A 60172-nucleotide genomic window follows, 5' to 3' on the forward strand; every position below is an offset into this window, starting at 1 on the left:
TGATATCATGGTCATCTAAGTGTCAACCAACTCTATCTCGATCAAGTGCTGAAGCCGAATATAGAGGGGTTGCAAATGTTGTCTCTGAATCTTGTTGGATCCGGAACCTTCTCTTGGAACTCCATTGCCCAATTCCTAAAGCTACCTTAGTGCATTGTGATAATATTAGTGCAATATACCTCTATGGTAATCCTGTTCAACATCAACGCACTAAGCATATTGAAATGGACATTCACTTTGTTCGTGAAAAAGTTTCCCGTGGACAAGTCCGTGTTCTTCATGTTCCATCTCGTTATCAAATTGCCGACATCTTCACGAAAGGTCTTCCGCGCATACTATATGAAGATTTCAGAGACAGTCTCAGCATACGGCGGCCTCCCGCTTCGACTGCGGGGGTGTGTTAGAATACAGCAATAGTCGACCACATTCATTATTCATCATTGTGTAAATAATTATAGTTAATTGTACAATAACTATTCATCATTGTGTAAATAATTATAGTTAATTGTACAATAACTCCTACCTTAATTGGAGTTAATGTATTGTTGTATATATGTTTGCCAAATCAATGAGAATAGACAGGCAGTAAAACTCTTACAATATTAATAAAGTCTTTGGTGTACCACCAATTAGATATTTGAGGCAGAGGCTTAATAATGAAGGAAGAAACATACTTGAGCAACAAAGATATAATTAAGGGATCAAAGTAAAACCAAAATATTAAGGGATCAAAAGAGTAATTTAGCCAAAGATATACTACTCTCTCGTTGCTAAGCAGATAGCCAAGGAGGAAACAACTATAACAAGGCTAATATCTAGTTACATGTAGAAAACTACTCCCTCCGTCCATTAATGTAACCTCTCTTTACTTTTTTCACATTTCTTAAGAAAAGCTGTCAGTGTAATTATTATGTCTGTTTTGTGTGTTAATATTACCATATTGTCCTTTGTTTGTATATGTATTAAATTTGACTTTTTACATTTCAAGATAAGTTAGTAGTATTAATTAGGGGTATATTTAGGAAAATAATAATAAATGCATTTAGTAATTTGAAAAGGGGTTTAGATTTAGGGACAAAGATAAAGTCAAATGGGTGGTTAGATATAGGGACGGAGGGAGTATATCCAAATTCAAAATTATATCTAAAAAGATAGATATTTGCAAACAAAAATTAACTAAATTATTTTAAAACGGTCGATCACCCATTTTTACAAGCTCGATTTTTTTGTTGGAAGTCCAGATTCCCAACCCTATATCCTAAATTTTTTCTTCTTTTTTTTTGACTAATTAAAAACCATGCACCGTTACTCATTGTAATTTGAGAGGCATGTAATTTCGTATTCTTCTTTCACATTGTCACTCATTGTATCCATTTTTTTTTACTACGTCATCATCATAATAGTTGTAGATATATTTTGGATTAAATATGTTTTTAGTTTATATAAATATTTCAATTTTTCATTTTAATATCCCTAAGAAATTCTCCGACTTTGGATCCCCTAAAGTTTTGTATCATCGCTTTTAGTTCCTACTTTTAAGGCAACTCGTGTGTATCATTCAAAATTTTAAATTCTTTTTCCTCTGTAAGGTTTAGTACATTATAAAATTCTTTCTTACAAAATTTTAAATTTTTAACAAGAGATGAATTAAATACAAATTTTTATGTTTTTGCCTTATTTGTTAGAGATTCTTATAATATTATAAATATTCTTGCAAAAACTCATTCAAAATTTTAAATGATATATATAAATAGACTTAAAAGCATGGACCAATTAAAGAGATGATACAAAAAAATTTATGGAATCAAAACTTGAAGGAAATTTTTAGAGGCTAAAACAAAAAGTTTGAAAGATTTTTTATTGTTACTTGTATTATTATTAAACATGCTTAGCAAAATTTTACATTGTCCCAATTTTTAATTCGTGGAAATTAAAAAAAAAAAATTGACAAATCGTGGAAATTAAATTTTAATTTCTGATTCACTTGAGCACAACAACACGAGAGAAGCATGGGGTCTTTTTATTACTCCCTCCGTCCCAATTTATTTGACCCCTTGGCTCATTTCACACAAATTAAGAAAAATGTATAAATAAAGGGGAAAGTGAAATATATTGTATTGGGAATGATAAAAGTAGTATTATTTAGTGTTATATTGTATTGGGAATGATGAAAGTTGTATTGAAAATTGAAATGGGTCAGTTATTTTGGGACACTTTTTTTTAAAAAATGAGTCAGTTATTCCGGGACGGAGGGAGTATTATAAAGGGGACAATTCACAAGTCTTCGCGTAGCCATGGAACAAAAGTCCAAAAGAAAATTAAATTATTAGTACAATATGTACGCAACCAACATAAATTGTGCCAACTGCCAACCAGAATATAATCCGTACTTCTTCTAAAATGGGATAATAGTCATTTTGACATGTGAATCACAATAATAATTCTTGATTGTGTACTCCGTTAATCGCAATAGTATCGAAATGTATCAAAATATTAAAGTAATTCTTGATTGTGTACTTCGTTAATCAAAATAGTCATTCATTATACTTACTCCCTCCGGTCACTATTATAAGCAAAAGTTGACTTTTCAGATTCATTCAATAAATGATGTATGTGGTCTATATATAGACTACATACATCATTTATTGAATGAATCTAAAAAGTGAATTTTTGCTTATAATAGTGACCGGAGGGAGTATTTATTATCATATTAATCTTTATAAGTATTTACTTTTTATCATATCGTTTCTTATAACAAAAGAATTATTATAAATGTTGAAAATTTCAATACATTTAAAGACTACTGTATCAACTTATTACACGTGGATCAAAATGACTATTACCTTCAAATCATTGACACATTACACACAACCAACATAAATAGTGCCAACCGCCAAACAAAAAATAATTTGTTCTTCTCCCAAAATGTTTCGAATCAAATAAGTGATATTGTTTGAATGTGTGTACTATTCACATAAATTTTTTGATCATAAATTTCTACTATTATATAAAGACAAATGATATTATATAGAGAAGAGGAGGTTTTTTTTAGTGATTTTCTACGTTTCTTTGATGAAGATGATGATGAAGATGAAAAACAAGAGAGGGAAGAAGATGAAGAAATGGATGAAACGGTTAAAATGACTTTATTTTTACAATAAGATCAAACGGTTGTAACAAAAAAAACAGTTAAAATTAAATAATATTAATAAAGTCTTTGGTGTATCACCAATTAGATATTTGAGGCAGAGGCTTAATAATGAAGGAAGAAACATACTTGAGCAACAAAGATATAATTAAGGGATCATAGTAAAACCAAAATATTAAGGGATCAAAAGAGTAATTTAGCCAAAGATATACTACTCTCTCGTTGCTAAGCAGATAGCCAAGGAGGAAACAACTATAACAAGGCTAATATCTAGTTACATGTAGAAAACTACTCCCTCCGTCCTTTAATGTAATCTCTCTTTGCTTTTTTCACATTTCTTAAGAAAAGTTGTCAGTGTAATTATTATGTCTGTTTTGTGTGTTAATATTACCATATTGTCCTTTGTTTGTATATGTATTAAATTTGACTTTTTACATTTCAAGATAAGTTAGTAGTATTAATTAGGGGTATATTTAGGAAAATAATAATAAATGCATCTAGTAATTTGAAAAGGGGTTTAGATTTAGGGACAAAAATAAAGTCAAATGAGTGGTTAGATATAGGGACGGAGGGAGTATATCCAAATTCAAAATTATATCTAAAAAGATAGATATTTGCAAACAAAAATTAACCAAATTATTTTAAAACGGTCGATCACCCATTTTTACAAGCTCGATTTTTTTGTTGGATGTCCAGATTCCCAACCCTGTATCCTAAATTTTTTCTTTTTTTTTTAACTAATAAAAAACCATGCACCGTTACTCATTGTAATTTGAGAGACATGTAACTTCGTATTCTTGTATCCATTTTTTTTACTACGTCAATCATAATAGTTGTAGATATATTTTGGATTAAATATGTTTTTAGTTTATATAAATATTTCAACTTTTCGTTTTAGTATCACTAAGAAATTCTCCGACTTTGGATCCCTTAAAGTTTTGTATCATCGCTTTTAGTTCCTACTTTTAAGGCAACTCGTGTGTATCATTCAAAATTTTAAATTCTTTTTCCTCTGTCTGGTTTAGTACATTATAAAATTCTTTCTTACAAAATTTTAAATTTTTAACAAGAGATGAATTAAATACAAATTTTTATGTTTTTGCCTTATTTGTTAGAGATTCTTATAATATTATAAATATTCTTGCAAAAACTCATTCAAAATTTTAAATGATATATATAAATAGACTTAAAAGCATGGACTAATTAAAGAGATGATACAAAAAAATTTATGGAATCAAAACTTGAAGGAAATTTTTAGAGGCTAAAACAAAAAGTTTGAAAGATTTTTTATTGTTACTTGTATTATTATTAAACATGCTTAGCAAAATTTTACATTGTCCCAATTTTTAATTCGTGGAAATTAATTATTTTTTTTTGTGACAAATCGTGGAAATTAAATTGGGTAAATTATGTTTTTAGTCCCTATAAAATAGCGACCTTGTAAGTTTAGTCCCTACTTAATTTTAATAGCATTTTTAGTCCCTATAAAAAAAAATTACTTATAATTTTAGTCCCTGCTAAAACAAAGTTTGATTAATTATCCTTAAACTCTTAAATTTTTGAACGATTTTTTTGAGACAAGATTAGAACACTATGAAAGGTTCGTTTACTAAAATTTAGAATTTTCTGACATGAAATGAATTAAATATGAATTTTTTAAAACGACAAAAGTTAAAGATAAAAAGTAATAAAATCTGGATGTAGAAATCAAATTTTGCAATAATTTTTTGCGGACGAACTTTTAGTAATGTTCTAAACATGTCTGCAAAAAATTGTTCAAAAATTTAAGAGTTTAAGCATAAATTAAACAAATTTGAATTGAGTAGGGACTAATACTCAGGGCAGAAAAACAAAATTAGGGACTAAAAATGCTATTAAAATTAAGTAGGGACTAAACTTACAAGGTCGCTATTTTATAGGGACTAGAAACATAATTAACCCAATTAAATTTTAATTTCTGATTCACTTGAGCACAACAACACGAGAGAAGCATGGGGGTCTTTTTATTATTATAAAGGGGACAATTCACAAGTCTTCGCGTAGCCATGGAACAAAAGTCCAAAAGAAAATTAAATTATTAGTACAATATGTACGCAACCAACATAAATTGTGCCAACTGCCAACCAAAATGGGATAATAGTCATTTTGACATGTGATTCACAATAGTAATTCTTGATTGTGTACTCCGTTAATCGCAATAGTATCGAAATGTATCAAAATTTTAAAGTAATTCTTGATTGTGTACTTCGTTAATCAAAATAGTCATTCATTATACTTATTTATTATCATATTAATCTTTATAAGTATTTACTTTTTGAGGAGTGTTATTTGAACAATCAATTTGGTGACAACTTATTTTACAACCATATTTTACAAAGAAAAAGTGGTATTGGCACGGAAACCATAGCAATAGAGAGATAAAGTAAAAAGTAATGTGAGTATGAGAGAGAAAGTTGTTGTAAAAGTTGTCACTAAATGGATGTTCAAATATCATTTCGCTTACTTTTTATCATATCGTTTCTTATAACAAAAGAACTATTATAAACGTTGAAAATTTCAATACATTTAAAGACTACTGTAGCAACTTATTACACGTTGATCAAAATGACTATTCCCTTCAAATCATTGACACATTACACACAACCAACATAAATAGTGCCAACCACCAAACGAAAAAGAAAATTGTTGTTGACACATTGCATAAGGTTGTGTCACACATGTAAAATACGCTTTTGTCCACTCGGCAGTTAACTACCGAGGAATTCAAAACCGGCTGCAGTTAACTGCCGAGGAAATCCTCGGTAGTTAACTGCCGAGAAATATGTTTCATCAGATGAAACAGGAATCCTGCTCACCCTACACACTATTTTCATCAACTTCCATACCATTTCATCCAATCCCCCCCAAATCCAATAATTTTTTTTCATCAAATCTTGCTCCAAAATCATTCAAGCATCAAGCATAGGAGGTATCAACACACTCTTGACGTAAAAAAAAAGGTATTGAGCATTTTAATCGGTTTATTTTTTGGTTATTATATGGGTATCTACGTCAGTTACGTAGAACCCTGTCATGGGAAATCTAGGTAGTTTGCTGCCGAGGGAATTCTCGGTAGCTTATTTCCGAGGAAAACCTCGGTAGTTAAACTACCGAGGAATACTTGTGAAAAAAATTTCACAACCGAAAACGGCAGCTACTGCCATTTTTTTCAATTTTTTCTTTGTTTTTTTTGTTTTTCTTTGTTTTAATTCATTATGGCATGTATGTTTATGCATTAGTTAGTTGTTAATTCATATTTTTGTGTTGTTTAATTATAGTAATGGTAGAGAACGCGGGAGATGTTCTGGGAGAGACAAAACGAAATTTTGTCCAAATTTTCGGAGATGTCAAACCGCCTAAGGTTGAAGCCAAACCAAACATTGATGGAGCTTCCGTCCATGTTGAAGCTTCTAAATATGTTGGCCCCGTTGTCATTATGTATTTTATATTGATATATATGATAATATGACTTTTATTTACTTGAAACTAGTGCAATACTTATTTATAGCTTATTAATGTTTACGCATTTGATTTATTTGTTATTACATTATATTTAATTTTGTTCTAATATATGATTCTTTTCTTAAAGCTTTTGTCGAGTGAAACATGTCTGAGATTGCAAATATTGAAGGGCGTGTTAGGTACTCCGCGTTTAAAAAGACGGTTAAGATTATGATAACGCCGACGGACTCTCTTGATGATTTGAAGGCACAACTTAACACTTATTTTGAGCATCTTGGTGAAAATCAATATACACGTCACTTGTTTGGTCAAATGCCATGCATAGACCTAGGAGAAGATAGACATGAATACGCATGGAAAACGGCAAGTTATATGCCTTGGCTTATTAAAGACGATAGCGACGTCGGATTTATGTTTCGGAATATGGTGGAAAATAATATATTATATATGTATGTTCGTTCCATATGCAATTGTGATGAATGTAAGTAGAGATTTAATTTAATGATGTGTAATGAGTTGTAATGTGTTGTTTAATTATGGACACTTAATTATGGAGACTTTGTAACGTTTTGATGAATTTCAAACTTTTGTGTAGTTTGAACCAAATGTCGGTTTGATTTAATTATGGACAAATTGTAAAAGATATTGTATTTTACTTGTTTATATGTGAGTTTAAATGTTGTATGAATTATATTGCCTTTAGAATTGCTCTACTTTAATTACAGGTAAAAACTAGCCTAAAAATGGCTTGGAAATGCTTAGCATTTATGCAGAACCAACTGCCTGCATAAATGTTTTCCTCGGCAGTTAACTACCGAGGATTTCCTCAGCAGTTAACTGCAGCCGGCTAGGAATTCCTCGGCATTTAACTACCGAGGGGGCAAAATCGTATTTTACATGTGTGACACAGCCTTATGCAATGTGTCAACAACAATTTTCAACAAAAAATAATTTGTTCTTCTCCCAATATGTTTTGAATCAAATAAGTGATATTCTTTGAATGTGTGTACTATTCACATAAATTTTTTGATCATATGTTTCTACTATTATATAAAGACAAATGATATTAAATGTTTGAATATGTGTACTATTCATATAAATTTTTTTATCATATGTTTCTACTATTATATAAAGACAAATGATATTATATAGGATGTTGTTGGATTTGTCTCGAGATATTCTTAGAATATTAAATTTTTATAATTTTAGATAATACGTGTTTAAAAATATTTAAGATAAAAAATGTACATCGGTATGTATAAAACAGTCAACTACTATCATATATGTTGGGGCGGAAAAAGTACTATCAACAGGTCATAAATAAAGCCACCTACACACAATAACATCTTGAATACTTACCAGCCCACAAAGTTAGTATATATGTTAAAACCTGAAGAAAGTTAGATAGACCTTGCATCTTAGGTATACATGGAGTTAGAAATGAATTGGCTTGATCAAATCAATGAGGAGATCGAGAACAATGTTCCTTCAATTGCCAATGAGAGAGAACAATGGAAGAAACATTCAATTTACAAAGTACCCTCACAACTCACGGAGTTGAACGAAAAAGCCTACAAGCCCCGAGCAATTTCATTTGGACCTTACCATTATGGGGAGGAGCATTTAAAGCCTATGGAAGAGCACAAGCATCGAGCTCTTCTTCATTTCCTAAAGAGGTGCGGAGAGTCCTTTAAATCGATATTCCAAAAATTGGATAAAGTGGCTCAAGAGTTGAGAGACTCGTATAAGTCGCTTGATTCAATTTGGATAAATGACACATCCAAATTCATTAAAATGATGATTCTCGATGGTTGTTTCATTTTGGAATTTTTGGGAGTTAACTTTGATTCTAATACTCCTACTGACTATGATGAGAATGATCCCGTCTTTGGTGAAAATGGGAAATTTTATTTGGCGTTATATATTAAGCGTGACATGCTTATGCTTGAGAATCAAATACCTATGACGGTTCTTCATACATTGCTTCAAATTGGTGGTGATGAGGAGGTAATATTAATGACTACTTTTAGTTCGGTATAGTCTATTTTCATTACTAGCCAGTAGACTCTATGAACGAAAATATACATATTAATATTGACTTATAATTATGTAAATTTTCAACACATGTTTTAGATATTTATTGGATAACATTTTTTTATATTTAATCTATTTTGTCATTAAAAAAGTATAAGAAAGATAATATAATTATTAGATATTTCTTTTAAAATAATATAAGCATCAATAATTATTGTGCTACTGATAAAATGTTTATTTTGAGGTGAAAAATACAAATAAAAAAAAAATTAAGGCCTTAAGAACATCCACATTGTTAAACTTTTAAAATGGATTACATGCGTAACATCACTCTTTTGTACTTTTTAATATTATTATATATAATAGGTATTAAATTCTAACAATGAAGCATCTTTAAAAAATTACTTATTAAAAAGATATCATCAGTAACTTTTTTTTTTGAAGAAATATCATCAGTAACTATACATTATTAAATATTAAAAATAATTTATTTTCACTAATCAATTAATCATCAATATTAAAAATGAGTAGAGTTATTCATGTTGAGCTAATATCATTCTAAATCATTTATTTGTCTTTTACTTTCTCTGGTCTTATTTATAAGAAACAACTGAACTTTTAGATTCATAGAATAATTGATATATCTTATCCATATTCTAAATAAGATACATCAATTATTCAATAAATCTAAAAAATTTCTTATAAATAGGATCGAATGAAGTATTTTTTATTATTTTAGAGAGACATGAGGGAGTACTATTTATGTTATGTCTTTCACTATTTATAATATAAATAATGGAAGACAAGTAAATGAATTTGATTTGTGCCAATTCAGCATAAGTATCTCTACTCACTTTTGTTGATAGATAAATACCAATAATTTACCATTTTATTTTGTTAAAAGTTTCTTTAGCAAACTTATAGAAAGTTACTTGCGGAGAAACCGAGTGTTTTGCTAGTGGAAGAATGCTAACAACACCTTCTTTTAAACACTCTATCTAACATTCACTCTCTCATCTCTTCAATCTGACCGTATTTCTAGTAACCTCCAATATGAACAGCTATTGACATGATCTATGAAGTTGCGAGTAGTTGTCGTGCCCACCCCGCTAAACAATTATTAATTGGGTCCTACACTAAAAAGTGTATGAAAGATATTTTTAATGTTATTTTTTCTATTATATCATTAATTATTTATTAGTCTCTCTTCTTTCAATTCTTTCATTTATCTTTCTCATATCATTTATTAAGGATAATTTTGTAAAACAACTCATAATATATCTTTCGCACGCAATATTAATTACATTTCTTAAGACGTGTGAAATGCCCAAAATATCATACAATTTGGGACGGAGGGAGTATAAGACTATCTATAAATTTTTAGATGCATTCATTACTCTTTTTTCAACTATGCCTCTTATTAATACTATTAGTTGTTTTGAAATAAGAAAATCAACACTGAATGCATTTATATATAAATGACAATTTAGTAATAGTTACACATTTTTTAGATAAATTTATTACTCGAACAATATTTTCTTAATACATGTGATTTTTGTAAACTACTCTTATATTAAGGGACAGAGAGAGTGATAAATTATTTATTTAGAAAGTCAAATACTTAAATTTTCATTGCTTTGAATATATACTTCGTTAGGTTCTTAAATAGTATACTTAAATCTTCATAAAAAGTTACTATATTTAAGGTTCTTAAATAGTATACTTAGGACTCAAATTAACATTGTCCTTATTAATTATGCAAATTCTTTCAAATGTCTATTTGACGACTTGAACTATGCTTTGAGAAAAAACTATTTCTGGGGATTTTATACTCAAGGAGAGTAGTCATTCATCCATTGTAGGGTTAATACCGCTTTTGGTCTCAGTATATTAGCGAAATTCGGTTTTAGTCTCTGTAAAAAAAATTAGATTTTATCTCTGTAAATTCAGATTCCTCCCCTTTTGCTCCATCATTTAACCATGTTAGCAGAATCTGCATATGTGACACATTGACTGTGTAATTTTTTTTGTTTATGTAATTAATTGGTTTCCATGTGACTTTTTATTATTAATAATGATTTAAATAAAAGAAAACATTATTAAAAATTGAAATTAATTAAAATAAAATCAAATCTTCATTTTTCTCCTTCATCTCCATTCATACCACTATCAGATCTTCATTTTCTCAATTTTCACTCAACTTTTCTAATTCCTCGTCTCCATGTCCATCCCTTTTTCTCTTCAACCCAAAACTCAGGAAATCTTCAAAACATAGTGTAACATCCCAAACCCTTAAAGTGATAAATCTCGCAAATAATACAATCATTCAAGGAATTTAGATGATACATATTCAATTAATCCAAAACATGCATAAATAATTTTTCAAAACATCACAACAGAATAATATCATAATATTTCATCAATACATAAAATCTCCAAAATAGACATGTCACATGTATCATAATACATCACTAAATATAAATCTCAAATCTCAATTCACATAGTCAAGTATGACACAACTCACCAATGCACATAATCACCAATTCACATAGTCAAGTATGACACAACTCACCAATTATCAAGTGCATGCAATGTTCTGGATTCTTCTAGATGCATGTGGTACCAATTGGATTCCGGAGATAATTTTACCGTATTTAATCCACACCCACGTAAGAGTACACCTCCACTTACGTATTTCCCGAACGCAATGTAAAAGCACACCTCCAGTTACATTCGTCATAAGACTCAACATGACTATGAATGCATGGACTTCAAGTAAGACTCGACACACTACAACAAATCTGTCCATTTGCCAAGGATTTTGACAGGGCCTTGAAACCCCTGGCAAATTTTCGAGGAGCAAAGCCAAGGGAAGACCCTGGGAAAACGACTTCAGGAAAAGTGAGACACAGCTCACGTAAAACAGGGGTTTGACCCTGGCAAAAAGAAACAACCCCTGGCAAATTGTAAGCGGGAAAATTAAAATTTAATTGAGACAAGAGCACATGGGAGTGGCAGAGAGTGCATACCATTTGTTTACTTTTTCACTCTTTTATTGCTTAATTTTTATATTTTTTTATTGAAACAAATACACACCACACGCGGTTATCTTTCCTTCATTTTTTGTATCCATTGATTTGGTGGATCATACAAATACACATATTACAACATTTTCTTTTATCACTTGTTATCTCTCCAAAGTCCAAAGAACACAAGTCCAAAACTCATAAAGCTTACCATTCTTCCTTCTTATAACCGAACCACCATTTTAGGTGCGAATCTGAGTCCCATTTTTACTGATCAAACAAAGTAAGATTGTTTTCTTCATCCCCTCAATGAGAGCTTTCTATTGGTCCCTTTAGTTTCACCAAATGAGAATTTTTTGCGTGACCCATTTTCCCCTGCCGCCGTGCAATCATACATAGCCACCGCGCCGGAGCTTGCAGCTCCATTGTTGTGTTCTCTTTGTTCATGTTAAGCCATCTATTATTTAGCTTACTCATTTAATTCTTTAATTTTTCTATTTTGTTGTTGCAGACCAAAACTTATGTTTCTGTTTAAGATGAAAAATCTGTTATTTTGATATAGATTGAACTACCTTGTTGTTTAATTTCGTCATCATGTTCATTTTGTAAATCTAAATCAAAAAGACCCAATTTTCATTAATCCTTAATTTCCCCTTCTATTCCAAATCCAAAAATTAATAAACCATTGAATCAATTACTCATTTTAATCTTCTCTTGTTAATGTTTTTGATATGGAGTGAAGTGACTTTGCTGAAGTTTTAAAGCGCCGAGTTTTTTATTTGAGATTGTTACCATTGCTATTGATAATACATAAATCAAGAAAACCATTTTTCAAAGTTAGACCAAGTTTAAACTCATATACACCATGTTTAATCATTTTAAAATCATAGTTACAGAAAATAAACCATAACCCTACCATTTTCTTTGAGAAAAACAAGTTTCGGAAAATTTCATGTTCTTGAACATTTTTCCAGCTAAGTTTCAATTCGATTCACAAAATCAAATTTAATCCAATTCATTTGATGTTCCAGCAGGTTTCTAAGTGAAAACAGCAATCAAACACATCAAAAGAAGCATTTAGGAAAGTCCGGATCGACCCCCAATTGCCCGAGATGCCCAAAATCATGGGTTCTATCCGGGGCAACTCGCCATGGCAAGCTACAGCTCGCATAGCGAGTTGCCTAGACATGTGCACCCAGATTTTGGGTTTCCTCTCCGGAACCCATCAAATTTCACACCCAAAACTCCGATTTTGATCCCCTTTGACCCAAATTCGTCTCCCAAACTTACTTATTAGTTAATATATATCAAAAGGCAATCAAAACACTTACAAACATGGAATCATGACTTTATTTCATTTCAAAATCATCATCAAATTCATTTTTCACCAAAAACTCATATTTTCTCATTTTCATTCAAACTTCACAAATAACAACAACAACAACAACAATTCAAACCCCCAACAACATACAAACATATATAATCATATATCAAGTGATTAGGAACATGTTTGATCAATAATTACTCACAATCTCATGGTTTACACTTAATTGAGCAAAAATAACTAAAACAACTTATCATAAACATCAACTATGAACTAGAACACATAAACACATCAATTCCATGAAATTTAACATACCCATAACTATACATAAATTAGGAGCACGAAATTCAACATAAAAAACCACAAAAGTCATAATTCACACAAAAGCACTTACGACCCATAAGCAAAAAGATGACATTATAGTTTATTTGAAGAAAAGAATTTATCCCCCTTACCTCAAAACTTCACAATCACTAGCTATGGCTTCACTCTCCCCTCTAGCTTGCAATCTCTAGCTCCCCTCTTGTCCAAGTTCTTCCTCTTCTCTTCTTCTCTTCTTCTCTCTATTCTTCCAACTTTCTCTCTCTAACTTCCCTTTGTTATGAGATGAAAATGTTCTAACATTAATTTCTCTTCATGAGTTAAGTATATATATTACTCTTCAATGGGTTAGGTCTCTAATATTCATAATGGGTCTAACACTCTTACTAACAAATTCTAAAAAGTTTCTACTCATTAATCCACTAAAACACCAAATAATTACCATCTCAAAATAATTACCCCAACTTACTAGTAACTTACTAAAAATAACTATTATCAAGAAAATACTAAAAATAATCTTTCCAAAAAAATACTAATTTACCCTTACTCGCCAAATGACCAAAATACCCCTTGGTCTAAAATTGACTAAAATACACTTATAGGCTAAAAAATCCACTAATCCCAAATCAAATACACACAAAAACAAAAAAGCACATATAAACACACATAAATAAATATAATAATTAAATAAAATAATTCTAGCTAAAAACAGGTTGTTACACATAGAACTGTCTTAATCCCTCAACCCATAAACTCAAAAACCCAAAAATCAACAACAACAACTTTCGGCCCAAACACAAAAATTCAACAACATGAATAAAATTCAACAACAACAACAACTTTCGACCCCAACACAAAAATCAAATACTTCATCATCTTCCATCTTCAGATCTCACATCCGAAACAATTTTCGTCCCTAAAACCCTAGATTTTAACTCTTCATAATCTGGGTTTTTTCTTCTTCTTTCTGTTACGGGTTGGCTACAATGATTGATGAAGATAAAGAATATGATGTTGTTTAGAAAGGTATTGATAGGATAACAAATTTATAATAGGAGAAATCTATATAGAAGTAAGATCTTGTTACGGTAAAAAACTTGATGTAGAAGCGTTAAAGAGTTGAAGGAAATGAGAAAGATGAAGATTGGGGGCGTGGCGTAGAGATGGGGAATGGGAGAGTTGAAGGAAATGAGAAAGATGAAGATTGAGTTCTGATTTTAATTCATTTTAATTTTAATTTTAGGTTATTTCATTTTAATTCTAAAATATGTTTTCAATTGTTTAAATAAATGTAAATCAAAATAAATGCCACATGGAAATAAAGTTAATAATAAAAGAAAAAATTACACAATCAGCATGTCACGTATCCAGATTCTGCTGACGTGGTTAAATGAGAGACCAAAAGTGGAGTAATCTGAAATTACAGGGACATAATCTAATTTTTTTTTATAGGGACTAAAACCTAAATTCGCTAATATTACAAGAACCAAAAACGGTATTAACCCACCATTGTAATACCATTCTATTACCTATTTACTCCTTCCCTAACAAGAAATAAACAAAAGTTAGTAAAGAAAATTTATGTATTTGATATAAATCAATATTCTTTGACTAACTTTTGTTTATATTTTGATATATATATATACACACACACACACACACACATAGAGGGAGTATTGATGTTTATTTATATAGATAAATGCTGATTGATTATTATTATAAAATTGAAATTTATATGAAACATTACAGAAAGATCATCATGAGTTGTTAAATAAGAAAATCATAGCGACGTTAAGAGGATTTTCAAATCGAAACGTGGGGAAATGCTTGCATGTATTGGACGTGTACAGAAAAAGTGTAATACAAGAACCAAGCTACACAGCACCCTTAATTGATCTGGGGAATCTACCTTTTGAGCTCAAAAGGACTGAAATCAACTCCGAGACAAGCGAAACAATTCTTTTAGACATAAGTGAAGAAGATGAATATCGTCTTAATCGAACTGCATCGGAGCTCAAAGAGGCTAGAATCAACTTCAAGACAAGCAAAACAATTAGTTTAGAAGCAAGTGAAGAAGATGAAGATCAACTTAATCGATCTGCAATGGAGCTCAAAGAGGCTAGAATCAACTTCAAGTCAAGCGAAACAAGTTTAGAAGTAAGTGAAGAAGATGAAGATCATCTTAATCAATCTGCAATGGTTGTTAAAAAGACTGGAATCAACTTCAAGACATGCGAACCAAGTTTAGAAGTAAGTGAAGAAGATGAAGATCATCTTAATGAATCTGCAATGATTGTTCAAAAGACTGGAATCAACTTCAAGACATGCGAACCAAGTTTAGAAGTAAGTGAAGAAGATGAAGATCATCTTAATGAATCTGCAATGATTGTTCAAAAGACTGGAATCAACTTCAAGTCAAGCGAAACAAGTTTAGAAGTAAGTAAAGAAGATGAAGATCATCTTAATCGATCTGCAATAGAGCTCAAAGAGGCTGGAATCAGCTTCAAGAAAAGCAAAACAAGGAGCCTCAAAGATGTTTCCTTCAATCGAGGTGTTCTTAGGCTCCCAAAATTGGTGGTTGACGACGGCACAGAATGCATGTTCCTTAACCTCATTGCCTTCGAGCTTCTCCACGTCGCTGGAACCGGTAAAGAGGTAATATCTTTTGTATGCTTTATGGACACTATCATTGACAGTGCTGTAGACGTTGCAATTCTCATCCGAAGTGGGATCATAATCAACTATCTTGAGAGTGATAAAGTTGTTGCCAAATTGTTCAACTCCTTGGCAAAAGAAATCCCGATGGATCGTGCTGGAGAACTTGAAAAGGTGAGAAAGAGTATGATTTATTACTGTAAGAAGCCGTGGAAAAGTTGGCGTGCAAGTCTCATTCAAACTTATTTTAGGAACCCTTGGGCTATGGTGTCTCTTGTTGCTGCTATCTTCCTTTTTGTTCTTACCATTATTCAAACTATATACACAGTTGGTCAATTTTATCAAAAGGACTAAGCCGAAGAAAATTGCTATATACACTTCAAACAAGGCTGAAACACAAAAAAAAAAAACATAAATGTCCATTGACAGTTAACTGCCGCCGGTTAAAATTCATTGGCGGTTAACTGCCGATGATGTTATATTGATAAATTACTCATGTTTTCTAGTATTGAATGAAGTGTGAACAACATTTTTCTAAGCCGAAACTCCTTGTCCTGCTTGCAACAAATGACTCTAAGCCGAAACTCAAAGCCCAATTAAGTCCACATGTTGTGCCATTTATTCATTCCGGGGTCTCCTTCTTCTTTACTAGTTTGATCTATTCTAATTTGCTTTTATTTTGAATATTTCATGTATTTGACGCTTGATTTATCATTGTGACTTTGTCTTTCTATATAATGGTTATTCCCTCTAATAAATTGGTTTGGCAAACAAGTACCCATATGCATGATTACCGTCATTTTTTTCATTATAGATTTAAATCGATTTCCTCCGCAGAAGATAATCTTATGCAAAACATTGGTAAACACTACTATTAGGACTTCATTTCATGTTTCTTTTATTTATGTCAAGCTTTTTTTAACTGTGAATTAATTTAGAATTGTGACTTAATTTCTTTTACTTTATATATGATTTTGCTTCTTTTTGTGAATAATGACAATGGTGTGATCTTGCTTCATATATTAATATGGGGATGATGGTTGAACATTTTAAAAAAATGTTGTTTTATATAGTGGGTAATTAGGGTACATATAGAGGGAATATATGAGGTTCTCATGAGACCACGAACTAGTCTCATGTCCCATTTCAATGCTACATAAATAGAGTATCCTCACCATAACCACAATGTTTACTATCCAGATTGGGTGCAGTAGACAGTTCAAATTTTCATCCCAAATCGAACCATGTCTACCCCTAGTAGACATTCTCAATTATGTTTAATGAAATCATATTTTTTAAAATTTGACTACTTAATTGAAAGTTTATATCAAATATATCAATTTTTAAATAAATATTAAATCATTTCATACATTATTGAGGTGCGCCAAAATTAGCGTATTACACACCTTTATCATATGACGTTAATTTTTTGTTTTTTTAGATGATCATATGACGTTAATCTTGATCTACCCTCAATAATGTATCAAGTTATTTTTTTACCATTATGAATCAAACGATTTTATATTTATGTAAAAATTTATATATAGTCTAAATGATATAAGTTTTGAGTCCAACCATTAAATTTGACAAATATACATGTACATGTAGAAAAACGTTATTGAGTAGTGTAATATAAATATAACTAATATTATATCAGTGTAATTTGATATTTTCTTCATATTATCTTTATTTTAATTATAAATGAAAATTAAATGTATTTAGTCTAAATGTGGACCAATTAAAATTTATGGTAAGAAAAAAACAAAATTATCATTTGTCTCTAATTATGCGTTTTATATAAAATTTAAAATTAACTTCAAATTAAACAGAAATTGGTATTGTCAAAGTAGATTAGATTTTTATGATAGGGGAGTCAACGAAGCACATATGCATTCACATAGACTTAAAAACGATGATTGTTGTTTCCACTTTTGGAATTGTTAAAAAACTCAAACGGTGGCAATTAACTTTCGAAGTCGCATTGTACAAAAAAAAAAAACTTTCGAAGTCGCATTTTTTTAGGCATAGGTTTGGCGGCAATTAATTGCCGATTGGGGTAAATGTGTAATTTACTGGTGTTTCATAGCAAAGACTGAAGTGGGAACAACTTTTTTTCATTAAAAACAGATTTTATAGTATGTTGATGTTTATGCGGACAATCAACAAAACCTCGCATCTTCAATGATGTTCTTATTAAGAAGTAGCTTAAATGACCCCTTCACATACAACAAAACACGCATTTTCATTGATGTTCTTATTAAGAAGTAGCTTAAATGATCATATACATCACATGGTGTATTCACTTAATTTTAATGTCTAATAAGCACTCATTCGCTTCAACCAAACAACTCTTAAAAAATCATTCCATTTTTAACATTGAATTTATCCATTAATTTTTTATTTGAAATATGATGAAAGAAATTAAATAAACAATGCAAAGAAACCATATTTATGTGAGAGAGAGAGAGAGAGAGAGAGAGAGAGAGATCTTGTATCTCAATAGCAATACTTCTTATTTCTTCTCTAATAAGAGTAGCTCATAAACTCTACATCTTATTAGGCAAAACATCTTCCTTAGAGATGCTCTAAAATTTTGTTTTTAAAAAACGATTCTCTAGTTCTCAATCCAAAATATATTTTTTTATTGGCAAATAAAACAAAAAAGCAAGTTTGTTAATCGCCGTGGTGTTATGTATCATTTGAAACAATTAAATATGAATCGATCATAAGATTCAGATCATGTGACATGTTCTTGTTTGTTTATTTTTTGGTGGTGGTCGGGGCTTGAACCCCGACCTTGCATATTTTATGGATTGTCCATACCAACTCAGCTAATTCTAGTGCAGAAAACACTTTTTAAATCAGGTGAATATGACTTTTTAAATCGGGTGAACATCCGATTTATAGGTGGCCGATTTAAAAAGTGTACTTGATTTTAAGTCAGCCACCTTTACCCGATTTAAAATCGTATAATTTAAATCGGTTGAACCCATCTAAAATCTTTTATTTTAAATCGGTTGAAACCATTTAAAAAAGGCTAACAAGAGTCAAAAATCTTAGAATTTAAATCGGTTCACCCCATTTAAATTCTCTCTAAATTTAAATTTTTTTTATAACACTAGTACACACATCAGTTCAACAACAACAGAAGTGAAAAAAACAATAACAGAATGCACAACCTTACATAAATTTCCAACATCAGTTCTAATAAAAAACATACACTAACATCATGGGGTAGCACTAGTGTATAAATGTATGATATTGTGATACACATGGCTTAGCACTAGTGTAAATAATTGATGTTCCAATTGATGGGGGAACTCATGTCTGCAGTATGGTCCACCGCATTAAACAAACATATTTGCCCCGATGAAAGCTGAACAAGTGCCACACTGGTATAAAACTTACGACCAGAAACAGGCAAAACAAAACAAATGTAATTAAGAAAACATATAATATAAATCAATATAATGTTGTTATTACCAAGGAACTTAAGATTTGGATGTTCAAAAGAATTTATAAACGTATTTCATGTTCTGAAATATTTTCTAGCAAATTAACATGCCCTTCATAGAACATCACCAACCATACAAAACTAATGCCCATATCACCCATTTATGTATTGAATAATTTGTATTCAGTTGGTCTGCTCAATAAAATTTTATCAACAAAACAAAGCTTTACAAAAACCTTACTTTCCAGCAACAAAGGGAGTTCCCTTCCTGGAATGGCCAGGAATATCTCCTTGAAGACCAGGTGTAATTTCAGTCATAGTTTTAACAATCTTAGGATCTTCACTATAGCTTTCATAGCAACGTCCCCACCTTGGATCTCTGCAGACCTGTGTTAATGAATGGTCCATCAACATATCATATCAGAATACTTGATCAATGTTACATATGATTCAAATGACAGAAAATTGAAACACTGCTTCTTTACTGCAATACATGGAGCAAACACGTATGATATCATAAGAATCAACTATGACAAAGGTTTTAAAATCAATAATTACTAAGACATTTTGCAGAAGGCTGTGAATTAGTATAAATGATCTGAACTTATTATGCTATAATAATTACTTATGCAAGTGTTACCTGTAAAGATTCGAGTTTTGATTGAAGATAGATTCCACAATGTCAAAAGTACCGACACCATTAATTTCTTCTTGTGAGTGCAAGCACACCATGTGTCCAACAACAATAGTTTCAAACCCTCAGCTGCATATGCATATAACACAAGCTTTCAACTATTAAGCACAAAAAGTGTATATATATAGATACCTACAAAAGCTTCAACAAGTTAGTGTGATCATGAAGTCATACGTACCTCTCTTGTCTATCTGACTAGTGTAGCAAGAATAAAGTTTTGGGATTGTGAAGCTGACAAAAAAGCCTGTATGTTTATAGTATGTATCAGCATTTTAACAATGACAAGGCGAACTATAATCGTCGACATTGGGTCTGATTATACAAAATCAAATTCAATGACAAGCCTGTATGTTAGCAATTATTATAGATCTGATTATACAAAATCAAATTCAGAATAAGAACATTGTGGATTCCTTTAAGGGTCATTGATGGTTCTCCTGAGAATAGCACTCTAGTCCTTGAAATTGCAAAATTTAAGGCAGGAAGAATCAATTTTGCAAGACGCAAAATATCATCTTCTTTAATCTTGACATAACTCTTCTCTTCAACCCCTTTGCTGAAATACAAACAGAAAATCATAAAATAACAACACTCGATGAAATAGATAGTTTAGAGAATAATTAGCTATCAGAAGCAAAAGAGTACCTTTGAGAAATTGAATTTGAGAAAAATGAAACACCCAAAATGAGAATCGCCAATTGTGACAAGGCCGAGACAATGCTGAAATATCAAGTATGAAAACCTCAGTTTTTTCTCCATGAGAATAGAGATCACAAATTTAAAATAAATAAAAATAAAAATAAACTAACTTTTGTTAGAACAGCAACTTGTAATTGAAGATCAAAGAAACGAGCAATCACAAGACAATGATCAAGTGTGCCTACGTCTACAATTACAGAGCAACTGTAGTTTCCTATTACTACTTGAATGAATTATTGTTTACAGTGTTACAAGCCATACAGATAATAACACGGTCCAGATTACAACGATAACCCTGATATGTACCCAAGCTGCCCATCTTTTGTGCTTATTAGTCATACTAAACAACTTTCAATTTCGTCCCTAAACTATCATTCTGACATTCTCTCCAATCTGATCCTGAACTATTGAAATTAATAGCATAAATAATCTCTAAAACTAAACTATTCTCAATCTATCAAAATCAGACCTAAATTATCACTCTCCAATTTTAAGCGGCTAAATAGAAGATAAAGTAATACTTAAGCAATCCAATTAAAGGTTTACTAAGCAAAATTAAAGAGTTGCAATACCTAAAACTGAAACCTTGAGAAAAGCATGAAGATAAGAGACAAATACATCCAAGTCCAAACCAAAGGGTTGATTTTGTTACATCTTTCCACATAACCAGATCACTCACTAGCTGCCCAATATGATCTAAATCAACCCCATTTTCTTCTTCAAATTCTACACACAAAAAAAAAAAATTAGGGATTCACTGAAACAAAAACAGCTAGATAATTTCAAATATGAAGTATGCATTGCATTAACATACTTGAAGGTTGAGGAAAGTTCGTTTTTTCCTTCTTGGGTCGAGTGTTATATTTTCTCTTTCTAGGTTTTGCAACTTCTTCAACCAACCCAACAGCTCCATCTTTGTTTTCTTGTTGAATTTCAACTTCGTATCACGGTTTCCTTGGTTTTCGAGTGTTGTTTTGAGTGAGTCTGGTTTTGGCACGACGTTTTACACTGGTGTCTAGTAAGTGTCGGACACCGACACCACCACACACATTTGATCTGAAGTGTCAGTACTACTGCTACACAGTACCCTTTACACAAATCTATCATCACACACTCAGATTCAGAAAAACATGACAACATCAAACAATACAATAAACTACTAGATTTGAGTAGCAAAGTGATGAGTAGTTTACCAATGAAGTACTTGGTCATGGCTTCAGGAGTAGCAACACTCCTTTCAAGCTGAGTCATTTGACATATCTTTTCCTCCAAAGTCATTCTACTCATCAAATCTTTGATTCTTCTATTCAATGGCACCTTAGGATCTTTATACTTTCTATATTCTGCTTCTGAAAATGAAACCAGAAAGCACAGCAACAGAACCCCCACTACAGGGATTGAAGATTTCCCCATTTCAAAAGTTCAATAACCCAGATGTGTAAACAACAATCTGCAGATATAGCAAACTGAATCAGATAAATCAAAAACAACCAAAACCCACTTCAACACATAGATTCAAACTAACATATAAACCTCCGAGAAGATTGGAATCAAATCCCAAATCGCCTCCAAAGCAAAAACCTAATCACATAAATTATCCCCAAATAATGAAATTCATAAAAATTCCACCTTAATACACAACAATAAACATAAAAAATGAATCAATAAACAACCCTAACATAAAACGAATCAAATCAAACAAACAAGACAAAATCAAAATGAATCATTTCTCTAACAATTTCACCGCAATAATAAAACTAACAGTTAAGGGAAAATCATTAACCTCTGAAAGGAAGAAAGAATTCAGGGTGATGGAAAAGGGGTCAGATCTAGAGGTGTCAATAGAGCCCCAAATTTCAAAGCCCACTTAAAAAAGTCCACACCAAGCCCACTAAATTAAAGCCCCTAGTTGAAAAGAATTATTTGGGGCCAAGCCCATTATAAAATCTATTTATTTGTGTGCCTGATAAAGCCCCATATTATAATTTTTTTCTTAACAGCTTATTACGATCTTATTTTAAAAAACAACTTAATCAAAACAAATTATTTATGCAAAACAACTTATTCGAAACAACTTATTTATACAAAACAGCTTATTCATGCAAAACAGCTTATTCAAAACAACTTATTTATACAAAACAACTTATTTGTGCAAAACAGCTTATTCGAAACAACTTATTTATACAAAACAGCTTATTTGTGCAAAACAGCTTATTCGAAACAACTTATTTATACAAAACAGCTTATTTATAAATTAAAGCCCACTAAATTAAAGCCCCTAGTTGAAAAGAATTATTTATACAAAACAGCTTATTTATGCAAAACAGCTTATTCGAAACAGCTTATTTATACAAAACAGCTTATTTATGCAAAACAGCTTATTTATGCAAAAACAGCTTATTCAAAACAGCTTATTTATGCAAAACAACATATTTATGCAAAACAACTTATTCAAAACAGCTTATTTATGCAAAACAGCTTATTCAAAACAACTTATTTATACAAAACAGCTTATTTATGCAAAACAACTTATACAGAACAACTTATTTATACAAAATAGCTTATTTAAGCAAAACAGCTTATTCAAAACAGCTTATTTATGCAAAACAACATATTTATGCAAAACAACTTATTCAAAACAGCTTATTTATGCAAAACAGCTTATTCGAAACAACTTATTTATACAAAACAGCTTATTTATGCAAAACAACTTATACAGAACAACTTATTTATACAAAATAGCTTATTTGTGCAAACAGCTTATTCAAAACAACTTATTTATACAAAACAGTTTATTTGTGCAAAACAGCTTATTCAAAACAGCTTATTTATGCAAAACGGCTTATACAAAACAACTTATTTATACAAAACAGCTTATTTATTCAAAACAGCCTATACAAAACAACTTATTTATACAAAACAGCTTATTTATGCAAAACAGCTTATAAAAAACAACTTATTTATACAAAACAGCTTATTTATTCAAAACAGCTTATGCAAAACAACTTATTTATACAAAACAGCTTATTTAAGCAAAACAGCTTATTCAAAACAGCTTATTTATGCAAAACAGCTTATTTGTGCAAAACAGCTTATTCAAAACAGCTTTTTTAAGCAAAACAGCTTATTCGAAACAACTTATTTATACAAAACAGCTTATTTGTGCAAAACAGCTTATTCAAAACAACTTATTTATACAAAACAACTTATTTGTGCAAAACAGTTTATTCAAAACAACTTATTTATACAAAACAGCTTATTTGTGCAAAACAGCTTATTTATGCAAAACAGCTTATTCGAAACAACTTATTTATACAAAACAGCTTATTTGTGCAAAACAGCTTATTTGTGCAAAACAACTTATTTATACAAAACAGCTTATTTGTGCAAAACAGCTTATTCAAAACAACTTATTTATACAAAACAGCTTATTTGTGCAAAACAACTTATTCAAAACAGCTTTTTTTATGCAAAACAGCTTATTCGAAACAACTTATTTATACAAAACAGCTTATTTGTGCAAAACAGATTATTCAAAACAGCTTATTTATACAAAACAACTTATTCAAAACAGCTTATTACGAATAAGCTGTTTTGCATAAATAAGCTGTTTTGTATAAGCTGTTTTGCATAAATATGTTGTTTTGTATAAATAAGTTGTTTCGAATAAGTTGTTTTGCATAAATAAGCTGTTTTGAATAAGTTGTTTTGCATAAATATGTTGTTTTTGCATAAATATGTTGTTTTGCATAAGCTGTTTTGCATAAATAAGCTGTTTTGCATAAATAAGCTGTTTTGTATAAGCTGTTTTGCATAAATATGTTGTTTTGTATAAATAAGTTGTTTCGAATAAGTTGTTTTGCATAAATAAGCTGTTTTGAATAAGTTGTTTTGCATAAATATGTTGTTTTGCATAAATAAGCTGTTTTGAATAAGCTGTTTTGCATAAATATGTTGTTTTGTATAAATAAGTTGTTTCGAATAAGTTGTTTTGCATAAATAAGCTGTTTTGAATAAGTTGTTTTGCATCAATATGTTGTTTTGCATAAATAAGCTGTTTTGAATAAGCTGTTTTGTATAAATAAGTTGTTTCCACTAAGCTGTTTTTGCATAAATAAGTTATTTTGCATAAATAAGCTGTTTTGAATATAAAAAAAAAAATTAAAAATAGTTTTTTTTTTTTAAAAAAACTTTAAAGGAAAATGTTTATAGAAATTTTGGGGCTTGGGGGCTTGGGGGGCTTTTGATTTGTGGGCTTGCATGAATGTGGGCCTTTTAATCTTGTGGATTTTTAAGCCCCATTACTATGTGGGCTGGGGCCAAAACTTCAAGGCCACATGATATTGACACCTCTAGTCAGATCTGCGTTGATCGGAAGTGAAAGAAGACGGTGGGATGGGGTTCTTAGAGAGGAAAGAGGAGGCGGCGTGGTAAGACCTCCATGAGGGAGATGCAGAGAGAGAAGAAAGCTTCTTAGATGCAACCCTCAACATCTTCTTCGTCTTCTTGGGTGGTTCTCTTTCTTCGCTGTCAGAGCTTGTTTGTTCGTTCGTTCTACACAAAACGAAAGGATTTTTAGAATCGAAAAAAGGGGATGTTGTCGCGAAGCACTCTGCGATGCCTCTTTGCACAGATCTAGAAAGTTTGTGAGAGCCAGACTGAGATTTGGGTTTGCTTTGCGTTTGAGAAATTTGGGTTTCTTTTATTTTTATTTTTATTTTAATATAAAATAGTTTATAAATGGGGTTAACCCATTTAATATGTATTGCAGTTAAAATCATTCTTCCAGTTTTAGTTTTTAAGTCAGGTGGATAACATCCTATTTAAAATATCTGAGCTAATAAGTGTTTTTTGTACTATAAGTTCACGATGACTTGTTTGTTTATGTCAATAAGCTTCCCGTGACAGCTTATAGAAACAATTTATAAGAAAAAGTTTAAACATCTTTTATTTTCCCTCTTCTACTAAACCAAATAGGAAAATCCATGGCCGTGCTTAATACAATTTTGCCCTTAGAGGGGTATTTTTGTAAATTAGTAAATAAACATCTCCCCACTATATATAAGAAGCTCGTAAGAAAAAAAAGAAAAAAAAAACAAAAGAAAAGGGAGAGAGAAACGGGAACGGTGGAAGAAGGGGGACAGGAGGAAGAACGGGAGAGGAGAGGGACGAAGGGAGAAATCGCCGCCGATTAACGGGTCGCCGCCGATTAACGGGTCACCAATTCATCAATCTAATAGCATGCATGTTTAGGGAAGAGTGATCGGCGAAGAACTCAACGGCGGTGGGATTGGATTGAAGTTGATCGGCGAAAATGAGAAGGTGAGATTATATACTTACCTAATTCATGCATGTTTCTTTTCTGTGATATTCTGTGATATTCTTTTTAGTTTCTTTGTTTTTAATCGATGGTGAGGTTTAAACGGGTCCTCATATGTTTTGTTATTGTTGATGTTGTTGTTAGTGCCTTGGTGGTGGTGATAGTGAGTAGATGGTGTTAGTTTGATTTGAATTTGGTTTTAAAACCCTAGGTTGCTTTGATTATCAGGGAGCATTGGTTTTTGAGTTTATGATTGTAGATTTGGTGTGAAATTGAGGTGTATTTGATCTATTTGTTGTTGTTGTTGTTTGTGGCAGTAGTGGATATATGCTGTTTGGATTTGATTATTGATGTCGTTGGAACCGATACCGTTGAATCGAAAAAGTTCGTCATTGAGAGAGAGGAAGCAGGGGAGTTCAGAGTCTTTAGGATCAGTAGGAAGATGGAGAGGTTCACCGTCACCTTCTCATCATAATCGACGGCCGCATGAGTTTAATCGGTCTGGTGATTTTCGGAGACTGGCAGGTGGTTATTTTGAATATGTTTTTTTATGGTTTTGGTTGTAATTTATGATTGAGTTTTTGAATTTCTTTGATTTTGGAACTAATTAGTATATTATATGATTTACTATTTTAGGCATTGTTTTAGTTTTTGACGAAATTTGAAATTTGTATTTGATTTTTGTAGGTGGATTTAACACAGCTCATGTTGCTGCTAGGTATATCTTTGAACATATTTTCAATTTTTTTGTGTAATTAATTTTTTTATGGTTGAGTTGATTCCAAATTTTGAATATCAGAGCCTATGATCGAGCTGCGATTAAATTCAGGGGAGTTGGTGCTGACATAAATTTCAATTTGAATGATTATGATGATGATCTTTAACAGGTTAGAGAATTTTCAAGTATACTTGATGAATGTGAAACTAGATGGATTATATCATGTAATTTTTCGATGTTTTGTTACTTAGACGAAGAATTTATCGAAAGAGGAGTTTGTGCAAACACTTCGTCTACACAGCAATGTTTTCTCAAGAGGGAGTTCAAAGTACAAAGGAGTAACACTGCACAAATGTGGCCGTTGGGAAGCTCGAATGGGTCAATTCCTTGGTAAAAAGTGAGAACCTATTTTTAATTTAACTGAAGTTATTTAGAAGTAACTTACCAACAAAATTGTGCACGGTTTAGTTTATATTGGCTTTGTATAGTTTTGCTTGATATTGAAACATCATGTATCTGGCTAATGTAGTGTAACATTTTAAATTGTGGCCGCGCCATGGTCTGTGATATAACAGAGAATTGCTGCGTTACATGATGCAATCTACAGGATGATGGTTTATTTTTGCATCCTTTCTATTCATTTTCTTTCCTGGAGGATGATGGTTACCCTGTTCCAGCTTTGATACATTAACTTTTTCCTGATACAATAACTTTGTTCAATTTATTTAAATGGTTTAGTGGCTCTCTCTTTGCAGGCCAAAACATCAGGAAGTTGTTTAAGGATGGCTTCATTATCAGGAAGCCAACTAAGATTCACTCCCTCTCCCGTGCTAGGCGCATGAAGGAGGCCAAGAGGAAGGGACGTCATGCTGGATATGGTATTTAACTATTTTAAACCTTGATAGTTTTAATGAATTGAAGGATATGGCGAATCTCTGTTAGTTTGTAAGATAGTGCTTGTCTGCTTGTGAAGTCATCGTCATTTAGACATTATAGAATAGAATTCATTCTATTTTGTTTGCAAGATTAGTTAATTAGGTGTGCTGAGTATTCTAGGATATGAAAGTTATATACATTCTGAAACCTATTCACCAACAGTAGAATTTTATGGCATTTATTTGAACCAAAATTTTAGAGCAACTTATTATCAATCCTATTTGAAGTGTATGGAGTGCAAGTTCAAAAACAAATAAACTAATCAGATACTTTATTTGGATGAGAGCAAGTTAGAATCATATGATTTCTTAATTTTGTTTTTGAACTGCATGGAGTGTGCAACTTTTGAATATGAAATGTTGTTATTTCTTATTTACAGATGTGTCGTGGTCGAGGACAGTGCTATAGGTCTAGCAGCCGCTAAAGCAGCTGGGATGAAGTGTATAGTAACAAAGAGCGGGTATATTTCTATTTACTGAATGGAAAGCAGCTTTATGTTTTTTTTATAGGCAGACAATAGTAAGTTATGTTAGTTTCCCGGATCAAATCCGAGATATCTGACTTTAAACTCCTTCAATGTCCCTTAGCTCACCAACCGAGCTGCCTTCGTAGTGTGGGACTTCTAAACATGTAGTGACTTTTCATTTGACTTTTTCTTAATCTCAAATGCATTATGCAGGTATACGGCAGATGAAGATTTCTTAAATGCAGACGCTGTATTTGACTTCATTGGTGATCCTCCTGAGGAGAGGTTTGATCTGGCATTTTGTGGTAGCCTTCTTTAGAAGCAATATGTCAGCTAGCAAACTGTGAAGTGATGAGGATTTTGTATGATTATTCAAGTCTCCTTCACTATTTCTATCAGTGCTAAATTCCTCCACCAAAATTTAAGCATAGTCCTCCTTTGATGTTGAACATGAACTGAGGGTGATTGAGGTAATGAAGGGACTAATGGTTTTGTTGGTGCTGTTGCAGGAGCTGGTGTGGCAGGGGCAGGTTTTGCCGGGGCTTTAGGTGCTGCAGCAGGTGATTGAGCTAAAGTAGTGGTAAAAAAGATATGACCGAAGAGTACTAAGAGTGTGAAAAAGAGAATTTGCTTCATCTTACTAGATAGTTTATCTGTTTTTGGAAAGGAACCAATGATAGGTAAGATTTTATTGCTATGAGTGTTTGATGTATACTGTAGACACTTTGAGATTACTACTTAATAGTACTTAATTGGTGACCTTTTGTGAGGAATGAGGGACAAGTGATTGCTTTTTATTGAGGATGCTAATTGATGCAATGTTTAGTTTAGATAGGAAGAAAAGGGGAAGTTACCAGCTTTTTCATCATATCATATGTCTGATTAATAAGTTGTGAGAGTGGAGATTTGACAGTGGTGTATGCATGAACTTTAAATTTTGCTTTCAACAGACCTTAGAGTTATACAATCAATTATTTGATGCGTATGATATGAAAATGTGGTTAGAAAAAGAGCTATTGATCTGTCTAACGTATAAGAAAAGGAAATAACCAAATTATAATTTATCTCCCTAAGTGAGATTTTCTGACAAAGATATGGTGATATGGACTGATGAACTATGAAGCAAACATTAGACCTACCAATACCATACTCTCAGATTAGATGTTAATTGCAAACTCTATGTTCATTAAATCTGAGCTGTAAGTAGTAAAGAAAGTAGTATTGAAGAGAAGCTAGAAATGTCTAATTAAATCTATATTGTATAAGAGCTTTTGAAGGAATTTTCATGATTGTGATTTTTATGATATTGAAATGCCTTGGAGCTGAAACTGAATCCTCTTGATTTGCAGTTCATTTATTTAGGTTATTTTGTAGTTCAGCATTATTTGTTTTTACATTTAGTTGAGATGAGTAATATGACTCTGATTTGATTCTTCTATTGTGGCAAGCATAGTGAATTCATTTGTAGTTTTGCCCCCTAATTCAAAATATTATTAATTGTATGCTTCTTAAATCTATCAGGCAGTGCATGTTTTCTTTAGGGAAAACTTCAAGTTCCTGTTCACCGACACAGTCGATCGACCTGATGCTTCCACAAAATGCATCCGTGTGAGATTGAATTCTGGTGGATCTAACAACAACGGCAAAAACTCTAGGAAACGCAAAGAGAGAGATACTAAGCCTTTTGACAGCAGAGGTTCTGAAAATTGGCCAGAAAATTCTGTCAAGATCCTCAGGTAAAGTTTCTGATAACAAGCCTGTTCTTAGATTAGAAGGGTCTATTGTGGGGATAATACCCTAAATAATTGATCATGATCGAAGTGTTGTGTTTTAACGTCAGTTTCTTAGTGTATTTTGTTATAGAAGAGAGTTGCTGCATATAAAGGTCACAGAGAGGTTTAGGTTCTGTCAAACACCCTGAAGACTTACATATTGTATTTCATTTCTATTTGTTCTATTTGGGATTACTCTGATTCATGGGGAAAGTAGTTGAATTATACCCTATCTGTTTTTGTCCTTGGTTCTTATTCACTTTGAGTCTATCGGGTATTTTGTTTGATAAACTATAAATTTAGTAGTGCTCAATGTATTCCATGTCGATTTTTATATTAACAAAGTTATATTACAGTTCATCTTATACTGGTGACTTTGATATACGCTCATAATACAACAGTCGAGATCTATGAATACAGTAAGATGAGTATTTTGACAGTAGACAATTCGGATTCGGCCTAGAAACAGGACAAATTTTGTACCAATAATGGAGTTATGAATAAATATTTTTTTTGCATTCTGTCAAGCATTCAAGCCTTTTTCATCCTTTTTGATATTCTAACAGTTCATAGTTAGTAAAAAAACCATTTGTTTTTTGTGACAATGCAATTGAAATTTAAAATGATATTAAAGTAACAGGATTTGATAAAGGAACTATATGATTGTCAGATAATGGAATAGATGTCACCAACAAAAATTAGATTTCAGTGAGATTATGCAATCTTGTCTCCAACTTATTATAATTTATATCCCTGCTATAATTGTATTAGAAATACACTTTAGAATATTCTCTTCATAACAATATACGTTAGTGGCTGAAATTTGGATTTGGATTGGATCTGATTTTCACACACTGTCAAAAAAAAATTGTGAAAAGGTTTAATAGCCACTTTTTTTTCTTGACTAGGTTGTAGCCACTTCATGATTGTGAGTTCTAAGCAGTATGAAATCATTGTATAATGTGTTTTATATTGGGTCAAGGCAAAATTTATTGTTGAAGCGGGCAATCAACCAACTGACCCTGATGATGATGAGGTTGGTTTTATATTTTTCCTCTTTCCTTCCCTTTAGCTTAGAAAGATGAAAGAGATTAATGTATTGTGTTAATTACCTTCTTACTTTACAGATTCTAAAGAAAAAAGGTGTTGTGATTCTCCCAGACATTTATGCAAATTCAGGAGGTGTTACAATTAGCTACTTTGAGTGGGTTCAGGTAACTTATATTTATATAATTAAACTCTGATTTCATATGGATTCTTTTGTATGTGTAAGACTTATAACCTATGTAGCACGGACACTTCGTATTAAAGGCTTATTGAGAGGGCACCAATATCTATTGTTACATTCAATCATTCTCATTCTTTAAAATTATTATCGGTATCTATGAGTCAATGTTGTGTTCATTGTCCGTGTTTGTTCAAGTGCTTAGTAGCTTATAAATCAATTAATCTAATATCCCTTTCATTATGTTTTATAATGAAAGGGGCCAGAGGTAGGCAATTTTAGTAATTTCTGGAGAAATTGTTAAATTATATCCTTTTGTATGATTTAAGTTCAATGCAATCAAATCCCTTTCATTGTCTCGGTTACACATTCAACACAGGTTATGTCATTTGCCATTATTTATCAATTATAAAAAAAAATATTAAATTTTAATTGATAACCACCAGTCCACCAAATTTGTTCTAGCCTTTTATTTATCAAATACATTTTTCTTCTAACTAATTGTTTCAAGAATCTGAATAAGGTTGTTGGTTTGAGCAATTTTTTTATCAGGTAGGGTCCAAACCAATCTATGGTTGAGTTAGCTACATACCAATAAATGTTGACCACTCTTGAAACTGAAGTTCTGTTGAATTAAAAATGCTTAGTTTTTACTTATTTGAATTTGATCAATATGCTACAATAGATATTTGTCATTGGAGTTGTAAATATCACAAATAAATGAAGTGGTCAAGAGATTCAACAATGGGGAAGAATGTGCATGTGAGATGTGAAGTGAGTGGGAGATGCAGATGTGTGGTAGCAGAACCAATCAATGAGGCATTCAAAGTTCAGTCTTGCTCAGTTGGAAGACATTCTGATATATTAAAAACTATTTATTATTTGGCTTGGTTTTGCTACACTTTTTGTATTTATTTTAATCTTTAGATCTTTTTCATTATAATATATTCTCTCGGTTATGGAAAGTGTCTTCATAGAAGACTTTTTTATTTGACCCCAAGATTTGTTTGTTTCTTCATGATCATGTGGGTAGTATAAATTATTGAATAAATAGGGGAAATAGAAGCAAAGATTGACATGTTAATGGAGAGTTTACTACTATTTGGTAAAGGATTTTTTTTATTTTATTTTATGAATCGGTAAAAGGATCTTTATCAATTGGGTTTTAAATTCTAACATGTTCACGTATTAAAGAGTACTGGTGCAATAAAAAAAATAATTGGTCCAAGAGTTTGTATTTGAAGAATATAAGTGAAATCACCAAAATCTATAACATACTTTGCAGTTGCATATTTTAAAATTAATTATAATTTGAGCACATTACCTTCGTTCTCAAATTTACGAAGAATAGCGATTTTCCGTAATTTGAATATCTCTCTTTCAGAGCATTTTTTTTTAAAAAATACGTAATTCAACCCGTGCAAAGATCGACCTGAAGGTGAGAAAAACACAAGAAGGGGGGTTGAATTGTGTTTTTGAAAAATTCTTCGTTTCTCCTAAAAACTGAACACACTGATCAGAAGCTAAGTGAGACAGCTTCTGAAGTGATAATCAGAATCTAAATGCAGCGGAATAAAACAGAGAGAGAGAGAAGAAGAACGACACAAAGCAATTATACTGGTTCCTTCCACAATCCGGAAGTAGTCCAGTCCCCCTTGCACTTCCAAGGAGATTTCACTATGAGTAATATCTGATTACAAATGCTCAAGCACACAAGCAAGAGACTTCCAATGCTCAAGCACACAAGCAAGAGACTTCCTTTGCTCAAGAACACAATCAAGAGACTTCCTGCTCAAGCACAACTGCAAGAGACTTCCTAACTAAACAAAATTACACAGAAAATTGTTTAAGGTTGAACACTTGATATACAATCAGAGGTGCTCACAATACAAATCAGATACAGACTCAATGGACTTAAGAATTTCTAAGATATGACTTTGAGACACAGAAATTCTAAGTGAATGCAGAACAATTTCAGCAGAGGTTTGGTACTTGCGAAAATCTTGTGAGTCTTTCGTTCAGCGTTCTTGCATTACCAATTCTCTAAGTCTTCACTCCTTTATATAGAGGTGTGAGAGAGACGTTGTGAAATTGCCAGCACACCAAAGAGTCGTTGTTGAAGCTTGATCTTTCACCAATAATCTTTTGCCTGATTTGGCTGTTGTCCTATGAAGAACAAATTTGAAATCCATTCCTTATCCAAAGGAACATCTATGCAGGCGAAACCGTATTCTGGAGCTGTTTTCTTGTCCTGTAGTGCGGACACAAAACAGAGTAGTGGAGAACGTGGTTGTACAATTCGTACAAAGTACAATGTCAACGCTTTCGTCCAAATTGCAAACACACGCCTTCAAACACCTTTGAAATGACCGTTGCAAACTCCACTAATCCTTTGTTTGTGTTTTCGAATCCAATAGACAGCTTTTGCATTGATGATTCTTCAATTCTTGATTCTTTGCAAATCCAGTTGATATTCAGCTTCTGGTGAAATGGCTTCTGATGAGGCAGCTTCTGATGATGCAGCTTCTGATGATATGACTTCTGCAGCTTCTGATGACGCAGCTTCTGATGATGTGGCTTCTGGACCTCTTGTCTTCAGAAGCACTATTCTTCAGGAGCAGCTTACTTCAGGAGCGCTATTTCTTCAGGAGCACTTTTTCTCTTCAGTAGCAAGATGCCTTCAGGAGCGTCCAAGCTTCAAATTTTTGTTGTTTCCATAGCTCTTTATTTGCTCATTCAGAACCAATGATGATGTAACTTTATAATTATGGTCCTGTACACTTGAACAAATATTAGCTAGTCCAATTTACAATTTTTAATACCTTGTTATCATCAAAACCCTTTAAGGTTCATTGTTAAACACATTTTGTTCCAACAATCTCCCCCTTTTTGATGATGACAAACAAAAGTATTTAAAATTGATCAATTGTTGTTAATCTAATTAACAAGTTGACTTTGGGGTTCTGAGGTTTGTAAGCTCAGAATCTGAGGTTTGTAAGCTCAAACTCCCCCTGAGTCTGATAGTCTTTAAGGTGAGGTTTGTAAGCTCCCCCTAAGTTCTATCCAGGTTAATTAAATTCATTTTTCGCACAATAATATTATCAGAGCTTAAAAACAAAATTGAATCATTGAAAGAATTAATTTATAGATAAGAAGAATGGTTCAATTAATTTTACTTGAATTTTGATACTCCTTCGTTCGTTCATAGCTTATACCAATAAGGTAAAAAAAATGATAGAAGGTTTTCAAAAATTTCAAATGCCATTAATGGGGCTCAGAGCCTTTAAATACTTGTCACATATACTCCCCCTTTTGTCATTATCAAAAAAAATAAAAAATAAGCATAAAAGACAAAAAGATTTGAGAAAAACTCAAACAAAAGAGAGTATAAAAGAAAATGAACTAAATAAGTCAGAGCAAAATATATGAACATGCATATCAATTGTCAGAAGCAGCTAAACAGTCAGAATCAGTAAGCATTCAGAAGCAAGAGAAATAAGACAAGATGGTTTCAGAAGCATGGACTAAAAATTTTAAAACAGACAACAAACAAAGAAAAACACAAGGGTGTGCAACTAAGGGTTGGTTTGTTGTTGTTTCTTCATTTCTTCCATTTCTTCAATCTTCTTCTTCAACAGTTCTTCAAGTTGTTGTTGCCTCTGAAGAAGAGCTTGTTCCCTTTCTCTAGCTTCTTGCTGCTGCTGTGCCATCTGTTTCTTCAGAAGCTTACACAACCTGGCTTCTCTGGTCAAGTAATCCGTTTCAAAGAAGAAAGGCTGGTTTGCCAGGAGCAGTGTAGAACTTCTTACTCTAAGACTCTGATTCAGATTTTCCATTAGCCTTCTGACTGAAGCTTGCTTGACTCTGATGCATTTAACCCTTATGCTTTCAATTAGCTCAGTTGCCCGGTTCTGAAGAGATGCCCAGGAGTCATCATATGCACTTGTGAGATCAATTGTCCTTCGTTGATCCACAAGATTATGCAACTGACTCAGGATTGAGAGAAGCTCAGAATTAATATATCCAGATTCCAGGATGTTTGAGGGTGGTTGTTCAAGGATTTCAAGATCAGAATCACTGATTTCCAAATCTTGAACAGGGTTAGGAACTGGAATGGTAAAGTGTGTTTGTGTGTTTGAAGATGAAGGCTGGTTAGAATCAATGTGTGTGGTGGAGGTTGAGTCTTGAACATTGACTAGAGAGATGTCAACATCCATGGGAGTTGGTTCTGGAGAGTGTTCAGGTAAAGGTTGAAATTCAGTTTCAGTTGGTGGTTGTTGTGGTGAAGTTGTTGTTTGATTGTTGAGTTGGGGGTCAATGATGGCTATTGGTGATTGTGGGGGTGTTGTGGGTTTTTGTGGTTCAGGTGTTTGTTGATGGGGGTTTTCTGAAACAACATTTTCAGAAGCAGATGCTTCTGGAGTTGTTTCAGAGGCCTTTTCTGTTGTAGACTCAACATTTTCTGGAGGAATCATGTTGAGAGGTTGAATGTTAAGAGGTTGAGGGTGAAGGCGAAAAATAGTATCAATGACTCTTTCTCTCTGCTCAGCCAGTTCAGCCAACTTCTCAATAATTATGTGACCAACTGGTTCATAAGTAGTTGACTGAGAGGGCTTATCGTTGGTTTTGGATGATGTTGATTGGCTTTTTACTGGTTTTCGAAACAGTTGAGCTAAGGGTATATCATCATCAGAATCATCAGAGTCTGATAATGATTTGGATGCGGAATCTGATGATATATTAATTACCTTCTCTGGTTCAGGATCAGAATCCTCTTGAGCAAACTCACTGGTCATCTGCAACATTTTCTTGGCTTCTGAGACTACAGACTCTTGTAGCTCAGCAGCAATTTCCAAGACTTTTTCAGCTGCTGCCTTCTTCTCTTGTAACTCCTTTAACTCCAAATCAGAAGCATCTTGAGCTGTAGAGGTGATATGAGGAAAATCCTTGGTCCTCCTCAAGGCTGGCTTCCTCTTCCTCTTTGGTATAGCAGGTTGATCAAGAGAAATGCCAACACCCATGATCAACCTGGAATCCATGTCTTCAATGGCTTCTTCAATAGAAGGTACTGATGAACTACCAATTTTGAGCTTGTCAGTAGCAACTTTTGCCTTTTTAGCAGGTTGTTCAACCTCTAGATATTGCTCTGCAGTTATCTTCCTTTTTGACTTTCTGCCTCTGGCTCGTGGCAGAGCACCACCATACATTTCCTCTAGAATATCTTCCAATCTGATTCTCTCATTGGTTGCCTCAAAATGTTCCTTGATATAGTACATCTGCACTTCAATGGGATCCTTCTTGCAGATGGGTGGAAAGTCCTTCATAAGATCAGACTTAACAAATGATTCACTTAAATCAGTTTGAAGTTTGGTGACTTCACTGATTAGCTTCATATTCAAGAGAGTATGAGCATTAATGAATTTTCCAGTTTTTGTGTCAAGTAGCTGATCTGTGAAGCCTTGAGATTGACTGAGACTGTCCAAGATACCTCCTTGATAGAATATTTCTGAGAGGAGTCTTCCATAAGGAACCAAGGGTTTATCCAGTAGCTGACTTTGTTTCAAACACTCTACCAAGTACTTGAACATGTATTTGGGCACATTCACCTTTTCCTTCTTGATGAAGTGCTAGAGAAGGACCTTCTGAGCTAGATTTGGTTTCACACAGTCACCACTTGGAAACAGGTTCTCATTCTGAATCTTCAGAAGCATCTTAGTTTCCATGCTCAATTCAGCATATTTCTTCTCCTTCTCAGAATTGTATATCACCAAGTTGGCTTGCTTTTTCCAAATGCGTTTTTCAGCAGCATCTGAAAGATCAATTCCAGAGTAGTATCCAGAGGCTGCAGCCTTGAGAACATACTCTATGTGCCATAGTGCAAGTCTTATTGGAATACCACAGATGCTGGACCTGATTTCATCTTCCACAAATGGCGCAAGACCCATTTCTTCTCTTGTTTTCCCTTCTAATTCAGGATACATTAGCACCATCTGACTTTCCTCAGCTAAGGATGCCGCTTTGTTGTAGAATTTTGCTCTTACCCAGAAGTGTCTAACCAGAGCTTCATATGTTGGTCCATTCAACATTTTGAAATAATCCATGAGTCCTTGCTCTTCATAGTAGCTTCTGATTGAACACCTATGAAAATTCAGAGAATCAAAGTCCACTGGATTCTCTATCTGAACCTGCAAATCCCATTCTTCCAATTTCATGCTTCTTCCTCTGTAGTCATATTCAGGGACCATTCGTGAAGTAGATACTGAATCTTCTCGTTGCGAGCTTGATGATGCCATTTGATGATTTACGAAGATTTGAAGAAGATGAAGATTTTAGGGTTCTAAGGTTGAGAGAATGCGCTTACTTCGCAAGAGGTTTGAGAGCAAATGTGTTTGTTGTGAGTGAGTAGTGTGTGAATTGTCAAAGTGTTAAAAGTAAAACGATTGCAATTCAAAAGAGACAAACAAACATAACATTAATGACAAAATTGGGGGCGCGTGAAAAGTACTTTCAAAGCTTTTAAATCATCATTGCCCTTTTAGTTATACACCAACACATATAGGCCACGTAAGAAGTTCACAGAGTAACTACCAAGTTAGTGGGCCAGAAGTTACTTTTTAAAAGGTAACTTCCAACGTTTCCACTAATTCAACTATTCAGAAGCAACAAATCCAGCTTCTGGACTTCAGATGCTGACGTCATCATCAGAAGCGAGTTTTCCTCAGAACCTCAATAAAGAGCTTCTGATGGACTACCGCTTCTGAACTAACTTCAGAACCTAAAATCCTATTCAGGAGCAAGCAAGCATTTAATCAGATACAAAGTGCATGTTCAAATTTTTCTTTATAAAATCAAATCTTTCAACAGTTAAAGGCTTAGTAAATATATCAGCCCATTGATTTTCAGTATCAATGAATTGTATATCTAAAATTCCTTTTTGAACATAATCTCTGATAAAATGGTGTTTGATTTCAATGTGCTTCGCTCTTGAATGCAAAATTGGATTTTTAGACAAACAAATAGCAGCAGTATTATCACAATAAATGGGAATACTGTTAGCAGTTATCTGATAATCTTCCAACTGATGTTTCATCCAAAGTAGTTGTGTACAACAACTTGCAGCTGAAATGTATTCAGCTTCTGCTGTAGACATAGCAATAGTTGTTTGTCTTTTGCTAGCCCAGGATATAAGATTATCACCCAGAAATTGACAATTGCCACTGGTTGACTTTCTTTCAATCCTATCACCAGCATAATCAGCATCACAGAATCCAATTAGCTTATAATCTAAGGATTTCCTATAAAGGAGTCCAAGATTGGTCGTTCCTTTCAAATACCTGAAGATTCTCTTGACAGCAGTCATATGAGATTCTCTAGGATCTGATTGGAATCTTGCACACAAGCATACACTGAATAAAATATCTGGCCTAGATGCAGTGAGGTATAACAAAGAACCAATCATACCTCTATACAGCTTCTGATCTACTTTAGTTCCTTCATCTTCTTTGCTCAGGTTGCACGTAGGATGCATTGGAGTGTTCATCACTTTACAATCTTCAAGTTTGAACTTCTTCAAAAGCTCCTTTGTGTACTTTGATTGATGAACATAGACTCCATCTTTGCATTGATTGATTTGAATGCCAAGGAAGAACTTCAGCTCTCCCATCATGCTCATTTCAAATTCATCCTGCATTAACTCAGAAAATTCCTTGCAAAGAGATGCATTAGTAGAACCAAATATTATATCATCAACATATATTTGCACAACAAGAATATCTTTCCCAAGGGTCCTTCTGAAGAGTGTAGTGTCAACCTGTCCTCTCTTAAAATCATTTTTGATTAAGAAATTACTTAGTCTATCATACCAAGCTCTGGGAGCTTGTTTCAAGCCATATAGTGATTTCTTCAATTTAAAAACATGGTCAGGATATTTAATATCCTCAAATCCAGGAGGTTGCTTAACATACACTTCTTCTTCTATGACACCATTGAGAAATGCACTCTTGACATCCATCTGATATAATATTATGCCATGATTAACTGCATAGGAAAGAAGTAACCTGATTGCTTCCAATCTTGCAACTGGAGCAAACGTTTCAGTGTAATCAATGCCTTCTTGTTGACTATACCCTTGTGCAACAAGCCTGGCTTTGTTTCTTGTTACTTCACCTTGCTCGTTCAGCTTGTTTCTGAATACCCATTTTGTTCCAATAATGTTCTTGTGCTGAGGTTTGGGTACCAGATCCCACACATCATTTCTTTGAAATTGATTCAACTCTTCTTGCATAGCTAGGATCCATCCATCATCTGAAAGTGCTTCATCAACTGTTGTAGGTTCAATCATTGAGATTAGTCCAATCATTGACTCTTCTTGTCTGAAATGTGATCTTGTTCTTCTTGGACTATCTTTGTTTCCAATGATTAGCTCTTCAGGATGTGAAGACTTGTGTTTGAATGTGTTTCTGGGAGGATCTTCTTGATGTGAGTCATCTTGTGCTTCATCAGAAGCAGCTTCATCTTGTGCTTCTGATGTGGGTTCAGCTTCTGGACTATTTTCAGACTCAGCCATCTGATCAGGTTCTGGAGTAGCTTCAGGAACCTGTATCTCTGCAAAACTTTCACCTTGCTTTGAAGTTTTATCTTCAAGCTCTTTGTCATCAAATTTAACGTGCATAGATTCTTCAACACAGAGTGTTTCTGAATTATACACCCTGTATGCCTTTGACCTTTCAGAGTAACCTAAAAAGATTCCTCTTTGGGCCTTGGCATCAAATTTCTTTAGGTAGAGCTTGTTGTTCAGAATGTAACATGTACATCCAAATTGATGAAAGTAAGAGATATTGGGTTTTCTTCCTTTAAAGAGTTCATATGCTGTTTTCTCCAAAATAGGTCTAATATAGATCCTGTTTTGAACATAGCATGCTGTATTCACTGCTTCTGCCCAAAAATGTTTTGGTAAATTGTTTTCATGAATCATGGTTCTGGCCATTTCTTGTAAAGTTCTATTCTTTCTCTCTACAACCCCATTTTGTTGTGGTGTTCTAGGAGAAGAGAATTCATGGAAAATTCCATGTTTTTCACAAAAAGCTTCAAATGGCTCATTTTCAAATTCTCCACCATGATCACTTCTGACTTTCAAAATTTTTGATTCTTTTTCAGATTGAATTTGAGTGCAGAAGCTACTGAATACATCACACACAACATCTTTACTCTTTATGAATTTCACCCAAGTCCATCTGCTGTAATCATCAACAATGACTAATCCATATCTGCTTCCATATAAGGATGCAGTACTTACTGGTCCAAATAAATCAATATGGAGTAATTCTAAAGGTCTTGAGGTTGAAACAATATCTTTTGTTTTAAAAGATGATTTCACAATTTTCCCTCTCTGACATGCACCACAGAGTGCATCTGAATGATAGTCAATGTCTGGTAGCCCTTTCACAAGTTGTAACTTACTAAGCTTAGAGATTAACCTCCAGTTAGCATGTCCCAACCTTCTGTGCCACATCCATTTCTTATCATTCACTGATAGTAGGCAAATCACCTTCTGATCAGCCAGTTCAGAAAAATTGATTTTATAGACATTGTCAACTCTCTTTCCTTTGAACACAATGGATTTGTCTTCCTTGTTGATTACTGTACAGTTGGGTTTTTCAAAAAGCACATCATAACCATTATCACAAAATTGACTAATGCTCAAAAGGTTATGTTCAAGACCATCTACCAACCATACATTATTAATTGAGGTAGAGGAGTTACCAATAGTTCCTGTACCTATGATCTTGCCTGACTGGTTGCCTCCAAATTTCACATTTCCTCCCTCTTTCATTGTTAGGCTGAGGAACATGGACTTGTCTCCTGTCATGTGTCTTGAGCAACCACTGTCTAGATACCATGATCTTTGCTTTGGCACTGCTCTTAGACATACCTGCATCATTGACATTTTTAGATTTAGGTACCCATTGTTCTATGGGTCCTGGAAGGTTAGTACTTAAGGCTTTACTCTTCACTTCTTGTACCTTGTGCTGTGAGTTGGGTTGCTTCTGATTAACCATCACCTTAGGTTTTGGTACTTCAGAAGCAGTAACTGTCTTCTTCTGAAACTTAGACTTCAGAACCCCAGATTTTGGTTTCACCAGACTCTGAGGAATAGGTTCTGATCTTTTCAGGATCCTAACCTTTGAAGTTTTGGAATCAGATTTGATCATAGCCTTTGACTTAGAGTTCTTTGGCTTTGAAGTAATCTTAGCCTTAGAACTAGAAGCTTCAGGTTCTGATTGAACAACAGTTTCCAACTCAGCCCCTTCTGGTACAAAGAATGTTTTCAGACCTTCCTTGATGCATTCACAACAAGACTAATTAGATTGGTTTTCTCCAGTTTCACTTCTGGAAAGCCAATTCCTCTGCCATTGTTCTTGTAAATGCTATAAATCATAGAAGCCACTCTGCTTCTGTCAATGCCAGATATAATAAAGTCTTCAAGAGCAATTTCATGGTTACTTAAAGGTTTTTCATTACACTTTTCTTGTAGCTTCTGACATAAGAATCTGAGCTGATCTTCATATGTTTTACACATGAAGTCAAAGCCCCTAAGTCCTTGTTCAGAAGCTTTCAGATCTAATAAAGTTGATTTTTGCTGTTGTACCAAATCAGCATATTTTTCTTTTAAATCCTTCAACTCATTGGTTCTTACTTCAAAATGTGTAAGAAGTTCTTTAAGTGACTCAACAAGTTCATCTCTGGGAATTTTGGAATATACCTCATTTTCATCTTCTGAGTCTGAATCTGACCCAGCTTCTGAAGTTGCTGTTGCTACCAACCCAACAGCTACCTTTGCATCTTCATCAGCTTCCTCTTTATCAGATCCAGATTCACTACCCAAATCATCCCAGGTTGCCATTAAACTCTGCTTAATCTGCTTCTTGAGTTTGCTTGGTTTGAATGTAGACCTCTTTGACTTGTCCTTTGACTTTTCTCTTTGAAGATCAGGGCATTCAGCAATGAAGTGTCCAGGCTTCTTACAGTTGAAGCATCCCTTCTGATCTTCTTTCCTTGAGCTTCTGGAGTTACCCCTTCTGGAGAGAAACTTTCTGTTCTTCTTGGCCAGATATTGAAGTCTGTTTGAGAGCATGGCCATTTCTGCAGCATCTGGTTCAGAATCTGAACTTGACTGTTCTTCCTCTTCAGATTCAACCACTTTGAGAGCTTTTGATGACTTGCCTTTGGATGGAAGAGCTATTGATTTACTCTTCTTAGTAGACTCATGTTCATTAAGACTTAACTCATGAACTTTGAGAGAACTAACAAGATCTTCGACACTTAAAGTGTTTAAATCTTTAGCTTCCTCAATGGCAGTCACCTTCGGTCTCCATCTGGCAGGTAAGCTTCTGAGAATCTTGCTTACATGATCAGAAGCAACATAGCTCTTCTTTAGAATATGTAGACCAGAAACTAAGGTTTGAAACCTTGAGTACATCTCCTCAATAGTTTCATCATCCTTCATTTTGAATAACTCATACTGATGTACAAGCAGGAGAGCCTTTGCTTCTTTGACCTTCTTGCTCCCTTCATAATTTGAACAGAGAGAAGCAAACATAGCTTTAGCAGTGGATTTGTCACTCATCTTCATGTATTCTGCTTTGGGTATGGCAGTGACAAGAGCTCCTCTGATAATATGATGCTTCTTGTAAAGTTTCCTCAGTTCTGGAGTATGTTTCTTTCTATCCACAGCAGCTCCTTCTTCATCAAGGACTAAACCACCAACGCCGTCTTCCAGAATATCCCACAATTCTTCATCTAGGCTCATGATGTAACTGTAAAAATTGGTCTTCCACCAAGAGAACTCTTCAGCATCTCCATTGAACTTTGGAACTTTTCCAACACTGGTTTTCTTACTATCACTATAATCATGTGAGACATTTTTATAGCTAGTATCACCATCAGGAGGAGGAGTAGTCATGTTTTTCTCAGATCTTTGACTGTTGCACGGTTAAGTGATACACAACAGACCAAGGCTCTAGATACCAATTGAAGGTGAGAAAAACACAAGAAGGGGGGTTGAATTGTGTTTTTGAAAAATTCTTCGTTTCTCCTAAAAACTGAACACACTGATCAGAAGCTAAGTGAGACAGCTTCTGAAGTGATAATCAGAATCTAAATGCAGCGGAATAAAACAGAGAGAGAGAGAAGAAGAACGACACAAAGCAATTATACTGGTTCCTTCCACAATCCGGAAGTAGTCCAGTCCCCCTTGCACTTCCAAGGAGATTTCACTATGAGTAATATCTGATTACAAATGCTCAAGCACACAAGCAAGAGACTTCCAATGCTCAAGCACACAAGCAAGAGACTTCCTTTGCTCAAGAACACAATCAAGAGACTTCCTGCTCAAGCACAACTGCAAGAGACTTCCTAACTAAACAAAATTACACAGAAAATTGTTTAAGGTTGAACACTTGATATACAATCAGAGGTGCTCACAATACAAATCAGATACAGACTCAATGGACTTAAGAATTTCTAAGATATGACTTTGAGACACAGAAATTCTAAGTGAATGCAGAACAATTTCAGCAGAGGTTTGGTACTTGCGAAAATCTTGTGAGTCTTTCGTTCAGCGTTCTTGCATTACCAATTCTCTAAGTCTTCACTCCTTTATATAGAGGTGTGAGAGAGACGTTGTGAAATTGCCAGCACACCAAAGAGTCGTTGTTGAAGCTTGATCTTTCACCAATAATCTTTTGCCTGATTTGGCTGTTGTCCTATGAAGAACAAATTTGAAATCCATTCCTTATCCAAAGGAACATCTATGCAGGCGAAACCGTATTCTGGAGCTGTTTTCTTGTCCTGTAGTGCGGACACAAAACAGAGTAGTGGAGAACGTGGTTGTACAATTCGTACAAAGTACAATGTCAACGCTTTCGTCCAAATTGCAAACACACGCCTTCAAACACCTTTGAAATGACCGTTGCAAACTCCACTAATCCTTTGTTTGTGTTTTCGAATCCAATAGACAGCTTTTGCATTGATGATTCTTCAATTCTTGATTCTTTGCAAATCCAGTTGATATTCAGCTTCTGGTGAAATGGCTTCTGATGAGGCAGCTTCTGATGATGCAGCTTCTGATGATATGACTTCTGCAGCTTCTGATGACGCAGCTTCTGATGATGTGGCTTCTGGACCTCTTGTCTTCAGAAGCACTATTCTTCAGGAGCAGCTTACTTCAGGAGCGCTATTTCTTCAGGAGCACTTTTTCTCTTCAGTAGCAAGATGCCTTCAGGAGCGTCCAAGCTTCAAATTTTTGTTGTTTCCATAGCTCTTTATTTGCTCATTCAGAACCAATGATGATGTAACTTTATAATTATGGTCCTGTACACTTGAACAAATATTAGCTAGTCCAATTTACAATTTTTAATACCTTGTTATCATCAAAACCCTTTAAGGTTCATTGTTAAACACATTTTGTTCCAACACGACCAACCAAAATGTATGTCAGATACATCCGCGGCCAGTAAACAACGAAAGGTAGTGGCTACTTTTGGAATTGAAGATGATGGGGCCATTTTGAAAATTTAACTTTGTAATCCATCAAACACAACTACTTTAGAATCTACGTTGTATAACTTATGTTTTGGTTTCGTTTATGGTAGACCTATATAGGATTTGATATGTTATGGATCATGGTTTCTTATATTTATATGCATGTAATATTTAAATTTCGAATCAGTTTACTTTTAAGCATTAACAAATATGTGTTTGCCAACAAAATTATCCAAAAAAAAAAGCAATCCACCCCGTGCGAAGCACGCGTTTGTATCTAGTTGACTATAGAAATAGAAAGGTTGGAGAACCAAATAACACGTGATAAAGATATATCGGGGGCCAAATACTTCCCCGAATCCTTTAAGTTTCATGTTTGTTTTAGATAGATCCTTTAAGTTTCTAAGGTTTAGATGGGTCTTTAAGTTTCAAGTTTGTTTCGGATAGGTCCTTTAAGTTTCTAAGGTTTCAGATAGGTCCTTTAAGTTTCGAGTTTGTTTTGGATAGGTCCTTTCTGTCAACCTCCGTTAAGCCAAAGTTGATCTGTTCGTTAAGCCAAAGTTGATCTGATTGGGGAAAAAATCGATGTCAAGTGTCAGAGAGAACCACCTCACCCACTTAATGGACATATAAGCTTTGGCTTAACAGACAAAACAACTTTGACTTAACGGAGGTTGACAGAAAGGACCTATCCAAAACAAACTCGAACTTAAAGGACTTATCTGAAACCTTAGAAACTTAAAGGACCTATCTGAAACAAACGTGAAACTTAACGGATCCATGGAGGTATTTGGCCTATATCGGGGCACTATCTTTTAAGCATTACTTCGTTAATCGATAACTCCACTTCAATTATCAAAGCTGTTCCTTTGCTTTCCGCATTTTGATTTAAAATCATCTTACTAGCGTGCATGTTTGATGCTTCACATTAATCACATTGCTTTAGACTTGTAATCAACCAATAATTAGTGTGTAAATTTCTTCAAACCCTATGTAGGAGTATATGATTAATTAAATGGCTTGTAGTGCCAAGCAACATTTCTTCGTGTGTGTGTGTATAAGAAGAGTCTTGCTAATAAGTCTCATTAGAATATTTGTTAAAATTTAAAAATGAAAATAATTTATAAATTTGATGTAGAAAAGGTTAATTTTTATCATTCCAAAATTTCCTCTATATACTTCTTAACAAGTATACATTTTAGCATTTCCCATAAAAAAAAAGGAGGGAATCATAAGGAAGTATGGAAGGAACTGATCTGAAGAAGTTGAAGAATATAGTAAAGAGGGATAATTTTGCATAGCAATTTTTTAGACAACTTTTAGAACAATATTTTTTCTTCCTTAAGGACAAATATATACTCTCTTTATCCTTATATCTAAGCATCTATTTAACTTTATTTTTGTCCCTAAATGTAACCTCTTTTCAAATTACTAGATGCATTTATTATTTTTTTCCCTAAACATACCCCTAAATACTACTAACTGGTCTTGAAATATGAAAAATGAAATTTAATCGACATACAAACAAAAGATAATTTGGTAATATTAACACACAAAACAGATACATTAATTACACTGACAATTTTTCTTAAGAAATGTGAAAAATGCAAAGGGAGCTTACATATAGGGATGGAGGTAGTATATATATACATACATATATATATATATATATAGAGAGAGAGAGAGAGAGAGAGAGGAGGAATATATTGACTCCAAGAGTAACTTAACAGAGGAACATATTTTGACTATATTTTTCTACTAATATATAAAGACAAATATGTAGCATATAAAATGTTAGATTAGTTTTGATGTATATTTACAAAATATCAATATTTATAATTTTTGTTGATAGATAATTGGGGATATTAAAAATCAATATTGTACATTAGCATATATATGAAATAGTCAATTATGTAGCTCATTTTTGGACCAAGGTAATATTGGAATATGACAAAGGTAATATGGATATGTAACTCAATACAATGATACTCGTCTTAAAAATCTTGCTTCTAACTTTTAAATGAATGATGTGTACATGTAAAATTCACTAAAGCATTTAAATGGTAAGTTTCATTGTAGACTATCTAAGATGCTATATATTTTTTTGCATTAAGTTATTTAATTTTCTATTAAAAGAAGATTATTCTGATTTAATTTTTCGATTTGGGGTAAAGTAAGATGAAAAGAATATTCCAATTAATTATATTGATCGTTTTACAGCTTATAGAGTGAATATTTTATTTTTGCTTTCACTGTACATAAGATAAGATTCTGAATATTATATGTCAATAATAGTATTTCTTCAAAAAAATAAAAATAGCTAGTATATATGTTAAGACATGAAGAATGGCCTTACAGTGTAGGTGTTCATGGAACTAGAAATGAAGTGGGTGGATCAAATCAATGAGGAGATCAAGAACAATGCTCCTACAATAGCTGATGAGAAGAAACAATGGGAGAAGCATTCAATTTACAAAGTACCCTCACAAATCACGGAGCTGAAAAAGAAGGCCTACAAACCACAAGCAATTTCATTTGGTCCTTACCATTATGGAGAGGAGAATTTACAGTTTATGGAAGAGCACAAGCATAGAGCCCTTGTTCGTTTCTTGAAGAGATGCCAAAAACCCATTGAGTTGTTATTCCAATGTATGGATCAAGTGGCCAAAGAGTTAAGAGAGTCGTATAAACCACTTGATCCAATTTGGACAAATGACACACCAAATTCCTTCAAATAATGATTCTTGATGGTTGTTTCATTTTGGAGATTTTGAGAGTCAATATTGATTCTGAAATTCTTGTTGATTATGATGAGAATGATCTTGTGTTTGGAAAGCATGGAAAACTTTATGTGATGCCATATATCAAGTGTGACATGCTTATGCTTGAGAATCAAATACCACTAACGGTACTTCATACATTGATTCAAGTTGAAACCGGTGTTGAAGAGGTAATATTTCGTGCTGATTGATGTTTATAGCTATAGATAAATAATGCCTTTTTTTTTTTTGCTTAATAAGTCATTTGGTCATTTAATTAATTTCAAGTTTTCATTTTGGTCTCATAAGTAATAAAACTCATGTTCTGGTCCCTTAATTGTCTCTCCGTCAGTCAAATAAATCCCTACCGTTAAGTTTAACCTCAAATGCATATGGTGGACCAACATTGTAGGTGGTCCACCATACACCCTAATAATTTCTTTAATTTAAACCATTTGATTTATTTTTAAAAAGAGAACCTTTGGATTATGAAGGTCCATTGTATGTTACAATAGACCATCAATTGCTAATATTTTCCCCATTTCTTCATCTTCTTCCTTCATCAACACACCATCTTCATCATCCATCTTCATACAAAATCCAACCAGAAAAAAAAACCCAGATTTTTTTTTGTTCATTCTAATAACAGAGTGTATCTTCACTCCAATCTCATATCATAACACGCTCCCTATATCTCCTCAAATCCTGCTATTTTTTTTACACAAAACAAAACACAGAAATCCACTAACTTGTTAACCAAATTGATACACATAATCCTTCAAAAATCATTATCACAATAACAACAACAATAGATATAAATCTGATTATTCAAAATATGATTATTCAATAACAAAAAGAGGGTTTTTTTTTTTCTCTTCATTAAATATGAACAAAAAAAAATCATTTTTTGTTGTGCGAGCTACCTCAGCATCATTAGGAAAGAAACCCATGATTCTCCCAGCACAATTCTGATAAGCATACACGAATAACACGAATCAATCCACCAGTCACCATTGAAGGTTCTCTAATTCCAGGCTTAATCCCTAAAACAGAAAAAACCCAATTTCAAAATTTTCAATTTTTTCAAATTACAATTCAATTAAATTCAATTGTAGAAAAATGGTTAGCGGAAAGATAACCGACAGTGACGGAAATGCCGGCGATGGTGGTGAAACGGAGGTAATCGAGAGTGTTGAAGTTTCCGACGACGGTGGTGAATGGTGGGTTGCGATCAATGACTTGGTATTCTGGTTTTGGTGATGTTGTTATGTCTGTGTTCATCTTCTTCCACCGAAACCCTAACCGTTGAAACCTTCATCCCCTTCACACAACTGCGAACTATTGAGTAACAAGAATGTTGAAGAGAAAGAGAGAAAAACCAGAGAGAAAATAGAGAAGAATCAATAGAATTTTCATTGAAGTGAAAGTTAGTTACAATGAGTCCTTATATAGTTTGTTATTGCTACTACATCATAAGACTAAATTGCACTAGCTACACTATATTACAGCCTAAGCTTCCTGAATATAAGGAAGTTAGTTATTCTTCTATCTAACACTACACTTTTGTAACTTGGGGAGCAAGTAACTGAAGATCACTTTGTTCTTCTTGTTGCTGAGCTCTTATTAGTGCTGCTTCCATCTCTGATGTGTTTTTATATTTCAACATCCTCCCAGAAGCTTGGCCATGATAAATATTTATCATTCCAAGCTTGCAAATGAATTGAGCAAACTTTGGAGGTGCTAAAGGTTTGGTCAGAAAATCTGCCAATTGTTCATGTGTTGAAATAGGAAGAAGTCTGAGCACACCCTTTTGAATCTTTTCTCTGACTAAATGACAGTTTATTTCTAAATGCTTGGTTCTCTCATGGAAAACTGGATTAGATGCAATATGTATTGCACTCTGACTGTCACAATATAAGATAGGCTGTTTGCTGCATTAAATGTTAAAGTCTTTCAGAAGGTATGTTAACCACTGAAGTTCACAAGTGGCAGTGGAAAGAGCTCTGTATTCAGCTTCTGAGGAAGATCTGGACACAGTTGCTTGCTTTTTAGCTCTCCAAGATATGAGTGAAGATCCTAGAAAGAAGCAAAATCCAGTTGTAGATCTTCTGGAATCTACACAACCTGCCCAGTCTGCATCAACATATCCAAGTATTTGAGTATCTGAAGCTCTAGGGAAGAAGAGACCAAGACCAGGATCATTCTTGAGATATCTCAATATCCTACAAGCAGCTTTATAGTGTGTAGTAGTTGGTGCATTGAGGAATTGACTCAATTGTTGGGTAGCCAAAGAAATGTCTGGTCTTGTGGTGTTTAGATACAACAATCTGCCAATGAGCCTCCTGTAGCAAGACACATCTTCAAAAGGTTTACTAGTGTCTTGATGCAATTTGATTGAAGTATCTAAAGGTGTAGATGCAGGTTTAGAACCCAAGAGGCCAGAAGATTCAAGCAAATCCAGACAGTACTTTCTCTGTGAAATGGAGATTCCTTGCTTAGAATGGGCAACTTCCAATCCTAAGAAGTATTTGAGAATCCCTAAGTCTTTGATCTTAAACTGAGCATCTAGAATAGACTTGATTCTTTGAAATTCAATGAGAGAAGTACCAGATAAGATGATGTCATCAACATAAACCAAAATAGCTGTGAAATCATTGTTGTGCTGAAGAATGAATAAAGAGTAGTCAGAAGAAGACTGACAGTACCCTTCATGAAGTAACAATGATGTTAACTTCTCATACCATTTCCTGCTAGCTTGTTTCAAGCCATAAAGACTTTTCTGTAGCTTGCAGACTTTGCCAGGTAAACTGGAAACTCCTTCTGGTATGTTCATGTACACATCTTCCTGCAAATCTCCATGAAGAAATGCATTGTTTACATCTAATTGATGTAAATGCCAGTGTTTGATGGAAGCAAGAGCTAGAAGAGTTCTAACTGTGGTGAGCTTGGCAACAGGAGAGAAAGTGTCAAAGAAATCCAAGCCCTCAATCTGGTTGTAACCCTTAGCTACCAGTCTGGCTTTGTACCTTTCAATAGAGCCATCTGCCTTATGTTTCACTCTATACACCCATTTGCTGCCAATTGGCTTTACATTGGGTGGTAAATCCACAATGGACCAGGTATCATTAGCAGATAAGGCCTATAATTCATTATCCATAGCTTGCAACCAGTGTTCAGACTGACATGCTTCCTTATAGGTTTTGGGCTCAGTACTTTGGGTAAGAGACACAGAAAACACTTTATGTGATGGAGAAAGGTGATCAAAAGAATGAAAAAGAGTGATAGGATAAGAAATACCTGAGTTGACTGCTTTTGATGATGAAGAGGAAGAGTTATTACAGATGTAATCTTTCAAATAGCCTGGAGCAGATCTAACTCTAATGGATTTGTGACAAACAGGTAAAGGAGGAGGAAGAGGGACATCATTAAGAGGTAATGGTGGTTGATCATTTATGGAGGTTGAGGTAGGGAGTGAATGAGAGTCTGACACAGTTTCAGTAGGTGGTGGGGAATCTGTGACAGAACGAGGTTCAAAGTCTTGAGCTATATGAGTGTGACAATCCCATGAAACATTTGAAGAATTTTGCTTATAAGGGAAAATAGACTCATGATGAGTTACATTTCTAGAAACAAATATCTGTTTAGAATGAATATCAAGAAGGATGACCCCTTTCATACCACTTTTGTATCCAAGAAAAACACATTTTCTTGCTCTAGAAGCAAGTTTGATTCTGTTGGCTTGAAGAGTTGAAGCATAAGCTAAAGAACCAAAAACTTTTAAAAGATGCAAATCAGGAGTGACATTGTGTAACAAAAAATGAGGTGTTTGATTGTTCAAAATGGGACTGGGGACTCTGTTCATGATGAAAACAGCATGAATAGCTGCATAGGACCATAAACTTTTAGGTAAATGTGATTGAAAACGCAAGGCTCTGGTTATATTTAAAATGTGTTGATGCTTTCTCTCCACCCTTGCATTTTGCTGAGGGGTTTCAACACAACTAGTTTGATGCAAAATACCCTTAGAGGCATAAAATTGAGGGATATTAAATTCAGGGCCATTATCACTTCTAACAATTTTCATATGACAATCATGTTGGTTTTCAATAAGGGTGATAAAGTCAATAACATGCTGTCTAGTTTCACTCTTTGATTTCATCAAAGTGATCCAAGTATATCTACTAAAATCATCAACAACAGTTAAAAAATATGTATGATTATGGACAGAAGGAATAAAGATAGGGCCCCAAATATCAAAGTGTATTAATGCAAAAGGCTTGTCAGCTTTATTAGAACTTTCAGTAAAAGACAACTTTCTGTGTTTGGCAAAATGACATACATCACAAGTTGCCTTAGAATCAACATGAACAAAGGGAAACAAAGACTGTAAAGACTTCATTCTAGAAAATGAAAGGTGACCTAGTCTAAAATGCCAAAGGGCACTAGCTGGCAAAAGAACAACAGCAGAAACTGGCTTGCTTGCAGAACAAGTTAGCTTATTTGAAAGATTGAGGAAGTATAACTCTTCTCTCTTATCACCAGAACCAATCATCTTCTTGGTTTTCTTGTCCTGAATGAAACACTGGAAACCATTAAAACTCACAATACAATTTAAAAAATTGGTTAATTTTGACACAGATATCAAATTAAAGTGAAAATTAGGAACATAAAGGACATCATGAATAATGAAATCTTCAGAAAACTTAATGGTTCCAGCTTGCTTTGCAAAAGTAAGATGTCCAGTAGGTAACTTTATATGAGTGGGAATGATTTCATTGTATGAATGAAACCTTTGTAGATTGCCACAGATGTGATCACTAGCTCCTGAATCTATGATCCAAGAGCTGAGAGTAAAGTTGTGACTTGTTAAAGAAGAAATGAAACTTGTACCTTGCATGTCAGATGGTAAATGACCAAGGGACATAGAGGAGGAAACCTGATGTGAAGCATGTGCAGTATTTGAACCTTGATTGAAAGATGAATTCTGAAGCAAAGACATTAACCGCTCATATTGCTTATGTGTGATGGATGGAGCAACAACTTTAGAATCATCACAAGAGGAAGGCTTTTCAGCATTAGCAACATCCTCTGTAGCAACATGATTAGCAGATGAAGAAGAACCAAACTTCTTCTGAAGATGAGGTGGAACTCCATGCTTCTTCCAGCATGTTTCCACAGTGTGATTACTTCTCCCACAAAAAGTACACACACGTACACCATTCTTGGAACCCTGAGAGTATGATTGGCCAGAAGAATTTCCTTTGAACTTTCTGGAATCAGCATAGTTAATGAGAACTGTCTCATCACTAGAGGAAGCAAAATTGCCTTGTCTTTCATGTTGTAAAACCATTGAAAAGATTTTGTTCATAAGAGGTAAAGGATCCATTAACAAGATCTGAGATTTAACCATAGCAAAATTTTCATTCAAGCCAGTAAGAAATCTTATAGCATAAAGCAGAGTATGATTATGCCTTGCATTGCGCATGAATTCACAAGAACAACGCACTCTACACACGCAATTGGGAACAGGCATATAAATTTCAAGTTCCTCCCACAAAATCTTCAATTCAGAGTAGTATGTAGAAACAGATTTGGAATCTTGCTGTAATGCATAAATTTCTTGCATAAGTTCAGAGATTCGTACCAAATCACCATGTGAAAATCGTTCCTTAAAATCCTTCCATACATCACATGCGTTTTCCATGAAAATGATGGATTGTGCAATTGAAGGTGACACAGAGTTTACGATCCATGAGTGAACTAAATTGTTGCAACGATTCCAATGGCGAAAAAGAGGATCAAAATCATCAACGATTGGTTCAATCGTTCCATCAACAAATTCATACTTCATTTTGCCGCCTAAAGCTCTGCGCATTGAACGAGCCCAAGAATGATAGTTAGAACCGTCCAAAACAGGGGAAACAGTAATAGAAGAAGGTCCATCACTGGGATGAACGAAGAAGGGACTGGATTGATCAGTGGGAACTTCGTTTTGACGAGGCGCCATTGATGAAGCTTGAGAAAGCTTGCGGAAGAGAGATTAAAAGGCTCTAGATACCATATTGAGTAACAAGAATGTTGAAGAGAAAGAGAGAAAAACCAGAGAGAAAATAGAGAAGAATCAATAGAATTTTCATTGAAGTGAAAGTTAGTTACAATGAGTCCTTATATAGTTTGTTATTGCTACTACATCATAAGACTAAATTGCACTAGCTGCACTATATTACAGCCTAAGCTTCCTGAATATAAGGAAGTTAGTTATTCTTCTATCTAACACTACACTTTTGTAACTTGGGGAGCAAGTAATTGAAGATCACTTTGTTCTTCTTGTTGTTGAGCTCTTATTAGTGCTGCTTCCATCTCTGATGTGTTTTTATATTTCAACACGAACCACCTTCCACCATCGCCTTCGAACTCATGTGTCAACAACATTGTTCTCATGCGTCGTATGGCTGAGAGATAGAATCATAAACTGCATGGTTGACAAATTCACAAAGGAACACGAGTTAGGGGACCAATCCCAAATCAATTTCGCAGTAATCAACAACAAGAAAGTTCTACAATTTCTTCAATTTTACACTATTCCATTTTCAATTTTACACTATTCCAGTCTCAAATTCTGCAATTTTTCAATTTTACACTGTTCCAGTCTCAAGTTGGAATTTTTCAATTTTACACTGTTCACATTAATAATCAACAAGAATGTTATTAATGAAAATCAAAATGAAATCAACAGAAAATCTGAGATGATATTGGTTCGATTTTGGGTGAAGAGTTGTTGTTGTTGATATTATGTTGTGATTTCCTAAAAAAAATGTCATCTTTTGTGATGATTTTGGTTCGATTACATTTTTTGGTTTTTCTGGATTTTTGGCAAATGATATTATTCTGGCAAAAAACTGGGTTGTTAATGACTGGGTGATAAAGATGATGTTGAATATATGAAGAAGAGGAAGAAAGAAGATGAAGAAAAGAAAATATAATCCAATGATAGCCTTTTTTTTTAATCCAATGGTAGTTGTTCTTGGATCATTGTAAGATAAAGTAGTCCTTCATAATCCAATGGTAGCATTTTTTTTAAAAGATCAAAAGGTTAAAATTTAAAAAAATTAATGAAGTCTATGGTGGACCACTCTTAAGGTTGGTCCACCATAGACATTTGGGGTTAAACTTAACCGTCAGGGATTAATTTGACCGACGGAGCCAAACTTGAGGGACCAAAACATGAGTTTTATTACTTATGGACCAAAATGAAAACTTGAAATTAATTAAGGGACTAAATGACCTATTAAGCCTTTTTTTTTATCTTTCTCAAAATTATATATGAATAATGTTGATTGATTATTCTAAAGATGAACTTTATGCGAAACATTACAGGAAGATCATCATGAGTTGTTAAACGAGAAAATCATAAAGTTGTTAAACCCTAGCACAACTTTAATTCAAAGCATGGGGAAATGCATGCATATATTGGACGTATATAGGAAAAGCCTAATTCAACAAGGACCAAGCTACCCAACACGCATTCCCAAATTACCAAAAAGAAATTGGTTGTGTTTAGAGGCAGGAGACGAAGATCATATCGTTTGATCTGCAGTAGAGCTCCACGAGGCTGGAATCAGATTCAAGAAAAGCAAAACAAAAAGCCTTAAAGATGTTTCCTTCAATCGAGGTGTTTTTAGGCTCCCCACACTGAAATTAGATGATAACACAGAATATATATTTCTTAATCTAATTGCCTTCGAGCGTCTACATGTTGGAGCTGGTAACGAGGTAACATCGTTTATATTCTTTATGGACACCATAATCGACAATGCTATGGATGTTCCATTTCTCAGTAGAAGTGGAATCCTAATCAATGCACTTGGGAGAGATAAAGTTGTTGCCAAATTGTTCAACTTGTTGGCCAAAGAAATCCCTGTGGAACATGTTGGAGATCTTGAGGATGCGAGGGTAAGTATGTATTGCTATTGTAAGAAACCCTGGAAAACTTGGCGTGCAAGTCTCATTCACACTTATTTTAGGAACCCTTGGGCTATGGTGTCTCTTGTCGCTGCTATCTTCCTTTTTGAGCTTACTATTATTCAAACAATATACACCGTCCGTCAATTTTACCAAAATCCAAGTCCGAGCCCAAGTGAGAGTCCAAATAACTCACATATTTTTCCGTTTACTCCAAGGCCTCACCATCGTCCTTAAACACACTACACCCTACATATTTATAAGCCAACCTAGATAGTTCTTTGTAATTTCTTCTTTGAAAATTCGATCTATATTTCTAAATGCCTTTTTTGAATATTTCATGTATTTGACGCTTGATTTTTCATGGTGACTTTTTATCGGATTGTTGTTCCTACTAATAAATTGGATTGGTCACAAGCAAGATTATTGCCAACTTTTTTTTTGTTCGTATTCTATAGATTTTGTGGATCAAAGATAATCTTATTTGAAACACTGCCAAACATTAACCATAGGCTATTAGGACTTTAATTCAAGATTCTTTCATCTTTTTTTTTAATGGAAAAAATTATTAATAACCAAGTTCCTGTAAAGACACTCTTTGTTGAGAACCTCATGCATACCCTCCTGCTTTACTCTACCCCGTAATCCATATATATATATATATATATATATATATATATATATATATATATATATATATATATATATATATATATAATTAATTTTTTGAAATGTTCAACCATCATCCCCATATTAACATATGAAAGCTAGATTGTCAAAATTTAACCCGTTTGAAAAGAATTGAACTCAATTTTTTTAAGCAATGTCTTAATTTGAAGTTTTGTAGATGAAAAAGAGCAGCGGCGAAGCTAGGAAAAAATTTATGCAGGGGCCAACTATATATAAAAAAAACAATTAAAACCAATGTATTAAATTTAAAGACAAAATATATTTTTAATCCTATAAATTACAATTTTTTAGGTTTGGTCCTTACAAACAAATTTATTCAATTTTTATCTCGATTTTTTTAAATTTTACCAAAAAAAAAGGTGTTTTTAGTCTTGGATTTCATCTTTAAAAAGGGCAACCCGGTGCACTGAAGCTTCCGCATACGCAGGATCCGGGAAGAGGTCCCACCAGTTGGTGTATTGTACGCAGCCTTACCCTGTTTTTACACAAGAGGTTGTTTCCAGGTCTTGGATTTCATCTTTGTAACAAAAATTTAAGGACTAAAATTAAACAAAATCTTAGGAACTTAACTTTGTAGAGACTAAAATCAAATTAATCTGAAAACAAATAGCAATTTTAAAAAGTTGGACAAAATGTGTTTCAAGAAGCCAATTTTATCCATAAATGACTATTTACAAAATAGATTAATAATATATTTTCCAATGTACACAAATAGGTGATGTTTACTTATGACTATTGTCTTGATAGTTTTTATTGTTGAAAAAGTTCTCTCTATAATTGTTATTGAGAGCGGAAGTACCAAACCAATACAAATAAATCTATCAATCATGTAATAATTTTTTTACTTTTTTATTTATGTTATTTTTCGGCAACTGAACTTGTTTGGGGTAGCTCAATATTTATTATTTGGGATAGCTAGATATAAATACATACCAACTAATACATGAATAATATTTTTTTTGGGGTAGCCAAGGCTACCCCTTCCTAATGAAAGGATACGCCCCTGAAAAAGAGTGTAATTTGAAGGGGTGAGAAAAACCTCCCTAAAAGATATTAGGTAGTAAAAAGTATCAATAACACAGTTAAAAAAAAATAACTAAAAAAAGTAAAAACAATCATTTTCAAAGACTTATGTGCTCAAGTTTATATCCTATTATGCCCTATAATATGTAATCTTTTTTTAATGAGAAGAAAGAGCCACGTAACACGATTTGTGCAATGTGCATGCTGAAACTCACATCTATATATCCAATTGACGACGGATGCGTCGTAAGATTGTTTGATCTTCCTGTCCAAGTGGTAGGTAGACTGGTAATTGATATTAATAACCTACGTTATATGTAGGGGTGTGCATAATAACCAGTTTGAGGCCCAAACCCATAACCATATCCAGATCCACTTTAAAATATCCAGATTTTTGTAAATGGTTACCAACCAACCCATTTTAAACGGGTTGGATATCCAAACCGATTGAAATTCGGATCCGGATTTTAACCCAAATTCTGGCACTCTCTTTCTCAAAGCTGTAACTCGATTTCTCTCTCTGTATGATTTCTCTTCCCCTTCACCTTCCAATCGGTTCATGATTCATGATTCATCTTTCTCAAATTCATGATTCATGATTCGATTTTAACCCAAATTCGATTTCTCTCTCTCAAATTCGGTTCATGATTCATCTTCTTCAACCCTTCACCTTCCAAACGCCACAACACAACTAAGTACACATTCTTTCTCACTCACTTTCAACCCTTCACCTTCCAATTTCATTTCGAAAATGGCGGAGATTCAACCGGCGGAGGGGCAGATAAACGGCGGCGGAGCCCTAATTTTGAACTCAACTGAACCAATCGGAACGAAGCGACAGAGAAGACCAAGTGTCCGATTAGGTGATATTGGCGTCGACGCACCTTACTATACTCATGTCCGACGCAACAATAAGAGCTGGAAACTCTCCTTCGATCATCAACGCAAGGAAAAAGATTCAATTGCTTCAGGTAAACCTTCAAAGATTCGACCTTTAACTAATTTGAGTTCGGTTTGTGAATTCAATGAAACCCTAGATGGTGAAGGGAATATTGATAATACTGTTGCAATTGGGAAACTAATTTTTCTGGAAAAACTGGAGGTTGAATAAAATCTGGTTTTTACAACAAACCGGTTTCGAACTGGTTCTGAACCATATCCGAATTGGTTGTACTTAAAAACCGGTTTTTAGAGAAGTGGTTTCAAGAACCAAACCAAAACCAAATATTGGTTATGGTTATGGTTTGGTTTTAACTTTGCACACCCCTAGTTATATGTACTACCACATCTTGCATCTATCACCCTCTCTATAAAGTATACCAAGCTTATTGAAATCAGACAGATTAGATTTTAAGATAAAAAGTTTATATTTAAAAAAACAAAATTACATTAAAATTTGAGTCGTATACTTTTAATCAGACGGATCAGAGTTGTTGATTGTAGCTTGATTGCATGCGCCTACGCGTTGCACTCAATCCATTTTCCGTTGTTTTAGGTATATGCTAAAGGACAAGAAGCATATGTTTGGCTTTTAAAATCATAGTATTCGTCACTTTTCACCATTTTTCAATGCAATAGTTTTATTTCTTACCAAATGTCCTATGAGCATTCTTTTGCATTTCCGTAAATATATATCTAAAAAAAATGTTATTGAACAATGCAAAATTTGTGTAATAATATATCGATGTTTTTTTTTTGGTACAAATAATATATCGATGTTAATTGATCTCATATTTATATTATCTCTCTTTAAACACAAACAAAAAATCAAATGTTATTTTTTTTTACATAACAAAAAAGTCAAATGTATTAAATCAAAATTCGGATCAAATAATATTTACAGCCGATTTGGGGCGGATCAGATGTAATATCAGTTTTGGGCAGTGCCAAGGAAAAAACAAAGTTATGATTTGTCTCTAATCATGTATGTTATATAAGAATTAAAATGAATATGAAATTAAACAAAATTTTAACCTGTATTGTCAAAGTAGATTAGATTTTTATGATAGGGAAGTCAACGAAGCAGATATGCATTGACTTGGATTATAATTAAAAATGGAAATTATGGTGCTTGTTGTAGTTATGGGGTGGCACAATGCGAAACGGTTTCACAGCTACCGACAGGATTGACATTGCGAGGTGTATTAAGCAATTCCTAACATTTTTAGTGACGCCACAAATATTGTTCATAATGCATCCACATTAGTTGACATCCAAGTTGCTGCCAAATAAATATACAATTTTTTGTAGAAAAATAAACTTTTGTTTTATCATTAGCAATAACTTGTTTAATACAATCAAGGATAATATTAAAATCATAAGTATATGTAGCCGCTCGAGCTAGTTGACGAGTCATTATATTATATTGTCTTCTAGTGAACTCTATCAAGAATTTAGGTAGAAAGTAGACAAAGAACGAACACAGTTACAAATAATGATATTAAAATAAGAGTTTTCTTTTTATTCAAATGGAGACATAACAAAAATTAACCAACGAAAAAAAAAGGAAAGAAACTAGGTACAATGAAGTTGGAGGGAGATCAATAATCCTCAACACATCCCGATAGGAGGTTAGTTTATCCGCTATCAATCTAGAATGTTAATTCATATGTTATCAGCTAATTTATTCGTTATTCGTTATAAGTTCATCCGTTGTTGGTTAGATTGTCAACCATTCACTAGTTTTTATCAAACAAAGTCTATGTTCCCTCCACATTCTCTTCCAAACTGTCAAACGTGTCCAAACATGCATGTTGTTCTTATCATAAGTCATAACAGCGAAAACTTGTTCATTTCAATTTATAAACTATGTTTTCATTCTAAGAAAAATTGAGTTGTGTGAGAACCAACTTCTATATAAAAATAAATTCAATAGTCTATTATATATAATTATATATAACTAT

The 60172-nt window shown here is 33.4% G+C and overlaps 2 protein-coding genes, 1 long non-coding RNA gene and 3 pseudogenes across 6 annotated transcripts; 4 read left to right on the forward strand and 2 right to left on the reverse strand.

Moving 5' to 3' along the window:
- The first annotated feature begins 8016 nt into the window (after positions 1-8016).
- Positions 8017-16657, forward strand: LOC146924423 (uncharacterized). The gene is made up of 2 exons (XM_085709461.1): positions 8017-8656; positions 15104-16657. Exons 1-2 carry the CDS (start codon positions 8078-8080, stop codon positions 16361-16363), a joined length of 1839 nt encoding a protein of 612 aa, XP_085565587.1. The 5' UTR covers positions 8017-8077; the 3' UTR covers positions 16364-16657.
- A 2510-nt stretch (positions 16658-19167) lies between these two features.
- LOC146924424 (reticulon-like protein B17) lies at positions 19168-22269 on the reverse strand (annotated as a pseudogene). The gene is made up of 7 exons (XR_015011193.1): positions 22050-22269; positions 21671-21922; positions 21429-21582; positions 20803-20877; positions 20336-20713; positions 20104-20226; positions 19168-19850 (listed from the first exon to the last, which is right to left on the reverse strand). The product of XR_015011193.1 is annotated as a reticulon-like protein B17 (transcript).
- A 3681-nt stretch (positions 22270-25950) lies between these two features.
- LOC146924425 (uncharacterized) lies at positions 25951-32403 on the forward strand. 3 transcript variants are annotated; one of them, XR_015010172.1, is made up of 13 exons: positions 25951-26178; positions 26497-26701; positions 26864-26894; positions 26976-27063; positions 27146-27291; positions 27650-27772; positions 28210-28290; positions 28510-28581; positions 28806-28976; positions 29818-30032; positions 30977-31104; positions 31196-31282; positions 31979-32403. It is a non-coding gene; the product is annotated as an uncharacterized LOC146924425 (long non-coding RNA). The 3 variants fall into 3 exon arrangements; XR_015010173.1 differs by having other exon boundaries at positions 25952-26178; positions 26494-26701; XR_015010174.1 differs by lacking the exons at positions 28806-28976; positions 29818-30032; positions 30977-31104; positions 31196-31282; positions 31979-32403 and having other exon boundaries at positions 28510-28678.
- A 14801-nt stretch (positions 32404-47204) lies between these two features.
- On the forward strand, positions 47205-55989 carry LOC146924426 (UPF0481 protein At3g47200-like; annotated as a pseudogene).
- On the reverse strand, positions 48101-48875 carry LOC146924427 (uncharacterized; annotated as a pseudogene).
- Positions 55990-58020: 2031 nt separating the features above from the next.
- On the forward strand, positions 58021-58380 carry LOC146924428 (uncharacterized). Its single transcript, XM_085711852.1, has one exon. It carries the CDS (start codon positions 58021-58023, stop codon positions 58378-58380), a length of 360 nt encoding a protein of 119 aa, XP_085567978.1.
- The last annotated feature ends 1792 nt before the right edge of the window (positions 58381-60172 follow it).

Source organism: Medicago sativa, chromosome 5 (genome assembly GCF_051527215.1).
Source record: "Medicago sativa cultivar Bolivia chromosome 5, Bolivia_mono, whole genome shotgun sequence".
Taxonomy (NCBI): domain Eukaryota; kingdom Viridiplantae; phylum Streptophyta; class Magnoliopsida; order Fabales; family Fabaceae; genus Medicago; species Medicago sativa.

Excerpts from the sequence above, each read along its gene's own strand:
- LOC146924423 (XM_085709461.1), top strand. The coding sequence starts at position 8,078 with ATGGAGTTAGAAATGAATTGGCTTGATCAAATCAATGAGGAGATCGAG. Across the intron at positions 8,657-15,103 it reads AAATTGGTGGTGATGAGGAG|AAAGATCATCATGAGTTGTT; the intron begins GTAATATTAATG and ends GAAACATTACAG.
- LOC146924428 (XM_085711852.1), top strand. The coding sequence starts at position 58,021 with ATGGCGGAGATTCAACCGGCGGAGGGGCAGATAAACGGCGGCGGAGCC.